The sequence below is a fragment of the Onychomys torridus genome, chromosome 19 (genome assembly GCF_903995425.1).
Source record: "Onychomys torridus chromosome 19, mOncTor1.1, whole genome shotgun sequence".
Lineage (NCBI taxonomy): Eukaryota > Metazoa > Chordata > Mammalia > Rodentia > Cricetidae > Onychomys > Onychomys torridus.
The window spans coordinates 58702282-58773525 of record NC_050461.1 but is presented as its reverse complement, the minus strand read 5'-3'; the positions used below and the strand labels follow the sequence as shown (position 1 = coordinate 58773525).

Sequence of the window (71244 nt, the reverse complement as noted above, 5' to 3'; positions counted from 1 at the left end):
CACACACACACACACACACATATATATATATATATATGTGTGTGTGTGTGTGTGTGTGTATGTGTGTGTGTGTGTGTGTGTATACATATATACATATATATATATGTACATATATGCTATGTATTACATATAATTGTTATATTTTTGTTACATATAATTGTTTATATATATATATATATATAGAGAGAGAGAGAGAGAGACAGACAGACAGACAGACAGAGACAGAGAGCAAGAAAAGTAAAAGAATAAACAGCCAATTGAGAAAAGCAACAGATTAGACAGAAAAACATCACCAAACTGGGTTCTAATAACACCCAGCAGAATTAACTAGAGACAGAAACTGAGAGAAAACAGAGGTGACATCATCAAATCAGAAACTTACAGGCAGCCAGCAGCAATCGCCCGAGGAAGCTAAGGCAGCTTGCTGTTGTTCCCATGTTAGGGCTTTCTCTCCATGGATGAGCATCCTGCTTCTCATTCCTTCTTTAGGCATTTTTGTACCGTGATAAACCTTGCTGGAAACAGTCCACCTTCTGGCTGTTCTCAAGGATTCAGTGTTGTCAATGTCCTTAGCTGCTTGCTGGTGTTCCTTCTCCTGGACAGCCTGGCCTAGGACAGGAGGGCTTACAGGAAACAAGGAAGGGCCCCTTGATCCAAGAGTCCACTTTCAACAAGTTGTAATAGCATATGACAGCTTACCAATATAATTAGCATTACAGCAGCAAACTTGACCCTGGGGGAAAGCAACTGATGGTCTCTGACTGTCCTTAGTCATCCTGGGAACACAAATGTTCATGTTTCCTTCAGAATATGTTACTCACAGGTGCATAAGGTTCAGTCCCAGACAACACAGGTACATGATGCGATGCATATACTTGTGCTGTTAACCTCCATGAAATCCGGGGGCTTCGATGTCTCCAGGAGGACGGAGCGCCCTTCTTGGACTTCTTTGTCGGTCTGGTGGGTCTTTCTGGAACCATACCTCACAACTTCTGTGTGTTTACAATTTTACAATCTGCCACAAGAGGGCGATAAGTGCCCATTCACAGAGGCAGCCCTTGCCTCCTCAGTCCTGCAGGTAATCAGAACCTTCCCAGCCAGTTCCCTCTGACAGCCCTCTCAGAAGAAGAGCCCTGCACCAGACAGTGTGCCCACAGGAGATAAGGCAGGCTGCATTTGCTTCCGGTTCCCTCTACAGCCTGGTCAAGTGACTGCTGGCCCTGAGAACACCGAGTCCATGCTTGATGGCCCATACTGGGAGAAGCAGAGAACCACAAATGCACCACGGACCGCACAGATGAAGGTGTTGAGATGATCAGAGTATGGTGGCGTGGTAGGAACCCAGGATGTTAACACTGGTTGTTCCTCGTGGAGGAGGTTTAGATGCCTCCTTTAAAATGCCTGCTCCATAAGTGCCTTAGAAAGAGGCTTGTTTCTTGTTTTTGTTTCTTGTTGAGACAGGGTCTCTTTAGCTGTGTAGCACAAACTAGCCTTGAACTGATCCTCCTGACTCAGCCTCTTGAGAACTGGAGTAGAGGCATTTGACAAGCCCTGTAATAAATATTTTTACTTAAAAAACAAAAAAACAAAAATGTACTCTTAAAAGTGTGTGTGTGACGGGTTTGGGGATTTAGCTCAGTGGTAGGGTGCTTGCCTGGCAAGCACAAGGCCCTGGCTGGGTTCGATCCTCAGCTCAAAAAAGAAAAAAAAAGTGTGTGTGTGTGTGTGTGTGTGTGTGTGTGTGGGGGCATGTGTATGCCAGAGCACACATGCAAGGTCAGTCGGTCCTCCCTCTGCAGCCCTGGTTTTGAGGCAGGGTCTAGCTTGTTTCTGTTGCTGCTGTTCAGCTTGTGTGGTTCTGGCTGATTCTCCTGCCTCCACCTTCCACTGTGGGGGACATGCTAGGATTTCAAATGGCCACACCCAGATCATCCGGCTTGCTGGCAAGCACCTTTACTGCTGAGCCATCTCTCTGCTCTCTGTATCTGCCCCCCCCCTCCCCCTCCCCAGGGATCTGATCTGATCTTCTGGATGTTTATCTGGTTTGGTTTTTGCTTTTTTGAGACAGGGTTTCTCTGTGTAGCCCTGGTTGTCCTGGAATACACACTGTAGACCAGGCTGGCCTCGAACTCAGAGACCCGCTTGCCTCTGCCTCAGGAGTGCTTGGGGTGCACCGCCACCACTGCCTGGCTTTGTGTTACTCTTTAAGTCCTGTCTTCGACAGGGCTCCGAAGCAGAAGCTCTCAGCGAAGACAGCTTCTGACACTTGGCTATCTGCTCCTGGCATGTTCTTTGCGTCCCCTCATTCTCTTGGCCAAAAGTTTGGCAAATCCACAGCCTCTTAGTGTATTGTTTCTTCAGAACACTACGTTGGCATCTGTGTTGCCGGACACAGGGACTAATAAGATACTGAATCTTGGGTGCCTTGGTTCTGGCTTCTTACCTTCTTGGTTTAAGGACTTTCCACGACATATCGGTGGAAATCATTTGCTTAGAGGAATTGAAAAGCTTTTGGATTCTGCTCGCCTTTTGGGACAGTAGTATCTGTCAGTCCAGGGGTATACTTCTCCCCCTGTTTTTCCAAACAATAACTAGGCCAAGACACTCAGCTTGGCATCCACAATGCATCTGTGAATAGACTTGTGCTTCCTCCCCCAGTTCTCCTTGGTCTACAGCAGGAATGCCCCTTCCTCAACAGCAGGCCCACTCTGCTGGAGGTCAAGACACCTTGCTTCACTGGAAAACCTTGTTGCCTCGAGGTGTCCTGATAGGTCCTGACCTGGGTCCCTCCACTCTACTACCCCGGGACACGTGTGCTGTCAGCAACCACACCTAGCTGGTCTCTTCAAACGTGTTCCATACCCAACTCAGCACTCCACTAGAACAGCCCTGCCCACCCCTCTGTGCTGTATTGAAAAGACCAGCAGCTCTCATCCTTCAGGAGGAAGTCCAGGCTTCTGGCCTGGCACTCATGACCTTGGCCAGTCACCCCCTAAGGCACCCCAGTGTGAATCCATGCTTCAGTGCTCGGATTCAGCAGTCCACACAGTGCCATGTGCTCCCTGTGGCTGTTGACATTTAAATGACTTAAATGCAATTCCAAACCTAGATTCACGGCTACCCAAGCACATTTCAAGAGCTTACTTACCTTAAGGCTTGTGACCTCTGGTGTAGATGGCACAGAGGTCATGCTCTACCAAATCCTCTGGTTCGGGTTTCACTGATGGCTCCAGCAAGTTCCCAGAAGAGAAACATGGAAGGGTACAGGTAGCTTGTAAAACTTCCAGAGAGCAGGAAATTGGGCCTGGGGGGCCTTGTGACTGTGAGGAACCAATGTCTCTCAAGGCTCAGCCTAAAGCATTCTGCCCTTTGTGAATCACTCAGTGCCTCCATGGGAGACCTGATGAGCAGACCCAGGAGGAAAATCTAGATAACTACTGTTGATGTGACCATGTCCCTGGCTCCTTCCAAATCCTCACCTATTGAAGTCCTGACCCCCAGGAGCTATTTTGTGTGACTGTATTTGGAGATGGGGTCTTCATGGAGGCCATCAAGATGATGTCATTTGGGGTGGCCCTAATCAAGCATAACCAGTGTCCTTATTTAAAGGGGGGGCTTGGGGGTCTGGGGAGATGACTCTAGAACTTGCTAACAATAGTAAGGATGGGGTTGGATCCCAGAACACACACACCAAGTCAGGTATTGGGGACACATCTATAACCCCAGCTCTGCAGGGGAGCAGAGACAGGAGAATTATAGTCAAGCCTAGCAGAGCATGACATGAGACCCTGGCTCCTGGGAGGAAGCAGAGTGACTGAGGAGGCTGCTCTGTGCCCTCTTCTCCTTCCACACATGAATATGGGCACCCACACCCACACATGCACACATACAAATAAATATTTAAATCACTTTAAAGGAAGTTTGGACGCACTGACAGCTATACAGAGATGCTGTGTAGAGTTGCAAAGACAAGACACCATTTGTAAGCTAAAAAAAAAAAAGGAAAAAAAGGAACCTTTAGGTGTTCTGAGCAGGTTGATGGAAATGTGACTAATACTCCTGCTGACACCTTGGTCATGGATGCCCAGCCCCCACAACTCTGAGAGCAGTGTCTAGTTAAGCCATCCATTGATGGGAGTCTGTTGTAGCAGCTCTAGGAAACTCAAACAGCTACCACAGTTGTCCTTATCCCCCAAGTAGGGCCCACTGGTGTTCCCAACTGATTTAGTGTCCCCATGTTCCTTTTCCTACCTATGACTTGACTTGTTTGGAAATTGTGTTAGCTTTCTGTTACTGTGACAAAAGAACAGAAATCATTATATTAAAAACAAGAAAGGTTCAGTTGTAGAGAATTCAGTCTATGGCGGGTCCCATTCCTCTGAACTTGTGGTAGCACAGCACCAGACAGTGGCTCATGTAGCACAGGAAGCTCACGGTTAGAACATGAGGAAAAGAAGAACTGAGTGTCATGACCTTCGTTTAGGGCATGCCTCCAATAACCTCCCCATCTTGTAAGCTTCTATTTCCCCCATAGCTTTAAGATAAGGACTAAACGGGTTGGGGATTTAGCTCAGTGGTAGAGTGCTTGCCTAGCAAGCACAAGGCCCTGGGTTCGATCCTCAGCTCAAAAAAAAAAAAAAAAAAAAGCTGGGCTGTGGTGGCGCAGACCTGTAATCCCAGCACTTGGCAGGCAGAGGCAGGCGGATCTCTGTGAGTTTGAGGCCAGCCTGGTCTACAGAGTGAGTTCCAGGAAAGGCACAAAGCTTCACAGAGAACCCCTGTCTCAAAAAACAAAAACAAAAACAAAACGAAACAAAACAAAAAGATAAGGACTAAGGACTAAAGGCCTTTAGTATATCAGCCTTTGGGAAAATTCCAGATCCAAAGAACAGCAGAAACTTTCCTTGTGATTTCCTGTTTTCTATTCCTGCTCGACCATGCCCTGGGCAGTTACTTACCTGTTCACGGTGTTGCAGAGCCACTGATAATAATTTACTATGAGGCAAGACAGTTCAGCGAGGGGGCTCTACCCATTCCCCACTGTGGAGAGTCCAGAGTATAGCTCCGCACCTTCGGGTGTTCACTGTATAGAGCTGGCCATGAATCAGACTTGCTAGCCAGAGAGCACACTTGGCCAGCTGGATGACAAGACATCCACTCCCAAGGCACGGCACCCCTGCTGGGCACATCCAAATCCAAGTGTGCTCACTGTGTTTTGTAAACTGTCAGGCTGTATTGGACCCCATGACCACGCTTTTAGAGTCTACTAGGACCTGGGGAAAATCAAGAAGTTGTTTTTCAAAAAGAGAAAAGGGAGAGAGTAGGGGCCATGGGAGGAACCTACCCGATACATAATACAGATTTGTATGAAAATGTCCTTTTTGAAATAGCATCATGTACAATGGGCATTCACCATTAATTTTATTCTGTTGTTTAAAGGAAACAGTTACTTGCTGAAGGGTACATGGTGTCTTCTACAGACTCAGGGGTTGATTGTGGCCTCTGGGACCGGGGCCCATGGAGATACTTGTGGCACCATTGTCCTGTAAGTGCCAGGGCCCCTTCCAGCCAGCTCTGTGCTTGCCTGTCCTGCATCCCTGACTGGAAACCCTTCTAGAACCTCCCTCCTGAGATGGGGATGCCTGGCCCTGTGGCCCAGGGCTCTGACGTCTACATAGTTGACCTTCCCCAGCCTCTGAGCACAGAATCCCTCAGGGATTGAACCTCACCATCTCAAGGAAGCATGGCAATTGTCCTGTCTACCTCCCAGGAATCTTTTTGGTCATCCTCCTCCTAGCATACAGCAGAGCCTGGGACGGATGCATCCCTCCTGCTTCAGCCTCCGCGTTTCTGTGGGGATGTGTGAGCACTGGAGACCCCTTATCTTATCTGTTGCTGGCAGCACCACCTGGCACCAGCCTTTGGTGTGTAATGACACCTGTGGGCAAAGAATTAAAGGTGAATGGAGAGATGAAAAACTGGACGAGGACCTAAGTCACACGGGACTGATCTGACATTAATATGCTAGAGAAAACTCCCTTGCCTTCTCCTGTCTCACTCCCCACAGAGTCCCTGGGAAACCTTACGCCACATAGCAAGAAAATGTGTGTGCTTGGGCAGGTGTCTCAGGCTAAGCTGCAGCCCTAAGGTTTGTGAGGATGACATCCTGCCCTAGGTGCTTTGGGAGGTATGGGCAGCCCAGGGGCAGAACTGACTCCACTCCTTGCTCTGTTGGTGGAAGGTTGGGATGTGGCTGCTGTCTGCCGGCTTCCCCTTGGACAGCTGATGAGCACACAGCAAATATTAGCTTTCAGATAGCTGCTGTGTCCATCAGGGCTAGTCACTGTGGTCCACGTGGTAAGCAAAGCTAACCCAGTCAGACTTCGATCTGTTTTCTGAGTGTGAAGAACAGGCTAAGACTGCCACGTTCTCATGTGTGTGGCTCACCGTGGTTGGCACACCTCCAGCCTCAGCTTCCAGGCACTGGGTCAGCTGGCCAGGTCCTACATCATAGTTCAGCTGGCAAATGTCAGCTTCCTTGATTTTGTTACATTTTGTTACCTTCCTGCTACAGGGACTTCCTTGTATTGAACTAAGGCACACCTGAGCAAGAGGAGGAAGGCCCAGTCACCAAGATAAAGTAAGCATTCCTGGAGGGTCCCAGGTGTGGCAGTGCACGCCTATAATCCCTACACCTGGGAAAAGGGGACAGGAGGGTGGGAGCTGGGACCCAGCCTGTGCTGTGTAACACTCATTTCAAATAGAACAAAACCAGAGAACACAGACTTAGAGAGCATTGCTGAGGAGACCAACCTGGTGCATGGCAGGGCAGAAGCTGAAGCCTCTGGCTACTGCAGGAGAATGAGCCAGGCCTCTGGCCTTTCCAAGACAGGTTAGGTCCCTTTGCATCTGCTTGAAACATCATTTAGATGTAAAGATCTCAAACACACCTAAACTACAGCACTTAAATCTGAAGGGGATAAAGGAAATTCAAGGAGAGCCACACCCCAGGCATATACTGAGTCTCAGGCACGGACCTTGCCAAAGACACCCTAGCAAATGGAGCAGTGGTACAGGCATTTGGGAACCTTTCAGCATGTCAGCCGCAGGTGGACAAAATGCTTCCACCCACATGGAGGTGTTCCTGCTACGTTGACGCCCTGGACTTATCTGAAACAGGACAGTGAGGATACACTCTAATGGGTTAGTATCTGAGGCCAGTGCTGACCACCAGCTGTCCTGGGAGCCATAGGGAAACATGGCCCTTGTGCTGGCTCATGAGTGTTGTTGTGGGGCATTCCCTGGAGAAGACTGTTTAAGTCCATAGAAAGTCCTTTATTAGCAACAACACTGGGTGTTTGGAATCCCATGTAGCACCGAACCTTTCTCAGGGTGACCTTTTGAACACAAAAACCATGTTCTGGGTTGACTTGAGTTAACAAGAACAGTTAGCCAGAATTGGAACTACAGAAGCCAGAAAGCAAGGTAGAGACCTTCCCAGAACTGTGGACTTTGATGGATTAGGTCTTTGTTTTCATTTTGGCAAGTGATACTGTCTATGTTTTATGGCCAGAATGGTATTTCCATCATGGAGTCAGTTGAACTAAGGTCTGGTGCCTGTTACTGTTTCAGCAGAGCTTTATAAGGATTTATGCTTTATAAGAATTTATTCTAACTCCAGTTCTAGAATCTCTGCAACAAAATGTTTGACAAGTATAAGACACCAAACGTAGCAACGGCAGGTGCTGTTTGTTCACCGAATCCACTGCCCAGGACAAGCTGAGCATGCGGTACCACAGGAACAAGCTGAGCATGCGGTACAGGGCATCCTGTGACAGCTCATGCAGGACCAGCTTAGCTATGAGGATGCCTTTGCAACTGTGGCTGCTGAGATGTGAGTCAGTAAGAGTAACTTCATGGACCTTTACATGAGCTCAGGCTTCCATGGTGGTAGACAGCACTATGTCCACTAAACACTAAAACTACTCCTGGGAGTGAAGAGCTGGTCTTCAGCTATGTGATAACCTGTGGGTTTTGTGTTAATACAAATGAGTTGCCATAACAGGAGGGGAGCCAAGCAAGCTGTGATGGTGCAGGCCTGTGATGCCAGCACCAGGGAAGCAGGCACAGGGGACTGTGAGTTCCAGGCCAGCTTGAGCTATGTGGTAAGAAGAGAAACCCTGTGGGGAAGGACAGGAGGGACCAGGAGGACAGGTGGGAAGATGGGGAGGGGAAAGTAGGTAAGACTGTTTGACTTGAAGTGATAGGATTTTAAAACTATCATGTTTGCTTCAAAGAAAATCTATTCTCCTGAAAAAAGATGAACCCATTTTGTCAATATGACTGCACCTGGTGAAGAAGATGTTTTGACTAGGTTCAGTTTTGGAAAATTTTTTAGTCTGGCTATACTTTGAGGATTCCATTTTATGAAATTCAAATACAGATCAAATTTTGTCAACTAAAATTTAGTATCTGAACTGAAATGAAACATGTATGTAAAATATATACCAGATCTTGAGGACTCTGTGCAAAAAGAAGAAAACGGAATTCAATAATGGTTGCTGACAGTGCATGGGGGCATCTATCTCCTTGTAGTGTGGGTTTTCAGCCCCCTGGTCTGACCAGCACCAGACCAAAAAAAAAAAAAAAAAAGAGTTCCTTGTGTGTTTTAGATATGGTCCCTTACCAGCCAGGTGATCTGCAAACATTTTCTCCCATTCTATAGTCTAGTTTTTCCCTTCCAGGACCAGGAAATCATAGAATTTATGTCAGTGTTTCAACATCTGTAGTAAATATTCTTTCCAATATTCACATTCTCCTGTGTGTGGCCACCGGGAGCCCCTAAAGATGGCTTCCTGCTCTGTTGCTGTTGACAGAATTCCAGTCAGTATGCTGAGCAGCCTGGAGGAACACCTGGCCCTCTGGCCATCACAGACTCCTGCTCTTGCTGCCTGGTCAGGGAGCTCAGCTTCCTCATGGAAAGCTCTGTAAGCAGAAACATGTCACTTTGCTGTTGATCTAGCTTCTTGGAAACTGGCTGTCACCCTGCATAGAAATGGGGTCGTGTGTGAGAGGAGCAGACAGGCAGACTAGGACAGTCAGCAAGAGAAGCCACGGCCCTGACCTTCCCAAGTTCAGAAATCAGCAGGGGTACCATCCCTAGTGCCTGCCCTTTGACAGGAGAGCTGAGGCTCACAGCATTAGAGTGCTGTGATCCAGCTTATTAACCAGAGGAGGATGATAGCAGGTAGAGTGGCTGAGGTTCCTTAAAGAAGAAGGAAGGGGCAGGGGAGTATTTTGGAGTGTGCTGTGACAGCACCAAGACATTATTCCTTTTTTTTTTTTTTTTGTTTGAGTCCCAATCCATGGAAAATACATGTTCCATCCTTGATTTTCTCATCGCCATGGATGTTATCCCTATGAATTTTGTTAAGAATTCAACAACACTGGGCAGTGGTGGCACACACCTTTAATCCTGGCACTCGGGAGGCAGAGTCAGGCTGATCTCTGTACGCTCAAGGCCAGCCTGGTCTACACAGCGAGTTCCAGGACAGTCAGGGCTACACAGAGAAACCCTGTCTGGAAAAACAAAACAAACAAAAAAGAATTCAACCTACAGGGTGTGACAAAATAGTTACTGTGTCTATATTATAGATTAGGAAAGTGAGGCCCTGTAGAATTTAAATTGACTTCCATTTGTGGACAACTCTGAGCATTCCAGGGCACCCGACTCAGAAAGCTCAACTGGTCACCCCAACATGTGAGATGTTTGTGTGGATGGGCTCTCTGGCTAAGGGGCTTTGGATGCAGGCTGCCCTCAGAAAACTACACTAACAGACTCTCTGATGCAAATAGTCTTCATACTTACATGACCAAAAGCTGCCCTTTCCGCTCAGCTCCAGAGGACATAGGCTGTGTTTATGCAGGATGACAGTCTAGCACTCTGCCATGATCCGGTCCTCCCAGCTTTCAGTGGGGAACTTTCAGCATTTACTGACCCCTACATGAGTCCCTCACTTCCACAGTGACCAGACTGGGGCTGTTTTCTGAGTCCCTTGTCTCTCTGCCACTTATTCATTAGGGAACCTCAAAGCTGCCGGCCTGTGGGACCCATCTTTTGTGACTTCTCTGTCTGTGGGTGAGAACCAGAACCCAGGACGAAGATGGAGAGGGAAGGCAAATGCTCCTGTGGGACAGTTCATCAGGCACAAATCCAGCAACTCACCGCCCCCACTTGAAGTAAAGTGGCTTCATCCTCTAGTCTGGGGCCCTCTACCCTCTGCTCCTTGAACTAGGTTGGGTGTCCTAACAGGCTGAGCAGAGGGTCAGTAACAGAGACAGAGCTTAAGAAAGCAGAAACAACACAAAGGATGCCAGTTGTTACACAGTTATTTTCCTTTTGAGACATGAAGACAGGACGTAGAGGAAAACAGGGTTATCTCAGGCTACTCTTCTGTGGGCCAGTTAACCTCACTACCTTGCCAACGTCCTGTTGGAAAACGGATGAAACTTCTCTAATCTCTCTAAGGGTCCCATAGCATCCTCCTCTCTGTTTGGTGATTTCTAGCCTGCTCTCTTGAAGGAGACTCGCCCTGCAGTGGCTGCTGGTGTGTGCAGTTGAAATCTGCTGAATTAGAAAGGCATGGAGACTTACAAAGTGTTCCAGATTTTAAAAATGAGATAGGAGCAGAGAGGGTGACATTGCTTAGTTTAGGATACCACGCCCGACTGGCCCAGAGATTTCACGGGATAGAGAAATTACTACATATTCATGTTTGGTTCGGGGAGTTGTTTGCTTGGGGCCCAGGTTTACTGGCAGTGTGGGGGATGGACCTCAGGGCTTCTACACACACACACACACACACACACACACACACACACACACACACACACCAATACGTGTATATCTGAAGGGGCACAATGGTTTAGGGTTTAGGAACCAGCATGTTCACTTACTACAGTCTTCCTATTACAAATCAGTAAGATTGATTTGTGTTACATCACTAGGGCCTGCAGGGGTAGGTGCTGGGCCCAAAGCAGCCCACACCGAGACCAAAACAGCACCTATATATTTAGAAAGTGCTTTCATCCTCAGGAGTCAGGGAAACTGCCTCTTTACATTACCTCAGGACTCAGCTAAGAGCTGGGTCTGAGATGCTCACATCCTTGACATGGGTGATAGGAATTTATTTACAGTTTGGGCCAAAACTGGGTACAGAAGCTCTCTGCCTGCACATTGCCACAGTAGTGTGGTAACTTATACTAGAGATGAAGCAAAAGCCATATATAGATGAACTGGGGGCCCCAGTTACCAGCCTGGGAGAGATTTCTTCTGGTAGATAACTTTTCTCCTGCACCAGGGTTCCAGGGTGGCCATTTTCACACCTCACAAGGTATTCCTGAGGCATCTGAATTCCTAGTTCTCGGCTACGGTACCAGCAACACTGCCAGGCAGACAGTAGATTTTCACCATCCTCAGCTCCACATGACGCTTGGATAAGAACTCAGCTGGAGAGTGAAGGGTTTTAGCTCAGGCTTGGAACCCCTCAGCCTCACCGCTCTTCCCCATTGATTGACAGGACAGAAAATGCACAAGGTGTGGTAGCTGAGGCCTGCAATTCCAGCACTGCTGTAATCCCAGCAGGAGGATTGTGGATCTCTAGCTGGCTGTTCAGTAAGAACCCGTGTCAAACATCAAAAACTGAAACTAAAAAGGTGAAGAGGAAGGAGAACAGAGGTGCACTCGCTTCAGCAGCGGCCTGTTTGGAGAGTGGGAATACATAGCAACACCATTAGGAACATGCTGTGTAGACAAAGGAAAACCCATAGCATGGGCCTGCAGCTAAGCCATAAGAGATGTTTGGGACAGGGTTCTGCTGTAGGCCAAGCTGGGCTGGAACTCCCTATGTAACTCAAAACTGACCTCAAACTTGCAATCTTTCAGTGTCTGCTTCCTATGTGCTGCTTCCTAACAGGCCTGTGGCACTGAGCCTGGCAAGCTATTTTTACTTTTTTCAGTTCAGCATTATTTTTGTGTGTGCTGGAGATGAAAGCCAGAGACCACATGCTAGGTGTTATGGTTATGTGAAATGTCCAAATGTCTCCTACAGGATCATGGGTTTGAAGCCTGGTCTCCAGGGCTGGTGATGATGTATTGGAGCATTTATAAAACATCCAGGTGGCAGGGCCTGGGTGCCACAGATGAGTCTCTGCTGAGGCCTTTGACTTACAGCCTGGTCCTGGTTCCAGTCCACAGCCATGTGAGGAGCCTCTGCTACATGCCTCCCCTGCTATGGACACTCTGTGCCAAAATCATGAGCCAAAATGTGAGGTATTTTGTCATAGCAATGACAGAAGTAATACACTAGGCACCAAGCTATAGCTTGTGCACCATAAAAACTTTATTTCATGCTGCACTGGCTGGCCCAAAGCTCACCATATAAACCAGACTGATCTCTCTCTCTCTCTCTCTATATATATATATATGTATGTATGTATGTATTATATGTATGTATGTATATGTATATGTATGTATGTATATGTATGTATGTGTATGTATGTATGTATGTATGTATGTATGTATGTTTTTTGAGACAGGGTTTCTCTGTGTAGCTTTGCACCTTTCCTGGAACTCACTTGGTAGCCCAGGCTGGCCTCGAACTCAGAGATCTGTAGCTAGAGTTTTTCTCTCCAGGTCCCGGCAAGCCCCGGCAGTACGACAGCCCACTTATAAAATAAACACTTAGACACTTATATTATTTAAACTGTTTAACCTAATGGCTCAGGCTTCTTGTTAGCTGTTCTTATATCTTAAATTAACCCATTCTATGAGTCTGTAAGTTGCCACGTGGCTCATGGCTCTCCAGTACCTTACTTGTCATTGTGGCGGCTGGCAGTGTCTCTCCGCCTCACCCTTCTACTTTCCAAAATTTGTTTCTGTTTGTCCCGCATATACTTTCTGTCTGGCTATTGGACAATCAAATGTTTTTTTCTTTTTTAAAGAATTATTTATTATGTAGCCAGATCTCATTACAGATGGCTGTGAGCCACCATGTGGGTGCTGGGAATTGAACTCAGGACCTCTAGAAGAACAGTCGGTGCTCTTAACCTTTGAGCCACCTCTCCAGCCCCCAGTGTTTTATTAACCCATCAGAGTAACACATTTGACACACAGAACATCCCATAGTAGAGATCTGCCTGCCTCTGCCTCCCGAGTGCTGGGATTAAAGGCATGCACCACCACCACCCTGCCTTGACCTCAATTTTATTGAGTTCTGATTCTGCCTTCTCAGTGCTGGGATGCACCAAGACACTTGTTCTCAGGGTCCAGCATAAAGAACTGATGAATATTTGAGTGACAGATATGCCAGTGATCCTGATCTGACCATTAAACATTGGATACATATATGGAGATTCTGAGGTTGCAGTGTGTAGCTCAGTGACAGAGTATGTATTTAGAGCATCTGTGGGCTCAGGACGTGTACTGCCTTCTGACTCTTCACATTCACCCTTCACACTGGGCTCAAACTAGCCAGCAATGAGTTCATTAGCCTTTGTACCTTCCACACGCTGTCCAAACATGCAAGAGCATATGGAGTTGGCCTTTTAAACTTCCAGAAAATTATCAGCAGTGTCCCTGCTGTCACATTCTCTTAGGCTTTAGACTGAACTGCCCAAATCCTACTTCAGGCAGATGTATGTTAACATAAGGGAAGTTCTTTCTTCATCAGTGGAAAGTGTGGCTTTTGGAGTACAGGAAAGCTGGGTTCACATTCCAGGCAAGATCTTTAATAGAGTGGGACTTCCTGATTCTGTTCCTTTACTTCAACATTCCATGTCACTGTTCTCCATGGGTGTGAGCTAATGGAAAGCTCCAAGGTCCAGAAGCCCTGAGTAGAAAACATGTCCTGATATTGTTTCAGAGGTAGCAATGGGACCGTAGGACAAAGGCCTCTATGGTGTTTCTTCAAATTCTCTACTGGGCAGGAGCTAGATGCTCTGGGGCCCATACCATCTCCAGTGTGGCTCTCTGTAGTGAGTTATTGTAGGTGGACTTTCTGTCCTGCCAGATGGTGCCCAAATAACCACACAGAGACTTAATTGTAAATGCATGGCCTATAGCTTATGCTTGTTACTAAACAGCTCTTATAACCTAAATTCACCCATATTTCTTATCTGCCCTCTGCCACATGGTGGTACCTTCTTTCAGCAAGGCATATTCTCCTATGTCTCATCAGATTCCTGTGACTTCACCCTTCTTCCTCCCAGAATTCTCTCTGCCATGTACCTGTACTGATAAAAGAATCTCAGTCACTTCCCCCCATTGAATCCTATGTGTCTTTGTTAGAATTTCTATTACTGTGATGAAGCACCATGGCCAAAAACACATTGGGGAGGAAAGAGTTTATTTGGCTTATACTTCCACATCACTGTTCATCATTGAAGGAATTCAGGACAGGAACTCAAGCAGGGCAGGAACCTGGAGGCAGGAGCTGATGCAGAGGTCATGGAGAGTTCTGCTAACTGGCTTGTTCCTCACAGCTTGCTCAATCTGTTTTCTTATAGAACCCAGAACCACTAGCCTAGAGATGGTACCACCCACAATGAGCTGGGCCCTCCTCATCAATCAGTAATTAAGAAAATATCCTACAATCTTACCTACAACCCAGTCTTAGGGAGACATTTTCTCAATTGAGGTTGGTTCTCTCCTCTCAAATGACTTTAGCTTGTGTCAAGTTGACATAAAATTATCCAGCACACTATGACTCCAAGCCATATGTTTTTATCTGAGCTTATCAGACATAAATTTCACCAGGAGTGAATTTCCCTGAGACATGGTCCTTAAGTCCAACCAACAGAAAGCTGGTTGTGCCCATGAAAATTCATTTCACTATACATTGGATGGCATATCTTGCCTGGCATTTTCATAGTGCAGCATGCAGGGTCCACAGTTGAGAACTTTGGCTGTAGTTCTCTCTCTAGCAGTCTTTAGCATAACTTCTAGGACTACAAAAGCCAGTCAGCAGACAGGGGACACTTGTAGTTCAGTCCCAGCCTGATCTCTCCACGTCCTACAACCAAAGTGTGTAGTGTCTTTAGCAACTGGGCTTTACCATCTAGTTTTGGCATGCAACCAACACCAGTGGCAAGAGCCTGTATCAGTTTTGGAACATTGAGGGCCTCCCTGGTCACCAGCTCATAGGGAGGTAACCCACCCCTAGCTCTGGGATTCTCAATCTATAACCATACAGCTCTGGGAGCATCTTTCTCCATCTACAAAGGGTACCTTTGTTCATGATCTAACCAGTGTAGACACGTACAGGAACAGAGTATTGCAGAACTTTCTTGGTCATGATACGTATCATTACTTAACCATAAAGCTTCCTAGAATTTTACAGCTGTGCCTTACAAGGTTCCTGATCCTTGTACCCTTTGTGAACTGATTTCCCATCTTTACATCCTATGTCTCTCACATGTGTTTCTAAATCTACAAATAACTCAGAAGTTAGCATTATGTCACCTATACAACAAAACTTTTATTTATGAGATAAGGTCTCACTATGAAGTTCTGGCTGTCCTGGAACTCACTATGTAGCCAGGCTGGTTTCAGACTCAGAGATCTCTGCCTGCCTCTGCCTCCTGAGTGCTGGGATTAAAGAGGCACACCACCAAACCAAGAATACAATGAAATCTTTTAACAGAAGATGAACAGGAGGATTGTCACGAGTTCCAGGTCAGCCAGGGCTACACAGTAAAAAAAAAAAAAAAAAATTGCTTTTTCTCCATCTCATGTCCCATTAGTTACACTTAGGAATAGCTACTGACAATGTTGTTTCAATATCTTTGCACACACATCCCTATGCACAAATGAGTAGCATACCTTACACAGTATTCCATATCTTTTTTCTTGCAAATAAATATTATAAATTATTTAACAACAGAACATAAATAACTACTGTTTTATTTTTTCTTTTTTTTTTCTCACTATGGATTTCACTATGTAGCCTTGGCTAGTCACTATATAGACCAGGTGTTGGTTATGCTTACGGCCGCCAGGCCGGAGGAAAGTGCTGAACAAAAGACTCAATGCACCATAGTTACCTTTTAGAGCTTTATTGGGAGAGAGGGGGAGAGAGGGAGAGGCAGAGAGAGAGAAAGAGAGTGAGCGGAGGTGGGAGAACGGGAGGAGGGAGGGCAGAGAGGAGAGAGGACAGACAGAAGGAGGGAGAGCGGGAAAGGGAAAAGGAACGCACAGAGGGCCCACCCATTTTTTAGGCTGGGATGCCATGGCAGGCTGGTGATGTAATTAAGGACAGAATCCTTACACCAGGCTGGCCTCAGAACTCACAGAGATCCATCTCTGCCTCCCGAGTGCTAGGACTAAAGATGTGAACCCCAAGGCCCAAGCCAGCTTTGAACTCCTGAAACTCCTTTCTCCACCTCTCACCTGCTGGAATTAGTTATGTGCCACCACACATGCCAGAACTTACCCGAATACTATACCATCTGTTAAATGCGTGCACTGTGACGTGTTTAACCCTTCTTGAGGACTGCTTGCACACTAAAACAAGATGTACAAATCAGCCTGCTAAAGGACAGTTCTAGAAAGGAACTTGCTGGGGCAAAGGGCATGCCCTCTATTAACACTAATATATTCCTTTGAGTGCTTGGTTGATGTTCCTATATCCATTTCTGCCAGTGCATTCCAAAGCCTGAGTTCCCCAGAAGCATTCTAAATGACTCGATTTCGGTTGCTTTGGGGTGTAATGCCCAAATTGTGTTTTTCTTTTTCTCTTCTCTCCTCCTCCTCCTCCTCCTTTTTTTGAGACAGGATTTCCCTGAGTAGCCCTGGCTGTCCTGGAGCTAGCTCTGTAGACCAGGCTGGCTCAAACTCAGGTCCTCCTCCTGCCTCTGCCTCCTGAGCGCTGGGATCAAAGGCATGTGCCACCACGCCTAGCTTCAAGTTGTACTTTTTGTAAGGAAGATAGAATCTCCACTATTCTCAGAAGGTTGTTAGGATAAACTGAGAAGTTAAATCTCAGAAAGGGCGCACACATTTACTATACGAAGAAGGGGGAAGTCACAGAAGTCAGATTTCCTTTTACTTTAACAGCATTCATCCCAATTCCCCACCCTGAGGACTCAGTGGTGACCTTGAACTTCTGATCATACTGCCTCCACCTCCCAAACTCACCAACCCGCCTGGTTTGTGCCATACTGGAGATGGAACCCAGGCAGGGTTTCCCAGGCATGCCAGGCAAGAATGCTACCTACGATGTAATAGTCCCAGGCCCCTTTAGAGAGGAAGAGAACGTCGTCGTCTTCAGTCTGCTTGTGGTAAACCAAGACTGGCACTTGAATTGAATCAGGGGACAGGCATTAACTAGCTCTCACGGGAGGTCCACTCAGGTGTGGCTGGGAGCGGCCCTATCTCCTGAGACAGTGAGATTTTAGGGTGAGGATTGAAGGCAGCTGTGTTCTTTGTGCTATCCGGTTTAAAGCCGGGGAGTGCCGTTCCTTTGTTAAGGGGAGGGAGCGGCGACCCGAGCAAAAGTACTCAGGCCTTTTCATTTCCTTCAGCTCATCTCGCTCTGCACTCCTGCACCCGCCATGTCCCGGGGGCGCGGCTCTGAGCCTCAACACCGGCTCAGCCCGGTGTCCCAGCTAACGCTCCTCCCGCGTGCACACGGAGGGGACTTACGTAACCTTCACTTTCCACACGTGGGCAGCAGCCACACTTCTGGAGAATGAGGCTTCCTGCTATATTTAACTGCCTTCCTCCTCTGCTCCGGGTGACTCCATCCCGAGCCGGTTGCCGCCGGCTTGCAGGATCTCACTGCCTCTCTGCCGTCGCCGGCGGGGCAAAGGGACGGGAGCAGGACGACGGGAGCCCGACCTTCCCGCCGTGTCCCCCCAGACCCACGCAGGCCCGGGGACAGAGAAATGTCACACTTACAGTCCCTAGCAACCGTCAGCCAGCGCTCGCCGCCGGGGGGCCCTTTTACGACCGCAGCCGCAGGCGCGCGCCGCCTGGAGGGCTGGCGGGAGGTGTGTCGGCCGCGCCAGCCAATCCCGGCTGCGCGCTCCAGCTCGGCGCGCCCTCATTGGCGGGGCGCTGGGCGGCCGTAAGGCGTATCCGGGTGTCGTGAGGCGGGCGCAGGGTGAGAAGGCCCAGGGCTGCTGCCCGGTCGACGCTGGTGTCATCTGTCCCGACAGCGGCTGCACCGCGAATCGCACGGCCATGGCTGGGACGCTGGTGCGCAAAGCGGCGGACTATGTCCGGAGCAAGGATTTCCGGGACTATCTCAAGAGGTGAGCGTCGGGGTAGGCCGTGGGGAGCCGCCCCGCCACGGGACAACCCTGGGTGGCGCGGTGCCAAGGTGGGAGAGCCGCGCGCGGGCAAGCGGATCTTGCTTCCACCCGTGATCGAAGGGACGCCGGGGGACGGAAGGGACTCTGCTGCTTCCTTTGTTCAAGGGGGCGACTGCAGGTGACCGAGGGGACGCTGCTCCCACCCGTGACTAAGGGTGCGACTGCAGGTGACGGAGGGGAACGGTGCTCCCACCCGTGTCTAAGCGGGCAGCAGGTGACCGAGGGGACGGCGCTCCCGGGCAGGGCGACCTAGAGAATGGCAGGTGACTGGCCGGACGCCGCTCCCGCTCGTGACCGGGCGAACGCCTCCCCTGGGCAGGCAGTCGAGGTGCCCTTGCGTGGGTTGACGCGGGGACACTGGGTGACAGCCACCACCTCCCTCCTCGTGTCCCCATCGTCACAGACCTGGGACTTGGCGGGAGTGGTGTTGGAATGTTCCCGGACGCTCGGAGCTGGGTCCTGGAAACTAGAATTCGCTGCATCGAGGTCGTTTTTCCGTCTTTAAGGGACATGCAGGAGGGATGGGGCGGGGCAGGACGGACCAACTTCTGTCATCTGCAGCCCAGCAGCCAGAGAGCGGGCTTTCCCTGCAGCAGTGTGTCTGGTGGGCTTGACCTTGAGAGATTATAGAGGCACTTTCTAAAATTCATTTTCACTTAAAGTCTTCTGCTGCCTGCTTCTATGTATAAGTATTGCATAAAACTTAGAAACAGTTTTAAAATATTTCCAAGCAAAATTTTATTTTCTTGCGATTTTTAAAACCTAGGTAAGTGGAAGTCTGCTTTTTAGCTTTTCTTTTTAATAGTTAATAGTGTAGTAAGGAGGTAAATTGTTGAATGCAAACTTAATTTTAGCTTTTTCTCCCCTACGGGGAAAAATACTTTTCTTTCTAGAACTTACCATGGTGACATATATTCTCAGTTATTTCTTCTAGATGCCACCCACTCAATAACTTGGCTTTACTTTAGGAAGGGAAAATAAATCATGCATAGAAAAAGCTAATTTTGGCTCTGTATTATTTGGAAATAAGGTTCTAGTCCTTTGTGTTTTATTAATGACTTATACATACTTTATTTACATCCATTGCCAACTAAAGATTTCCATGAGTTTACAGCCTGCTGACTATTCAGATTTTCTTAACAGAGGCCCTTCTAGAATTTGAAAAACAATTTTTTTCTTTTTTTTGAGACAGGGTCTCATTTAATGCAGACTGGCCTCCCAGCTCCCTATACAGCCAAGGATAATCTCTTTTGTTGTTTTTCAAGACAGGATTTCTCTGTGTAGTTTTGTGACTTTCTTGGAACTCCCTCTGTAGTCCAGACTGACCTCGATCTCAGAGATCCGCCTGCCTCAGCCTCCCAAGTGCTGAGATTAAAGGTGTGCACCACCCCCACCCCCCACAAACATACCAAGATTTTTTTATTGTAATAGTGTATGTTTGGTACCTTGGATGTCTCTGACTCTCCTTACTCTTCTTGATAAGGATGTCTTTTCCTTGGAGAGGAGGTTCTCTTTTCCTGGGACTAGCCTTCAATGCCTGGACTCAGTTGAGGACCTCCAGCCTCCAGAGTAACCACGTTGCCAGACTTGGTTTTCCATAAGAATCGCAGATCAAGAACTTTCTAGATTTCTAGTTCAGTATTTTCTTAATAGTTCTCTCTTTTTCCCCCCTTTTTGAAGGGACTTGGTGCCTTTTGTAAACCCTACAAGGATTGTATTACTAAGTTATGCCCTCAGCCCTCCAATTTCATTTTTCAGTTTATGCGTTTGCTGTTTGCCTGAGTATATGTACCTACTGTGGTGAGAAGAGACGTCAGACCCCTGGACTGGCTTTACAGACAGTTATGAGCCGCCACATTGGTGCTGGCAATGGCGCCCGGGCCTTTGGTGAGAGCAGTTGCACTCTTAACTGCTGAGTCACCTCATTTTCATTTTGAGTTGTTTTGTTTTTGAAACAGGGTCTCTACATATCTCTGCCTGTATTGGAATTCACTATACAGACTAGGCCAAGATTTATCTGCCTCTGCTTCCTGAATGCTGGGATAAAAGGCATGTGCCCCCACCACACCTGGCTGCGAAGTTTTGTTTTTTTTTTTCTTTTCTTTTTTTTGGGGGTGGTTTTTTGAGACAGGGTTTCTCTGTAGCTTTGGAGGCTGTCCTGGAACTCGCCATACCAGGCTGGCCTTGAACTCACAGAGATCCACCTGCGTCTGCCTCCCGAGTGCTGGGATTAAAGGCGTGTGCCACCACCACACCCAGCTGCAAAGTTTTTTTATCTTAAGAAACTACTTCCTTATGTATCTTAATGACCGAATAAAACAAAATAGCGCCCTTTCCCTCTCTTATTCCTCTTAGATTTTTGGTTAAATTAGAATGAGCAATGAGGTAAGACTTGTATTTTAAGGACTAAGGAAATCAGCACTTGTACAGAGTTAGAGGTTTATTTTCAAGTGTATATGTTAGAGCAGAGGTGAGGAGGTGACTGTACACACACACACACACACACACACAGCGCCATTCAGCATGCTTACAACGCTGAGGTTAGTAAGATGTTGGCAGTGAATATTCTCAAGTTAATAAGTTGTTCTATTCTAAGTTGGCTTTAACTTCTGCATTCCCAGGAAAGCTTTAAGAGTTTATATTATCTACCTAAATGAAAAGTTGTAGTGGAAATAAGGGGAGTGCTTCCGACATGGAATATTAGAGTGGAAGTAACCGAGCATTTTACCTGCCACTTGAGAAAACTGGTATTTGGGCAAAGCAGAAAACTTGAGGTCCTCTCAACCACCAACTTGTGAAGCCAAAACAAAATTGTCAGCTAAGACTTCAGGAAGGGGGCTGGGGGTTAGCTCAGTGGTAGAGCGCCTGCCTAGCAAGCGCAAGGCCCTGGGTTCAATCCTCAGCTCCACATTTAAAAAAAAAAAAAAACAAAACCTTCAGGAAGAGTGATGCATGGAAATGGCTTTGGAAGAGAGCAGGTTCTTTTTGGGGAGGTGGGGACTAGAGGTTGAGGCAAGCTCACCTTATGTGACGATGGCTAGCCTGGAGCTCTGTAGACCTGGGAGAACTTGAACCAACAGAGACCCGCCTGCCTCTGCCTCCACACCCAGCCTGGTACCTTCTGCCATGCCACCTTCTCTCTGCAACACTACTTCTCACATTCTGCCTTTGGACTCTCTCAGCACTTCTTGTTCTGTTGTTGACCTTCAGAATTAACGAGGAAGATGAAAATGTTGAGACCTAGCTGTGAGGCTCCTGATGACTGAAAGTCCAGTTTATCCAGTTTACAGGGTCTTTACTATCCTTTAACGTGGGTTCTAGTTGTTACAACTAAAATAATAGATAAAGTTTTGTGAAAATAATTGAAATATAGGTGAGCATTTTTAGCAAAATACAGAATTATAATCCAGATAACCTTAAACTCTCATCCCATGTGACCAGGATGTAAAATAAATGAAAAAATTTAAATGAGTTTATAGTAAACTATGTTCCTTAAATTGCTCTCAGTGTTTTCAAAGAAATGTAGCAAACCTATCAGAGACCGAAGTCAGCAGCACTCATCAGACAGCAGGAAAGTAAACATAAGCAAAGGAAAGGACTCTGAGCCTGCCAGTCACTTCTCAGAATAAGGGAAAGACAAGCACATCCCATGGTAGCCGTTCTTTATCATTCCATGTCACCAAACTTGTAATTGAACAATAGAAGCAGCACTGGACTAAATTCGCAGTGCTTACTGTGTTTCTCAGTCTAGAATGAACAGTATAGTAGGCAGTTGGTGGCTCCACAAGATATGTATGTATATTATATTGTGTATATATGTAGTATATTAAATAATAAGCTTAACTCTCACTAAGATCAGAACCAAGACAAAGATGCCCCAGTACTATTTTTTAACATCATATAAATTCTGACTAATGCAGTTATGAAAAAAAAAAGATGTACTTACTGGGAAGAAAGCAACAAAACTTAAAGATGATATAATTGTCTATGTAGACAATCCCAAAAGGACCAAAACTTTATGGAACTAACCAGTGATTATAGCACAGATTAGGGTACAATGTGACTATATAAAAGTCTTGCTTTCCTACTCACTGTCAACTAATAAATGCAATTTGAAATTAAAATACAATGTCATTTATATTATCACATTCAAATGCTGGAGTCTTATTTGGTTTTGGGTGCTGGGGATTGAATCCAGGGCCTTGTGCATGTTAAACACACATTCCATCACTAAGCTACATCCCTATCCCTAAATGAAATAGATGTAGATAAAAAAAATCAGCAAAATTCTATGTAAGAGCTATCTAAGAAAACAACTGTAAAAGATAATTAAAGAACTAAGTATCGGAGAGGAGCTACTCTCAGTTCATTGATGGAAAGACTCTAGATCTTCAAGATGACCTTTCTTACCGCTTAACTTAGAGAATCGGTGCAGTATCAGTCAAACTACCACAAAATGGTTTTGTGGGTATCAGGAAATAGATTCTGGACTTCATATACTTTGATGTCCAGCAACATCAAGAAATAACACCAAGGAATTAGTAGAGAAGTAGTTTATATGGAGAGACAGTAGGCCCAGTGTAAGCAGTACAGTACTGAGGGAGAGCAAAGTTGGAAGGCTGATACTACCCAGTTTTACAATTACTGTAAAGCTACAGTAATCAAATCTGTGCTACTAACACAGGAATAAACAAATAGATCAATGGCACAGACTAGACAGGTCATAAGTAAACACACATAAGTACAGCCAAGTGAACTTTGGCCAAGGATCAAAGACAAAATAATGGCACTGAGCAACTGGCCATCCACATTAAACAAAACAGAACATTTAGACACATCCTATGTCTTCAAAAAAAAAAAATTACTCAATTTACATTCATAGATCTAAACATAAAGTGCAAACTATAGAATGTGGGAGACAAATCTAAATTACCTGGGGTTGGCAATGACTTAGATTCAGTACCAAAGTCATGATCCATGAAAGAAAGAATGGGCGCACTAATCTTCCTTAAGACTAAGATTTTTAGCTGGCCATGGTGGTTCATGCCTGTGAATGCCAACTCAGGATGTGGAGGCAAACCAGCCTGGGCTACACAAGGAGACCCTGTCTCAGAAAACAGTGAATGTTAAAAGTATTTGAAAATGATAACCATTACCTGAAATAGACTGAGTTCCTGAGATAACTAAACAGAAGCAGGGTGAAGGTCATAACATATCATAAGGGCACACAGAAAGCAAGGAAGCATATGAAAGTTGTTCCTCAGCCTGTGTTACCATAGAAAGAAATGCACATTAAGTCAATGAACTATAACAGAACTGTGACCGCCCACATGCAGCACTGGCAGCACTGCAGCTACTTTGGAGCCATGGGAACTCTTCGCTGCTGGTGGGGACACAAATGGTACAGCCGCTCGCTCTGGAGGATAGTTCAGCCTTTCTTGCAAACTTGACCTGCTCCTATTATATATATCTGATGTCATACCACCTGATATAAACAGAGAGCTTGAAAATTCATTTCCACACAGGAACCAACATACGGCTGTTTACCAGCTCTATGCATAATTGCCCATCAAACAAGTCTTTCAGTGGGTGAGTGATTAATAGTACATCCAGACAGTAGAATATTGTTCAGGACCAAAAGGAAATGAACTACAAAATCATAAAAAGATAGAAAGGGAACTTAAGCTCACACTACTAAATGAAATAACTTGAAAATAGCAAATAGTAGAAGATTCTGTAATCAGGATTCAGGCTTCTTTTGTCAAAAGCTCTTAGCCTGCCAAAGGATGTCTGGTGGGCAACTCAAAGTAGGATTAAAGCTTAGCATTTGCCTGGGGTGATAGTTCAGTTTTGTGCTGGCTAGTTTTTATGTTAACTTGATAGAAGCTGGAGTCTTCTGCAGGGCGGTGGTGGTGCACGCCTTTAATCCCAGCACTCGGGAGGCAAAGGCAGGCAGATCTCTGTGAGTTCAAAGCCAGCCTGGACTACAAAGTGAGTTCCAGGAAAAGGCACAAAGCTACACAGAGAAACCCTGTCTTGAAAAGCCAAAAAAAAAAAAAAAAGTTTTCTGAGAGGAGGGAGCCTTGATTGAGAAAATGTCTCCATAAAACCAGCCTGTAGTCAGGCCTGTACAGCAGTTTCTTAGTGATTGATTGATTGATGCAGGAGGGCCCAGCTCATTGCTGGTGATGGGCTGGTGGTCCTGGATTCAAGGAGAGCAGACTGAGCAAGCTGGAGGAAAACCTTCATGGCTTTTGCATCAGCTCCTCCCTTTAAAAGTGCTAACTAAGACAAATTCGACCTCTAGAATGTGTGAAAAGAGCTGACATGAAGCCAGGTGTGGAGGCATACTCCCTTAAACCCAGCACAGAGGCAGGTGGGTCTTTTCAAGTTCAGAGCTAGCCTGGTCTACATATCAACTGTGCATTCTAACCAGCCAGGGATATACAATGAGACCCTGTCTCAAAAGGGAGGATGGGGCTGGGATTGGTGGCACACAGTAACTCCAGCACTGGGGCCGTGGAGACAGGCAGAATCCTGGGGTTTGCTGGCCAGTATACCTAGTCTACTTTGCAAACTCTAGACCGATGTAAACAAACAAAAACTAAGATGGGTAGCACCTGACGAGTAGCAGCTGAGGGTGTCTTCTGGCCTACACATATATGCACATAAACATGTACACACAGAAAAGCATCTTTGCCTTCATTTGTATCTATTGTCTCTACTACCTTAAACTGGAGGTCAGATTCCTGCCCAGCTCTGCAAGTAAACAAGTTAATTATTTAAGGAGTGTTAGTCTAAAACTGGTACTACAAAGCTGATTCATCCTGAAGTGACCTAGTCTTTCTTCCCCTCTGAAGTCTGAGGACGCCAAGATCAGAGTAACTAAGGTATTTTCAGAATTCCGGGAACAGGAACAGTAAGACTTGCAGGCAGATCACCCAATGATGGAACTGAAGCCCCTTGTCAAGTGGGAAAAATTATTTCACAGCAAGAGCTGAACATCCCCCACCCCCGTACATACACAGTAATTTTCCACAGCAGGACCACACAGAACCAGACCTGAGAAAATGATCTCCCAGAACACAGCTGACCACTGCTTGCTGTGCATACATCTTGTCCCTGTGCTTATTCTTTCCCCAATGCAATCTATTATTTATATAATATAATAATCTATAAGCTATTCCCAGCATCTGGACGGTGGCTTGTAGAGTGAGAGTTCCCCTGTCCCTCCTGTGGGGCCGCATTGAGTGACCTGCTTCACAGCCTTGCCTTTGGAGCTAGGCCTTAGTTAGGGTCCTATAGGTGTGAAGAGACCCCATGACCATGGCACTCTTATAAAGGCAAACATCATCATGGCAGAGAGCGTGGCAGCGTGCAGGCAGACATGGTGCTGGCTACATCTTGATCAGAAGGCAACAGGAAGTGGCCAGAGTGTCACACTGAGCGAAGCTTGAGCAAGAGAGACACCCCAAAGCACACCTCCTAACAGTGCCACAAGTAGCCAAGTCTGATCTGTGGGGACCCTGAGTCAGGCCCAACTTGACACAAACTAGGGACATCTGGGAAGAGGGAACTTCATTTGAAGAATTCTCTCTATGAGACTGGCCTGTAGGCTATTTTCTTGATTATTGATTGAGACTGGAGGGCTCAGCCCACTGTGGGCAGTACCCCCCCCAGGTACATGGTCCTAGGTTGTGTAGAAAGCAGGCTGAGCAGGCCATGGAGGGCCAGCCAGTAAGCAGTGTCCAGGGCTTCTGCTTCAGTTCCTGCCTCCAGAGTTTTTGCTCTGACTTCCCCTCATGACAGCTTATAGGCTATAATAGAAATAAACCTTTTCCTCTCCAAGTTGCTTTTGGCTCTGGTCTTCATCACAGCAACAGAACAGACTAGGACAGGTTCCAACTGTGTGACATTCTGGGAAAGGCAAAATTACAGAGTCAGGTAAAAGACCTGAGGTGTCCAGGGGTTAAGAGCAAGAGAGGATGAAAAGGCAAAGGGCAGGGTTTTTTACCTTGGCTAGTGTGTCAATGTGGCACATGCTCATCCAGCCCAGAGACTGTAGTTTCTCTACCATGATGGTTGGAGTTCACTGTGTCAATCCAAATGCAGTTTTTCATGTTCGACTGAAATACAGCAGATGACCAAATAAAGAGAAAATCAAACATATTTTCCACATGTCTACATTACTGCCCCAAGTTAGAGTTGAAAGTAGCCATGCTTGCCACTATACCCCCAAGTCAAGTTGTAATTTGTGTGTTGCTTATAAGTTTACCTTTGTTTGGAGTGTGTACTGTTGTTACATAATGGAGGAGGTATTTTTTTTCTAGTGCAGCCCTGCACAAATATGCTGTTCATACTTTTTAAACAGAACACAAAGTGTATGGGCCTAAGGCATGAAATATGACTCTATTTTTAAATTATCTTATTAAATATGGGCCTGTATGGGTATATACTAAATGTGTGGGTGCTTGTGGAGGCCATAAGAGGTGTTAGCCCACCTGGAATCAGAATTATCAGTAGTTAGTTATGAGCTGCTGGCCAACCAAAATCAGTTCTCTAGAAGAGCCAAGCCATCTCTCTAGCTCACTTTTCAGATTTCTGTGTTTTGTTTTTAAAAGACCTTTTAACGGGTATGTTTGGGAGCCTGCATATCTGCACTTGTATGCAAGTGCCCACAGAGGCAAAAAGGAGGCATAGGAGCCTGTGGAACCGGAGGGATAGATAGTTGTAAGCTGCCATGTGTGCTGGGAATTGATCCTAGGTCTTTTGCAAGATGGACCTCTGTTAGATGCTCTTAACTAAGCCATCTCTCCTCCGGCCCTACAAAACTTTTATTTTAAAAATCCTTTTTTTTTTCCCCCCCCCCGAGACAGGGTTTCAAACAATGAGTATAAAAAAGTATATGGCTGGGTTGGGGATTTAGCTGAGTGGTAGAGCACTTGCCTAGCAAGTTCAAGGCCCTGGGTTCGATCCTCAGCTCCAAAAAAAACTATATGGCTAACTAATAATTTTAGTGATGACATGTTCATATTATTATTATTATTATTATTATTATTATTATTATTATTGGTTCTTCGAGACAGGGTTTCTCTGTGTAGCTTTGTGCCTTTCCTGGAACTCGCTTTGGAGACCAGGCTGGCCTCGAACTCAACAGAGATCCGCCTGGCTCTGCCTCCTGAGTGCTGGGATTACAGGCGTGCGCCGCCGCCGCCGCCGCCGCCGCCGCCACCACCACCACCGCCAGGCCAAATTGTTTTTATGTTCTAGGGCAACTTTAAGAATAATTTGTATCACTTTCACACACACTCACTCACCAGGGATTCACTCTGTAGTTCAAGCCTCAGACTTGCTTTGTGACATTAAATGGTCTCTAACTTACACTCCTCTGCCCTAACCTGAGTGCTATAATACAGACGTGCACCGCCATACTCTGTTCTTTTTACTTCAGGGGACTTGAATTTAAGTTACACGTACAGCCCAAGTTGTATTCACATTGTATTTCTGTTAGGCAGCTCAGCTCTAAAGATGAGGCTTGTTTTCATAGAGTGAAGATTTTACTTTACTTGTTATAATAATTCCTTATATGATTCCTTAAAAATCATTTTACTCTTATTTTATGTGGGCAGAAGTTCATGTGTCAGAGCACACTTGTGAAGGATTCGCTTCTCTCCTTACAATGGAGGCCCCAGGAATCAAACTCAGGTTGTTAGATTTGGTGGCAGGCACCTATATCTACTGGGCCATCTGGCCAACCCTAACTTAAACTGTGTTGCTAGCATGTGACTAAAACTTAGATGCATGTGAGTTTGAAATGGCCCAGAAGTGTCCGGAAGTATCTGATTCTTTTCTTCTGTTTTGTTTCCTCCATGTCTCCTCTGTCTGGACCTTGATGACTCCACAAACAGTACGGTAAGAAAACTGTGTCCATTCTGGGCACTTGTGGACTTTGTACTGTAGTAGAGTTACAGACAACAGGCTTGCTGGGGGGCCAGTTGACTACCATGCTTGATGGTGAGCTGTAAGTGAAGCACAGAGGCGGGCCCACCTCTGGAGACCACAGCTCCCCTGTGCCTAGACAGGAGCCTGCACTCCTTCATTGGCTAGAGTCCTGCAGAACTGGCAGCTGATGAAGAGAAGGGAGAGAAGGGGAAGCAGACCGAGGTGGTTTCCATGGCCTGCTTCCCATGTGACAGATCCCACACCATGCTGCTCGTTTCTGTTTGAACTTTTTATAGCCACAATCAAAACAGCACAGTAACATTTTTGCATATAACTGATAAATATTAATCACAAAATTCCTTATTTTTCTATAAATTGACTACAATTTCTGGCAACCCAGACCAGACACATATTTCAGAACAGAGAAGAGAGAATTACAGTTTTGCACCAGATAGAAAATATGCATTAAAAGCTTTCTCTGCCAAGGATGCTTCACAGAGAAACTCTGTCTTGAAAAACAAAACAAACAACAACAAGCTTTCTTTGCTGAAATGATTTTTGCCTTATGTGTGTTTGTCTGTTTGTTGGTAACAGAGACCCATGTAGACCAAGGTGATTTACTATTAATTAATTATTAAGTATTTCCTTTATTAGTGAGACAGGGTCTCACTAATCAAGCAGCGTTGGCTGGTCTGGAGCTTGATATGCTAAACCAGGCTAGCCTCATACTGACAGAGATCCCCCTGCCTCTATAAATGTGTGTACTGCCATACCCGGCTAGGTTGACTTGAACTCACCATCTTCCTGCCATTGATGCCAGAGTGCTGGGATTTAGAGGCATGTACCATCGCACTCAGCACCCCTGCATTTGTAAGAAATATATTTAAGATGTTATATATTGAATATATAGCTCAATGCTGTAGTTCTGTGTGTATTTCTTAGCTTTTAGAATTCCATACTATATAATCAAAAATGTATTCTTAAAGTTGCCACAATTTAACTAGGAATCTTTCAGGCATCTAGGCAGCTTCGGATCTATTCCATTGTCTATTCCTCCTTGGGCAGAAGGCAGGTTGCACCTGGTGGCAGACAGGGCTATAAGCCCCTCTTAGAGTAACTCTTGAGGCTTTGTTAGAGACGTCACAGTCTGCGTCATAAAGTAAATATCAAGTCACGTCAACCATACAGTGCAGAGCACTGGAAAGAGATTAATGGGAAAGAGATGGAACTCCCCAAGGGCAGAAAGAAAAGAGGAAAAGCAACATTGTTATGGAGCAAGCAGTGCATTTGAGAATGAAGCAACATCTAATGAAGAGATCGGTAGGAGAAGAAGTCAGCAGAGTCATCAAGGAGGAAGGACTCACAAAGGTCTGGGCGTATGGGAGAACTGAAGGTTAATCTCTTGTTGAAATACAAAAATGAGGGGCTGGGGATTTAGCTCAGTGGTAGAGTGGGCGAGCGCAAGGCCCTGGGTCCAGTCCTCAGCTCAAAAAACAAAACAAAACAAAACAAAACAAAAAAAACCAAAAAACCCTGAGGCCATAGCAGTGAGCAGCTTACTTAGATAACAGCGGTTTGACTGCATGAAGACTAGCTGCTCAACACAGCAGCCCAGAGATTCCTTAAGCCAACAAGCCGTGATCTATAGAGTCGGGCAGTCCTTACCATGCTGGCTGAATAGAAATTGTAGCATAGTTATTCAAAGCGATTTCAGTCTTTATTCATCAAAATCCCCCCTGAGCTGGAAGTCCAGTGAAGGCTGTTTTCACCATTTAGTGTTTTCAAACTCTATGCAAACAATTTTAATTCAGTTGACAAAAAACATTGGCTTAGTACATTTTTACCTCAGAAATTAGAATAAATTAGACATAGCTGCTATTAAACAGCTTAATTTTAGTTACTTTAGATGAGGATAGTTTTAGAATGATCTGGTGGGTTTTTTTTTTTATTACTTCAAAAAGTATTTTCAAACAATCTTAATTTCCTAATGTGGGAGACCCTGGCCGGAGATTTTCAGGTTCTTTGATCTTACTATATTTCATGTGCAGGCTGAAACACATTTCTTTACTTGAGCTGAAGAGATGATGGCTCAGCAGTTAAAAGCAGGTATTGTTCTTGCAGAGAACCTGAGTTCTGTTCCCAACACCTATGTTGGGTGGCCCACAACTACTTGTAACTCGTTCCCAAGGTATCTGATGCCCTCTTCTCAACCCCAAGGGCACCTACACCTAGATCTATAGATAACCCTCCAAACACAAACACATAGACACAGAATTCAAGAAAATCTTTTAAGCCAAGCATAGTGTGTCTGCCTTTAATCCAAGCAGAAGTAGGCAGAGCTCTGTGAGTTTGGTGACAGCCTGGTCTACACAGTGAGTTTCAGGGTGGCTAGCACTACTTAGTGAGACTGTATCTCAAAAAAACAAAATCAAGCCAGACAGTGGTGGCACACGCCTTTAATCCAGCACTCAGGAGGCAGAGGCAGGTGGATCTTTGTGAGCTCAAGGCCAGCCTGGTCTACAGAGTGAGTTCCAGGACAGCCAAGGCTACACAGAGAAACCCAGTCTTGGGGAAAAAAAAAATCAATCCCTAAAAAGTATTCTTTCCTTCCTACTATGAACTTTTCTTCAGAAAAAGTGTCCAATTTATGCTCTGCATTTTACTAACAGGCAACTTAATGAAAATTAGAGGCCAAGCATTTTGATAGATTTAAATATACTATAGACAGTAATTGTAACAAGGCTTAAACTGTAAGGATGGACTGTCAGAAGTTGTAACATTTCCCTTCTCTGGCTGCTTAGTCGGGGTCACTGACTTGTAGTGTGGAAGCCAGTGAGGAGCTGGAATGAACAGCCGGCCCTTCGTAGTTCTGGGTTCACCTTGGAAGAACTGAGTCAGGGACACAGCGAGCAGTCAGACTTGTCGTGGACTGTGGATGTTAGAGGGGTGGAAATGCCGGTGTTTGTGGCTTCACCCTAACCCCCTCCTCTCTCCTCTCATTTATTGCAGCACTTCTGGGGCCCAGTTGCCAACTGGGGTCTCCCCATTGCTGCTATCAATGACATGAAGAAGTCTCCAGAGATTATCAGTGGGCGGATGACCTTTGGTAAGAACACACTGAGGTCAAGGAGGGTGCGACACATGATGTAGCTCCTGCATACATCTCATCACATGTTATGGTTGCTATTAGGAAGTCACATGAAGAATGTAAGGGCATCGAAGAGTGAGATAGAGTAATTTGAGGTATTTGGGAGATGTGAAAATTATTTGCTTCAGATGTAGTTTGCTTAGTTCCAGTATGTGTTGTTCTACCGTCCTCGTAGCCAACAGATTTTATCATAAACTTGATCTGGCAAGGTTTACTTGACTCCAATATTTGAACACGCGAATGAAGGGGAAGTATAAGCAGCGATTCTTTCAAAGGGTTGATATAAAAACTCTAGCACAGAGCAAAAGTGGCGAGAACTGAATTCCACTTGTTCCTGCTAACGCATGTTCCTAAACTTGGAGGTGATAAACAACAGACGTGCCTATGACACAGTGGAGTATTCGAAAGCTCCTGGCCTTCTATAGAGGCTTAGAAGTTCTTTGCTTCACAATTGCATTGGATGTATTGACTTGTTTCCTTCAGCCTGGTGCCCTAGATGTTCATGTTCTTTTGTTGTGATGTTTCAACAGCCCTCTGTTGCTATTCTTTGACATTCATGAGATTTGCCTACAAGGTACAACCTCGAAACTGGCTTCTGTTTGCCTGCCATGTAACAAATGAAGTAGCTCAGCTCATTCAGGGAGGACGGCTTATCAACTACGAGTAAGCAAATTTTAATATTGTTTTGAGGAATTAGTGAGAAGCTCTATTAAAGAAACAAAAATGAATGTGAAACAGGATGTACCATTGTTACAAAACCACGTCACAGAAATGTGTCTTCTAAAACCACACAGAGCCTCTGAGGCTGGCAGGAGAATTTGTTTCTCATTGAAACTGTCTCTGTTTCCAGGATGAGTAAGAAGGCATCTGCGTAGCGGTGCAGGGACCAGCTCTTGAAAGGGACAGCGCCCCAGCCCCTGCTGCCAAGCCACAGATCGTGTCAGCCTACATGGTCCTGCTGAGGGGAAACACGAGCTCTCTTTAATTACCATGCCAACATTATAGACTAGCCGGGAGGGAGTTCCTAAGCCAACTCTTTGCTGCCTTATCACTGCTAAAATTTATTTGTCTTCATCAGGAGTAGATCAAAATATGCAACTAACTTAATAATTTTGAATGATGGTTTTATCTGTAGTACTCTGTAGTAATGTGTATATTATCTATTGGGGTTTGTGTAATAAAAATCTAAGGAACAAAATTTTATAACTATAAGCACTTATTCAAATTCTTGACTCTTTAATGACTATAGTACATCCCTCAGTTGGCCATGTGTCTACACATACTTTCCAGTGTTTTCCATAGTGTGTAGATTGAGATCTGTAACTTAATGGCAATAAAGGATTTAAATATTTGCTATTTGAGTGTGACTGTATATCTTGCTGTGTTGGTTAGGAAACTGCAGAACTAAACATCTGAAGGGGTAGTTTCAGAAGAAGAATGGACTCCCTGAGAACTGTTGATGTGACCTGAGGGAATGAAGAGCTGGAGGGGGTGTCCTTTGGAGAGTCCTCCAGGCCCAGCTGTTCACAATGCACACGCCTAGGTCCCTGTTCTCACTGTTAGGCCTCACAGTCTTCTGAAGTTGACTGTTCTTTGGTGAGGGTGGGCTGGGGTGGGGTGGGATGATGGTGGTTTAGAAGATGCTAAACACTTGATAACCTGGCAAAGCCAGAGGCTCCACTCTAGGCTCCCCCCTGCCAAGCTGCATCTGCAGCCACAGCCAGGGCCCCCAGGGAATGGTCCAGTGCCCAGCTGTCACAGACCCTTCCTAACAGACACCAGAGAGCCAGCACTGCGAGCCATGGATTGTTCCATCTGCTTTATTATGAAAAGTGCAGTTACAGAATAACAGCCACGGCCTTCCAGCCTTCCGGGCCTCTCTGGTCCCCAGTAGTTAGCCACCCGCAGTTCCTGTGGATTTGAATCTTGTTCTTTCAACATTTGAGGAAAGTTCTGACTGAATAGTCTTGAACAGTGAGGAGAGAGCCCAAGACTGTTCGTATTCCATCAGGAAGACTGACCAGCTCCCCAGGGTAACCATGAAGAAGAGTCCAGCTGAAGGAGATTTAGACCAGGCTGTGTTGGCACACACCTTTAATCCCAGCACTAAGGGCTAGGCAGAGGCAGGTGGATCTGAGTTGAGACCAACATGGTCCTCAGAGTGCATTCCAGAACACCCAGGGCTACATACAGAAATCCTGTTTGTAAAAACCCAAACCAAACCAAAAAAGAAGATTTGGAAATGGTGACTGCCAGCCCTGGGGGCTCCTGTTCCCCCCCCCCCCCCCCGAGACAGGGTTTCTCTGTAGCTTTGGAGGCTTTCCTGGAACTCACTTTGTAAACCAGGCTGGCCTCAAACTCACTAAGATCTGCCTGCCTCTGCCTCCCAAGTGCTGGGATTACAGGCATGCAGCACCACAGCCCAGCTCCTGTGTGTGTGTGTGTGTGTGTGTGTGTGTGTGTGTGTGTGTGTGTGTGTATTTGGTGGAGCCCATTATCACAGCATTTGATTGATTTCTGGTCAATTGATTGGAGAGTATGTGATTTCCGACCTTTTCAGTACAGCTTGTGGCCTCAGCACTGTGGTGTGTGTCAGAGACCAGGCAGATAAAACAACTGTTGTGAGAGGCTGGGCATTCACAGAAAGGCTGCAGGATAAAACTGCAAACAGCTGGGCTGACTTAAAACTGATTAAAAGTCCAACTAAACGAACTTTTCCTTCTTTTTGGTTTTTCGAGACAGGGTTTCTCTGTGTAGCCCTGGCTGTTCTGGAACTCACTCTAGACCAGGCTGGCCTTGAACTCAGATCTGCCTGCCTTTGCCTTATAAACAAACTTTTAAAATCATAAATTACATTATCCCATGACTCTTAAAAATAAGGGCTACAAGTATTTTTCATTTCCAATAGCAAAATAGACTCAGTTGTGACTAGCACCTAAGAGAATATTAATTCAGTTGTCAAAACTCTTGTGCCACGCTGGTCTCACCTCCAGTAGCAATTTTCTCGTGTGAGTTCTGGGGCAGAGGTGACAATTATGAAATCTTCCTGTATAACCAAGAATCTCCAGCCCACACAGTGGAAGTCCGCCCCAGGGCCGAACCGCATGGGCTGCCTGTTCTGGAGAAATCAATGGCCTTTTGTTTCATAATTCTCTGACCTCAGCTGGCTTTAGGTCACTCACACCACTCAGTCTCTTCTGCCCCTTCCACACCTTACCCAGGAAGCAGCTGACATTCAGAAGCTGAGGGCAGACTTTTTGACTTTCCGTTGAACCTGAAGTTTCTTAGGCGTTGTCTAGATGGGTGTGAAGCGTTTACAGACAGTAAGGAGAGCGTGGACACAATGACACGATGCCTGGGACAATGACAATGCTAGGAAGACCCTTGGTAGACACCTAGACTGCATCGTCGAAAGTGAAAGTGAGCAGGTGTGACCGGCCTGGGCAGGTTAGTATCTTGGGGACAGGGCATCACAGACTAGAGGTCTATGGAGAGGAGCCATCAAGGCTAGAAATCACAGAGCTGGTTTTACCCTAAGGGCTGTTGGAAGAGGGACTCACTGAATGTTGCCTTGGTTTGGATGGCTGTAACAATACCGGACTGGCTCTTTGGACTCTTTCGTTATGAAACCCAGGCAGCTCACAATCACCTTACCTCAGTTTGCCCACCTATTCCATGGCCTACAGGCACCAAACCTCACTGTTCTTCAATTCCCTGGCAGAGCTGCTCATTCTCTGAGAGGACCCTCTGAGACATGACAGCTTTCAGTCCCCGCCGAAAAGGGAGTGCTTTGTGGTGGGTTTCTAGCACGGGCTGGCTTCAAACTCCCAAAGACCTGCCAGCCTCTGCCTCTCCAGTGCTGAGAGTAAAGAATAAACATTGTTATGTTTTAATCGTGGCCCAGACTCACAGACGTTTGTAGATTTAATGTTTCCATTAACTATTGTGGGGGACTGTGGGAGTCCAGCTCTCACCTTTCCCACCTTTTCTAGGGTTCTTAGGAGGAGGAGAGAGGGATAAGAGAATATCAGAAAGAAAGAGAGACCTAGCCGACGAGAAGAAAGACAGAAACACAGGATAGCTTCGGGAGGGCCTGGGTCAATAACAATGGCCTCGTCCTTTACTGAAAAGGGCTTTTTATAACATGTCAAGGGGAGAGGCAAAAGACCTCCCCCTTGCAAGATCAAAGCACACCATACAGCCAAGTGTAGACTTCCAAACACCTGGTAACAATGACTGTGGTCAAATCATCTCCTTATGCAGCCTTGTTGGGTAAAGCAAGCTCAGATTCTCTGACCCCAAGTAAGTTCTCACTAGGAAACCTCTGTGGGCTCCCACAAACTATGCTATTAGCATTATTTTGTGAAGGGGTGCAGCGAGGGTGGGGGGGGCACTCCAGTGTCATGCCTTTCGCCTCTGGGAATACCTTAAAAGATAACCTTTCGACATAAACTCATTGATTTCTGAGAGCTTCCATGTTTTCTGGGACAAGACTCCTCCGGACTCCTATCCTTCCCCCATTCCCGACATGTAGATACTGCCAGGGAACTCTGGTTATGAGGGATGGATGGTGTTAGAAACCAGACGGCACACTCATGCAACAGACGTGCTCTGCTTCTGCTTCTTATGTATCAGTAGACAGCGCCAAAAAGGACTTCTGTGGGGAAGTACGCAAGTGGAGGTTAGGGGACAATAGCAGGTGTTGTTCCTCAGAGGGCTAGGCTCACTGACTAGCAAGTTCTGTGTGTTTGTGTGTGTGTGTGTGTGTGTGTGTGTGTGTGTGTGTGTGTGTGTCTGTCTGTCTCTCTAGCACAGGAATTATAAGTATATGGCACCATAGGCTTTCTTGCATGGGTTCTGAGGATCTGACTTGGGTCCTCATACTTGCAAGATACGCACTAACCCACTGAGCTATTCCCCATCCCCCAAAGAACCTTCTAATAGTCACAGGTTCATATTGATCTTCATCCCATTCTGGTATGTACTTTTGTTTACTCTGTTTCACAATTTGTGCTAAACCCTCAGTTCTATAGAGGCTCTCGGGGTGCTGGGGTCCTAACCCCTTGGTGGCAGCTAGTGGCACGGCTCTATGATCTAGGACTTCTGAGACCTTTGCCCCCTTGAAAGCTCCTTGGAACGAACTCTTCCAGCAGCCATGGCTGCAGTGTCTTGTCTTCAGCTCTTCACAGCCTTCTGCTGCCATCATGAATGCACAGGCCACTCTGTAACTTAGCTGCCCTGTTGACATGGCTGTTCCCTGTCTCTGCTGGAGTTTCGCTCTGCTGCACTGTCTGATATCCTCTTCCTCTTTTCATCAGATCTACCAATGGGAACGGTCAGAAGTAGGCAAGAAAATATACTCAAGAGAAACTTCTCATCGGGGCCAGTTTTGCACCATCAGGGCAGTACAGGAGAGTGTTTGCAGCTGGCTCACAAAACAAGCTGAACAACTTGCCTTTGTAGTATGCCAGGCACAGCAGTCTTCCTTGAAAGACTGCACAGCAGGCCTGCCCAGCATCAGGGACCTGGGCAGGAATAGCTACAGGGTCATCTAGAGTTTACTGCAACTTGTGAGTTTCCAAGGTCTAGTAAAGGCCGGGGACTAGAGAGGTGATGGCTCAGTAGCTAAGAGCACTTGCTGCTCTTGCAGAGGACCCAGTTCAGTTTCCTGGACCCATGGAGGGGAGGGGGAAATAGTGGCTCATAACTATCTCTAACTCCAGCTCCAGGAAATCCAGAACCTTCTCTTCTGGTCTTCATCACACACACACACACACACACACACACACACACACACACACACACACACTTCCTCTTCCACACAATTTCATCTGCTCAAGTGACCTAATAATATCCCAGAAGTAATGAGCATACTCAAGTCAGATATCTCTAAACATGAATTTCCATAGGGTTTGTCAGAAAAGAACTGAACTCAGGGCAGGGAGGGATGCAAAATGAACTTAGCATTTGGTGACAGATTCATGAAGCACTCGGGTGATGAGGAGGCCAGTGGGAAGAGAACACTACAGTGAGCCCAGAGGCCCCGCTATGATTTGGATCTGCAATGTTCTCCAAAGACCATGTCTAATGTGGGGAATTTACAAGGCAATTCCACATAATTAAAAAGGAGATTTATTTGGGGGTAACTTACAGTCAGTAAAGGAGCTGATTACAGGATTTGGGAAAGGTGAGGTGCAATCCAGTGGTGTTCTCTGGAAGACTCTGCTCTGTCTACCATCCAGCATCTAGGATCACAAGGAACCAAGAGAGCTGGCATGTCCAGATCTTGGGTCTGAAGGGCTCCTGTCTTGGCCCCACCACAGGGGCAGGTCATAGGTAGATGTGGCAGTTACCAGAAGCCTCACTAGAGGTAGTACTTCCAGGTCAAATGTCCCACTACATGTCCCAAAGGCTTGGCCACCAGCTGGTGGCATGGCTAAGAGATGATGCAACCATTAATGGGTAGGGCCTGTTGGAAGGAAGTCAAGTCATTGGTAGCATACCCTTGAAAGTGCTGGGATCTTGACGTTTTCTTCTCCCAAACTCATCAGCTGCCAGGAGGTGAGCAGCTTTTCCTCCACCATGTACTTCCCACCTTATGTTCTGCTTGCCACTGCAAGCCCAAAGAAGCAAGACCACCCAATCAGACCAGACCTAAAATCATGAGTCAACAAACATCTTCCTGCAGTGGATATCGCTCTGTATAAATAAAATGCTGTTTGGCCAGTGGCCAGGCAGGAAGTATAGGCGGGACAAGAGAGAGGAGAATTGTGGGAAGTAGAAGGATGGGTGGAGAGATACTGCCAGCTGCCGCCATGACAAGGAAGATGTAAGGTAATGGTAAGCCACGAGCCACGTGGCAAAGTATAGATTAATAGAAATGGGTTATTTTAAGATAGAAGAAGTAGATAACAAGAAGCCTGCCACGGCCATACAGTTTGTAAACAATGTAAGATTCTGTGTGCTTTCTTGGTTGGTTCTGAGCATCTATGGGCCTGGCGGGCGACAGAGATTTGTCCTGACTGTGGGCCAGGCAGGAAAACTCTGCCTACATCTTCCTTTTAAGTTTTTGCCTTGAGTGTTTTGTCGTGGTGAGCAAAAACTAACACAGAACCCAAGGAACGTGTGAAAACACTGAGCAAAAATAAAATAGTATTGGGATAGCAATTACTACTCACCCGTTGGATAAAATAAATACCCATGAGTTAACAGTCATACAAATGAGTAAGTGAATAGTTGAGTTAATGCAAGGAGTAGAAGGAATAGTTATTCATTACAGAATCCCAAAGAATAAATGCATAATAAATAATATAAATAAAACTGCCGTTAGGCAAACACTACAGAAATAGTATGACTAAGAGTTATCTATTGATGGTAGAAGTGTGAGAAACCACATTGTCCAGCACCCCAGAAGGCATGGGCAGAGTCTGTGGAAGAACTGGCCATGACTCTACCACAGATGGGAGGATGCCAAGGCGACATGACAACTGAGGGCAGTGTGGGGGTGGGTCTCAGTGGGGGTCTGGGAGATATCAGGTCTGTGGATTACCCGATACTTGGTTTCTGTTACCTTCCTGGTGTTTACCATTGTTATTCGCTAAGGCAAGCTACCACTACCAGTTCAGGAAGTTAAGGAAGGCTATAAGCAAACACCACTGGTTCTGCAACTCTAAAATGATTTTGAAGGGATACCCCATAAGGGACAAAGACAAATAATCAAAAAATCATGACATCGCTGGGCAGTGGTGGTGCACGCCTTTAATCCCAGCACTTGGGAGGCACAGCCAGGCAGATCTCTGTGAGTTTGAGGCCAGCCGGGTCTACAGAGCGAATCCAGGACAGGCACCAAAACTACACGGAGAAACCCTTTCTCGAAAACAAAACCAAAAACAAAACAAACAAAAAAATCATGACATCAAATATTCTGGGAACTGACATGCCCCTAATGTTTCTCCTTTGCAGATAAAGAGCCCAAGGTGCAGGGAGCTAGAATTCCGTGTCTGAGGTCCACTATAGGGACACATGGTTTATCTGCTCAAAGTTGAACCCAGCTCTTCATGACCAGAATCTATTTTCCTTGCCTCTAAGCAATGTTATAAATTAGTTTCCAGTTTTATTTTTATTTAGTTTTTGAGGCAGCCTCTTTACATATCCCTGGATGTCCTGGAATTCACTAAGTAGACCTCAAACTCACAGAGATCCACCTGCCTTAGCCTCTGGAGTGCTGGGATTAAAGGCCTGTGCCACCACATCCAGCTAGTTTCCAGTTTGAATTTCATGAAGTCTCAGGAGCAGAGCACTCATTTAAGGTAAAGAGTTCTGACTGTTTGTCAACATCACATTAGCGAACACGTTTGTCTCTTTTCACCTGGTTCTTAGCTCAAGTTGCTTAGCAGCAGTAGAACCTGCATTTCCTGCCTGGCTGGAGTTAACAAGAATCCATTCTTCTAGACAATCCTGGGGCACAGGACATCTCTCCAGGCTAGGCATGATACCTGGGACACACTGTTCCCTCTGTTCCTGTACACCAGGCCACGAGCAGACCTACAAGGCTGTGGACAAAAATAGCAATGGAGGCCGGGCGGTGGTGGTGCACGCCTTTAATCCCAGCACTCGGGAAGCAGAGCCAGGCGGATCTCTGTGAGTTCAAGGCCAGCCTGGGCTACCAAGTGAGTTCCAGGAAAGGCGCAAAGCTACACAGAGAAACCCTGTCTCGGAAAAAAAAAAAAAAAAAAAAAAAAAAAAAAAAAAAAAAAGCAATGGAGATGGAGAGGAGGGAGAGGAAAGAGGGATGGAGGAAAGGAGACAGGAATAGATTAGTTGACTTCTCTGGCTTAGTAATCATGTGCGTGCATGCGTATCTATATCCTCACATGTATGTGTATATGAGGCTTTTCTTTTTGTAGTAGTCGGACTGTAGCACACAGCTTCCACACGTTAGGCAAATACTCTTCCAGCATCTTCAGCCCTAAATTTTTTCAAGGCTTTTTAGAGTTCTCAGGATTGAACCCAGGGCTTTGCTCATGCTAGATGGAGGTCTACCATTGAGCCCCACAATCAATTGAATATTTGAAGTTTGCCATAAAGCACATGTCAATAAAGCTCACAGCCATTGTAGCAATTGTGCCACCTTGTGGCATCACAAAATTTGAACTCTGAGGTGGCGGCCAACAGAACATTGTTTACTGGAACAGTTGTGGTAAAGAACATAAAATCTTCAAAAACAGTCTCCTTCTACAATGTCCTCCCTGTGAACATATAGCCTGGGACAAAGCCTCACCTCTGTCAATCTCAACTCTTAGGTGTAAGTAGGTTCAAGACAGTAAGACAAGAGCAAAGATGGACTAGCAGAGGACCTTGACCTTTGCTTTCAGTCAGCTCCTCAGCAGTGATTAACAAGCAGCCTCAGACGTTCTTACTGGTGAAGGGAGGGCTGCACGTGCCCTTGACCCCACCAACATTTGCAATGAGACCTGTGGGTGGTGGGAGAAGGCCTTGGGTCTTGTCCTCAGCCACCTCCCACCCAAGTCCATGAAGACAAGGCTTTGGTTACAAAGGGCTGGCTAATCTGGGGGTCTTGTGCTAGGCTCCTAGCCAGCTATATGATTTGGAGAATGTCATTAGCAAAGTCCCTGGGCCTTTAGCTTGTTCAAAAGAATGAGGGAGACAAGATAATTTCAGTGAACAATTCTCTGCTTGTTTATTCACATAAAAAAATATTTGTGGGGGTTGGGGATTTAGCTCAGTGGTAGAATGCTTGCCTAGCAAGCACAAGGCCCTGGGTTCAATCCTCGGCTATAAACAAACAAACAAACAAACAAATAAATAAATATTTGTGGAACACCTACATCATAGGACCACTAGAGCTTAGGAAGATAGTAAGAGAAAAACACACCTGAAATGGACGGGCCTGTCCTCAAGAGTTCCCTCTCTAGGGAAAAGTCCAGGCAAGGGTTCACAGCTTTAGCTCACTGCAAAAAATATTTACAAACTTACATCTAGGAAATAATCCAAAAAGGGTGACTTATGACTTGGTATACAGTGGAAATACCAGTCAGGCTGTGGGAAGATGACTTCTGTGCTCACACTATGCAGTCCTGGGGAGAGTTTAGAAACAGACCAGTTGTATACAGAAGCTGCAGAGGATCACTGGGCAGGAAGTCTGGGAAACTGTGCACAGCCCCCAGTTCATCCTGGCTTTCAGTTACCACAAACCATCTCCTATTAAGAGAAATGACATTCCCCTGCTGCTAGTTCAGATGGTTTCCTTTACACGTGTGCGCACATACATGTCACTGTGTGTATGTGGGTGTTGGATCTCACCTTCCACCTTACGTTGAGAGGTGAGAAGGGTCTCCTAGTGTTTACTACTGCCTACCTCAAGCTGGTTAGCCTGTGAGCTCCCAAGGGCTCCCCTGTCCCCACCTCCCATTCTACTGTAGGAGCGATGCTACCCTGCCTCGGCGGTAAGTAGGGTCTGTCATAGCTTCTTCTGCCTGGGTAGTAAAGCCAGGAAGAGGCCCGAAGGTAAGGTTTTCTCGGTGGCGGAAGAGGCGTGGGGCGAGGAAGGGAAACAGAAGGGCACAGGCGAGTCTCTGAAACTTGGCAGCCATGTTTTTGTTTGAGTATCTTCTGAGACTACCTGAAATAAAAAAGAGGCTGTAGTCCCCCTCCTTCCGTCTCTCTGTGAACACCTGGAGCTTCAGCTGGAGTCCTGAGTCCTTTGCTGAGATTAGGACCCGGTGGGTTGGCAGGACCTGCGGCTGCATTTCCAGGCAGGCTCGGGGTAGTTGGTGGTCTGCAGACCGCTGTCAATGGTGGGGTGTTGTATGCAGAGGCAGGCTTGTTTTTGTTCATCTTTCATCGGATCTTCAAAGTCAGTCAATAAACTCTTGAAGAGCAATGACATCATTTTCTTTTCTGAATCCAGTGCTGAATACACAAGTACATTTTAACCAATTGATCCCTAAAAGACAAGACCTTGTTATTCTTTTTGTTTGTTTGTTTTTTTGTTTTTCGAGACAGGGTTTCTCTGTGTAGATCTGGTGTCTGTCCTGGATGTCACTCTGTAGACCAGGCTGGCCTTGAACTCACAGAGATCTACCTGGCTCTGCCTCCTGAGTGCTGGGATTAAAGGTGTGTGCCACCACCATCTGGCAACCCTGTTATTCTTTTACACACACACACACACACACACACACACACACACACACACACATTGGGGTTTGCCTGCCTGTATGTCTGTGTGAGGATACCAGATACCCTGGAACTGGAGTTACTGCTATGGATATCGCTCTGTATAAATAAAGTGCTGTTTGGCCAGTGGCCAGGCAGGAAGTATAGGTGAGACAAGAGAGAAGAGACTTCTGGGAGGTGGAAGGCTGGGGCAGAGATTCTACCAGCAGCAACCATGACAAGGAAGATGTAAGGTAATGGTAAGCCACGAGCCACGTGGCAAAGTATAGATTAATAGAGATGGGTTAATTTAAGATAGAAGAAGAAGTAGATAACAAGAAGCCTGCCACGGCCATACAGTTTGTAAACAATGTAAGTTTCTGTGTGTTTACTTGGTTGGGTCTGAGCGTCTATGGGCCTGGCAGGTGAGAGAGATTTGTCCTGACTGTGGGCCAGGCAGGAAAACTCTAACTACAAATGGCACCCAATGTGTTGGCAAGAGTTTCCACCTAAAACCTGAGAAAAAAGATTCTAAGACGGAGCTAAAAACAGCTTCCTAGTTGTCTCTCTCAAGTTAGCGGCAGCCTGCCGGTTTGAGCTACTATGGTGGGTTCCTGGCGTGTGAGTCTGACCTGCAGTGTGGTGGGAATGAGGAGTCTACAAGCGGCACTTTACTCTGCTGCGTGGTGGATTTAGCCTTTGCTAGTTAAAAAAGAAAGAAAAAAAGAAAGAAAAAAAGAAAAAAGGTTTTTGGGCGATGCGCTGCTTTGATAGAACTGCTTCTGATAGTTGATGGTACACATGGCTCCAGACCCAGAGCTGGTGGTAAACTGTACCACCGCCATGTTGGGAAGCTGAGGTGGGCGGAGCCAGCAGCCACAGTGGTGTTTCAATCTTACAAAGATGGATATTACACGGAGAATCTGGTTTGTCTTGTCTTTGGGATTTTTAACTACAGAAAAAGATTTGATCGTAAAAGCTGTTGAGTTAAACAAATATGTAAATTTTAAAGGTACCTTGACTTCAAAATTTGGATATAAGGATATGTTGCTTTGGAAAAGAGTCTCTGCTTTTGTTTCCACAGAAAGTCAGAGGCTGTGGATTTGTTCCAGATTAAGATACATCAGGTTTGATCAGCCAAGACCACCTAAAGGTCTCCAATGACACCAAGGCCCAGATGATCCAACATCCAGAATGGTTTCAAGGCAACTGGCTCAGAGGTTTACCCTCACAGACTACTCCATACTCCTAAAATTTTCTTTGTGTCTCCATAAGATATAGCACCCCCCTCCAGCAGGAAGTAGTAAGAGAAACTACGCCCAATTTCCCAAAATTATCAAGCTGGCTTTGGAGATGGAATTGGCTCACTCCTTCTCTAAACCCAGACATATTGCTAAAAGAAAAGGTTAAGAGATTCTTGTGTCCCAAATCAGAAGAGCCCTCTGGTGTGGGACAGAGAAAAACCAATATTTTTATTTAAATCAGGTTGATTATAAATGTGATCTCTTTCTAAAGAAAAAAAAAGAGCATATGATTTAGATATAATATGATGAAAGGGTAGATTAATGAACTTACTTTTAAAGAACAACAACTTGTTTAAAATGTCTTACATTGGTATAGATTTTAGTCTATTGATACAAACTTAAAGTTAATTTTGTTATACTGTATATATATTTCTACTCTCGTTTGAGGTAGTATGTTTATGCAACTCATTTAGATTGTAATGGATAATTAAGAAATACAGATCAGTTAGTCGTCTATGATAGTCAAACTTATAGTAATGTTAAGTTTTCTAGGTATACATAGATATATTTCAGATAGACAGGTAATCTTCAAACACTTCAAAGGTCTACAGAATATGGCATTTAAAATATTTTTAAAATTTAGACTTTCTGGACAGTGAGACATGTCTGTTCCTGGCAGCACCGGCTTTACTTCAGAGAGGAGGATGGGCATTGAAGACACTTCATATGGAGTTTATCTTCACCTTGGCAAAAATAGCCATTTGGGCAAGAAACTGTTCTTGCCTGGACTGCTTGATTGACTGGACATGCAGGACCCATAGAAAGGTGACCACTGAAATTTGCTTGGCAAAATGGTCTTTCAGGTTCCTGCTTCACAGAAGAAACTGCCAGACATTCTACAGGACACTGAGAGAAGTGACCAAGAGACTCTAGCCCTGTGGGCTGAAGGCAAATGCCCCAACTTTACAAAGGAACATTAGGTGACTGTTCAGGGTGCCAGCTGTCTCTGTCTACCCTACAAGACTCCTGAAAGTTGTTTACATCCTTCTCCTGTTTCTCAGGTAATATTATATCCTTCTGAGGTCTTTGATGTGTTGAAGACTAGATAGTTATAATTTCCTCAGTTATGATAAAAGATAAGTTAGATATAAAACCTTAGACTCACAAATATAAGATAGATAGGATATCTTCTTTAATATTATAACTGTAATTCTTGCTTGAAAATTGTTTTGTTATCTAAATTTTACTATGTAAAAGTTAAAACCTTCCTTTTTTTAAAAAAAAAAAGAACAGGGGAAGTGCTATGGATATCGCTCTGTATAAATAAAATGCTGTTTGGCCAGTGGCCAGGCAGGAAGTATAGGTGGGACAAGAGAGAAGAGACTTCTGGGAGGTGGAAGGCTGGAGCAGAGATTCTACCAGCAGCAACCATGACAAGGAAGATGTAAGGTAATGGTAAGCCACGAGCCACGTGGCAAAGTATAGATTAATAGAAATGGGTTAATTTAAGATAGAAGAAGTAGATAGCAAGAAGCCTGCCACGGCCATACAGTTTGTAAACAATGTAAGTTTCTGTGTGTTTACTTGGTTGGGTCTGAGCATCTATGGGCCTGGCAGGTGAGAGAGATTTGTCCTGACTGTGGACCAGGCAGGAAACTCTAACTACAAGTTACAGATAGTTATGAACTACCATGAGGATCCTGGGAATTGAACCCAGGTCTTTGGGAAGAACAGTCAGTGCTCTTAACCCCTGAGCCATCTGTCCAGCCCCACTGTTCTTCTTTTATTGTTGTTTGTGTGTGTGCTCCTGGATCTCAGGCTGGCCTTGAACTCCCTACATTTAAGGCCAGGGCATGACCTCGAACTTCTAATCCTCTAGTCTGCATGTGCTGAGTGCTGGGATCATAAGCATGTGTCACTGTGCTTGGGTTTATGCAGTGCTAGAGGCTGAATCCAGGGCATAGTCCACACTAGGGAAGCGCTCTGTCAACTGAGACACACCCAGCCTAAGATTCTGTTACTTCCAATAATGTCAAATTACACACTGGCTGACACACTGGCTGTTGCCATTTCCCTGGGGCATTTTAATTCATCCATGTAATGCTGATCACATTTCTATGAACTGGTTACAATGTGAATACAACCAGAGAATTCAGAAAGTGACAGGAATAAACTTACTTTTGCTCTTAAGCAAGCCACACCCAAAACTTGGTAGTTGGTTTAATAGTTTAAAGTATCAACTAATGAAGATGAATTTGTTTTCAAGGACTAGAAAAAGAGTTTCATGGAGGCCTCAACTGGACATTCATAGAAAGGCATCGGCCACAAGGCACAGCATGGCTGTGACTGCCGCAGTGCCACCACTAGCTGCCATCAGACCGGGAAAGGAAGAAGTAGTTTATCAGGAAGGTTCTGGGTGCTTCCTGCTGGCTGTCTGGAGTCAGGGTTTGGGGAAGGCATTTTCTCTTGGTGGGTTTTGAGGTACGGAAACAAGACCACAGGTACACCCACAAGTCACCGTGGTGCCTCATTTGGGTTGTCCTGCATCAGCAAAGTGTAAGAGCTGACATTTTCTGTAAGAGCCGATCACACTTGTTCTTCAACAGCTCCTGTGCTCAGAAAACATGAAAGGAAGTTCAGCTCAGGCACTCAGCACCACACGCAGCAAGCAAACAGCCAGGGCTTCTGGCCGCAGAGCTATGGTCCGTGGGCACTCTGAAGCAGAACTAACAACGCTGCCTTAGAGTCATGTCAAAACTCAACTGTACCTTTTCGGGTCTCACTGGCCTTTGAAAACCAGACCTACGGAAAGAAACAAGACCCAGCCCTTTGCCTCACCAGGCAGGGTCACTGGTCACATCCCTCCTGCTCCTCTCTCACCCTTGTTCCCCTTTTTATGTCAGAACACCAAAGGCCCCTTCTCTGCACCCACGGCCTCTTGGGAGGTCCTTCACTTCCAGGCCTCCTGCCAGATTGCCTTTCAAGTTTCCATCACACCGTCTGTGTGTGGAAGCTGCATGCAAGGGCAGACCCATGGCTCATCTGACACAAGCCCTACCCTTCCCTCGGTACCTTCATCACCACACCACCACCACAGGGCCAAGTGCCCAACTCCACGTGCAGAATCTGCTTGTTTCCGCAGGCTACTTTCATCAGAGCTTCTGTGGCCCTCCTCTGGTCTCCTACTAGTATCTGACAGGCCACAGAGCAGCCATTTCTGGGCCCAGGACTTACCATCCGTGCCTGAGCTGAAGTGAGCTTCTCAGAAAGCAAAGCCACGTCTATCTTAAGCTCTGAGCTCAGTGGTCCCCTGTGCCTCTTACAGAGGACATGGTTCGGAACCCGAACAGGTCTCCACGGCTCCCTCAGCAGCCTGATTCTTCCCGTGTTCCTCTCTCACCCTTGTTCTCTTAGTGCCAACACAAGCCGGGCACTTTGTCCTTCCACCCCAGTGTGCCAGCTCCTGTCATGTCAGCCCTCTTCCACAGCTGATCTCTCCTGGAGTGCCCCCAGCTCTCCCATCCTCAGGGTCCTGAGGCTCAACTGTTAGCTTTGTTGTAGTGGTGGTCCCAAGTGAGATAGGGAATCACTATTTCATATTAACAGCTCCATCTTCTTGAGTAGTTTGAAGCACTGACAGGCAGGAAACAGCAGGGCCCCACATACTTCCCCTCTCATCTGCCTTCCTCCCACAATAGCCTCGCCCTAATTATGATACTGGGTATTCTCCTCCTGGTGAGCCAACTTGCACGTTTGTTATAGTCCATTGTCTGTTATGGGAGTCACATTTGCTGCTGCACATGATGCGGGCTGGAGCAAATGATCTTGCCATGTACCCATCATTAGAGTACCCAGAAGCAGTCCCATTGTCCCAGGAGTCCTCTGTGTTCCTCTGGCTCTTCCATATACACCCCACCCCAATCTCAGAAACCAGTGCCTAGTTTGACCTTTTGGGAATGTCACATTACATCATACAGTGTGGAGTCTTTCCAGATGGTTCCTTGGTGGCATCCTTTTCATGCCTAGGTAGCTCCCCCCCCCCCTTTTTTTTTTAAAGATAGATAGAATCTTTCTGTGTAGCTGGGGTTGACCTTGAACTCACAGGGACCTGTCTCTCCCTCTCCCAAATACTGGAATTAAAGGTGTATACCACCAAAACTGGCTTAATAGCTAGGAGCTTATCTCAGTGCCTAGGTAGGACTTGTTTTCCCAGGGGTCCAGCCTCTCTCCACTCAGAACTTTATTTTACACCTGGGCTGTCTTGGGCTTGGAAAGCAAGGATTTTGCTGCCACCGGAAAACCCTGTGTTTGGGGACAGAAAAATAAGGAAGCAGAATGGAAGCTGATATTTCCTGGGCAATTCACTACAACATGAAGAGACACAGGGCCCCAGAGCAGAATGTGTATGTTCTGAACCAGTACCACGGTGATAAACACCAACACTGGTTCAGCTGTGGGTGAGTGCCAGCCCTGTTCTATTTCCAGACACAGTTCTTGCTATTTGGATCCTTTATGTCCAGGAAAGTCACCACAGACACTGCATTAGAAAATACTGAGTTCTTGTTCTTGAGCAGTCAGTTGGGTCCGGGAGAAACTCTGGCCTCACTTTGTCAGATGCTCATATGTAATCCTGCTTTCTTTGTGTTGTGTTGACTATTAAGGTTGAACACACAGCTACAGCACTCATGCCTGCAACAGGTTTCTCTAACCGTCTTCCTGACAAGGTGCATCAAAGCCTGTGCTTAGGAGGCCTCAGTAGGACAGAGGGTCTTTGGCCCATCAAATAATAAATTACCACCACCAATAAAAAAAGTACAATAATGTGAAAAGTGGGGCACCAAACAGGGCCTAGAAGGGAATTCTGTTTACAATATGTATTTAAATAGGCAGCCTTACCCACTGGATCTCAGCTAGGATGATAAGGAATCCTAAAATGCTCACCACTCTGACCCTGACCTTGAATGATCTCGAAAATGCTACAAAGATCGACTGATGTGGAGCATTAATGAACCCAGAGCCTGCAGGTGAGATGGATGATTTTAGTGTCTTCCCATTAGTCCCACTAACAGCCCTACAAGGGAGGAATGAACATTATTTTTAACTTTTAGGGGCAGGGGGTTGTTTCTTTTATCTTTTCTTTTCTTTCTTTCTTTTTTTTTTTTTCGGTGTTTTTTTAAGACAGGGTTTCTCTGTGTAGCTTTGTGCTGGAACTGACTTTGTAGACCAGGCTGGCCTCGAACTCAAAGAGATTCACCTGCCTCTGCCCTCCCCCACCCCAGCGCTAGGATTAAAGGCTTGTGCCACCACCACCCGGCGGGAGTGGGGGGGGGTTGTTTCTTTTTCTTTCTTTCTTTTTATTTATTTATTTATTTTTTTGAGAGGATCTTACTATCTGGCTCTGGCTGTCCTGGAACTTACTAGACCAGGCTGGCCTCGAACTCCTAGAGATCTGCCTGGCTCTGCCTCCAAGTGCTGCATTAAAGGTTTGCACCCCTACACCTGGCTTATTTTCACTTTTGAAGCCAGGGTTTATGATGACTTGTCACAAACTCTACAGTTGTGTGTGTGTGTGTGTGTGTGTGTGTGTGTGTGTCTTCTCCCCAGTACTGATTACTGAAGAGCAGGGGTGTGTGTGTGTGTGTGTGTGTGTGTGTGTGTGTGTGTGTGTTCCTAACTCGGCAGCTTCTCCCCAGAGTCTACACTCTTACTCATTTTATTACCCACTCCATGGATCTAATAAATTTCACATACAGAAGACAGGTTTGGCTTTTGGGTACCAGAAATAATAAAGCCTTCACATAACTCTTTGTTTTTAATAGTTACCCTTTTATTTCATATCATTCAATTTGCCAGGCAACATACACTTAAAGACACATGTCTTGTCTGGTTTCTGTTCTACATAAGGTTTTGTGCATATGTGAACTTCTCAGTCTTAAGAATAACAGATGGGCTGGAGAGATGGCTTGGCTGTCCAGAGGTTCTCGGTTTCCCAGCACCCACACGGCAGCTCACAGGCTTCCCTAACTCCAGTTCCAGGGGATCCTGACACTCTTCTGGCCTCTAAAGGCAGTGCATGAATGTGATGCACAGCCATAGCCGGAGGTAAAACAAATATACATATAATTTTTTTTAAATGACAGAAAAGGGGGGACACATATATTAAATCAGAACACTTAAGGGTAAATTTTCAGGCAAAACTGGGTTGCTAAATGGCTTTCTCACCTCTGTGACATATTCTAGGACACAGCCGTTTATACTTATTATATTTAACACCTATCATTTGTACAAATTAGTGGGTTTCACTGTGACATTCCCACACACTTACACATCACCAGTGTTCATGACCCGCCACCAATTATTTTAAAGAACATACTGATTCCTTGAAATCGAGGTTTCAACTACACCGTGAGTGCTGGCACGTCCATCTATCTTTGGAAGGCAGATTTTCCATTACTACAGACATCAGTTTTGTTTTTTAATATAGAAGCGTAACTATATTTCAAAAGGAAAACGTGTAAACATATTCAAGGACGATTTTGTTGTACAGTCGTTATCATTTTTATGACTTTTCAAAGGGCAAAAGGATGGGTTTTCGTACTTTTATTTTACCTGATCCGATTTTAAGGAGAAGCCTATTAGTGAAGGAGTCAAACATTTCATTACCAGATCTTCAAACCAAAGCAATCGGGGCAGCAGAGGCACGCAACCGGACACTGTTTCTCGGCACCACGCTGGACAGACAGCCTTGACTTTCAGGCCCTCCTGGTGGACGAGCCGGAAGGTGGAGGAAGCAACACCTACCCGCGACCACGAGCCCTCCGCGGGCCGGGGTAGATGCACCGGAAGTGACGTGCTCCGGACCACAATTACCTCCCCACCCCCGCCCCCAGCCGTTTAAAGGGCGAGGAGGCGCGCATGCTTGAAGGAAGCGGAAGCCCGGATTTCCGGCTAGCGCGTGAAAGTGCGGGTTCCCGGCTTCCGGGTGGGCGTGCAGAGCAGGCGAGCATTTAGTGGCCCGCGGGGCGGCCCGAGGACAGGGCCATGGAGAAGCTGCGGCGCGTCCTGAGCGGGGAGGACGACGAGGAGCAAGGCCTGACGTCGCAGGTACGTCCCGGGCCGCGGCGACGGCGGGAGGGAGGGAGGGAGGAGGGCTGCGAACCGCCCGGGAGTCGCCGCCGAGCGCCCGGGGCTGCCCGTCCCGGGCCCACCGCTTCGCCGCGGCCTTTCTCCGGACCCGCCCCTCCCGCGACCGTGTGTTGCTGCCCTTGCAGTGAGTTCTGAGGCACAGGCCTCGGGGGCCGGGCTGCCTGTTGCCAACCGAGGGATTCCAGGTCTCAGCTTCGCCCTATTTTGTCTCTGAAGTTGTAGTGAAGGAGATCAGGGCTGGCACCTGGGCTAGAGACTGGGGAGGCGAGCGCAGACGTGAAGCTACACCGTGCTGAACGTTGCCTGTGAAGACAGCCCGCCTTAGCAATGCATGTGTTTTTTTTTATTAACAGAATCCTTGTGCTTGCATGTGACCCAGACGTGAAACTTGATAAAGGCTCACTTCCTCTATGAGAGTTTAAAACAGGCAAACAGGAACTGCTTTGTGTTTTGTATGCTAGCATATTTTGGTGAGCCCTGGCACAGACATGGAGCCCTTGAACTTGTATTACATGAAGATCTTTTGTTTGTTCCTTTTTCGTTTTCGACTTCCTTCCTCGTTGGCAGGACTGTGAACTAGTCTGTGTTAAGACAAGCGAAATCTATATTGTGGTGTTCTCTTCTTTTTGAGACAAGGTCTCACTGTGTAGCCCTGGCTAGCCTGGAAATACAGAGGTCCGCCTGAGAACTGAAATCTGGATTGTAATGCAATACAAAAGCCTGTACATAGTAACATAAGGAATGGCAGTTCCTTTGGCTTATGCAAGTTGCTTGGTAGTAAGAAGTGTTCCATGCTTCGCTTTTTTTTAAATTAAGAAATGTTTTTATTCACTTTACATACCAATCACAGATCCCCCGATCCCCCCGCTTCCCCATGCTTCACTCCTTACTCTAGACCTGTGCCATAGCTATAACCCACACGTAGCCATTTTAATTGAAATGTTAAAAATTAAAACGCATTTCCTTAGCTCGACAGCCCAACTTTAAGTCTTGAGTAGCATGTGGTGGATAGTTGCTGTTGAGATATTGCACATAGGAGAGGTCTCCACTGTAGGGATGGTGTCAGACAGTGCTCTTCTAAAGTGTGGGCACCAGGAATTGACCTTGTTGATGCTGATAGGAAAGAAAGTGTGTAGAGAAGAAATTGATCAAAGGTCAAAGGGGCTGGAGGTGATAGGCTGTACATTTGAAGTAGTTATTCACTCCAGCAGATCCTCAGGTTACCACATAGTTGGCACTATCAGTGACTTAATAGTGACCAACAGAGGCCTCCAGTGCACAAAATTTATATCTCAAACAAGGGAATGGATAGCAAACAAGCATTCAGTACAAACGTCTCCTGTGTTGGCCTTCAACACGGCTCTTGGGTATTCTTTGGGTCATTTAAGACTTGCACATTAAAACTTACTAATTGCCGGGCATGGTGGCATTCACCTGTAATCCCAGCACTTGCGAGGCAGAGGCAGGTGGATCTTTGTGAGTTCGAGGCCAGCCTGGTCTACAAAGCGAGTTCCAGGACAGCCTCCAAAGCTACAGAGAAACCCTGTCTCGGAAAAACAAAAACAAACAAACAAACTTACTAATTTATCCCTTAAAAAATGGAACTCCGTGGGCTTTGTGACTCTTCTCTGGGGAAATGGATACCCATTTCTGATTCTTTGGCTAAACGTCAGCAAATACCACAGTGCAAAAGGAGGCCCAGAAGTCTGAGATGGAGGGAACTTCAATTTAAGCAGGCCCTGGCTGAAGTCTGAGGGACCATCTCTGGGGAGCAGAGGAAAATCCAACCCAAGCAGCTGTTGAACTGACCTCAGGCAAGATTTCTTTGACTACAAAATAAGAATCAGCCCTTTCCTGGAAAGCTCAGTGCATGCACACTGTTCCTGAAGTTGCTTGGGAGTATCTGGAGGGTGGATTGTCCTCACAGGCTCTCGGATTCCAGTCCCCTTCCTGTACTCTCAGGATGAGGGTTGCTTCTGCTCCGATCATGTCACTTCACACACTCAAGGCTATCCGCAGCTTGACTTCCAATTCTCCACGTTTGCTTCCAGAAATGTCTTTCTGCGAGGCCAGTAAGGGTTGACAACCTCCCCATGCCTCTCTCCGGGTGCTGAGATGAGCCTCCCATTATTCCTGGAAGTGCAGTATCAGGGGCACATCTGTGATGCTTCAGAGCTTGGTGGAAGACAAGCCTTCTTGTGTCACTTTGGCTGGAAAGGTGAAGTGGGCAGAGAAGCTTAAGGTCCCCATGTTGCATAGGGTGGTCAGCCTCTCTGTTAGGGTGCAGAGCCCTAAGAACAGTGGCCTGTGTGTGCCAGGCCAGTGAAGAAACCACAGTGACTGGGGCAGAGGGAAAGGGGGACAAGTGTAGGAGACAAAGGCTGGCAGGCCGGGATTCTGCATTCCATTGTGTCTTCTCCTAGGCTGTGGACATGGTAGCTCTACTGTGAGGGATAAGCTACTGTACTGGTCATTTTCCTATCACTGACCACAGTACCTCGCAGAAACTGTATAAGGAGAGGGACGATATGTTATGGTTCACATTTTCAAAGGCTTTAGCTCATCCTGGTGGACGGTTCAGTTCTTGGTAGCAGGGATATGTGGCAGAGGGCATTCACGTCACAGCTCCAGGAAGCAGAGGCAGAAGTCAACGATACAACCCTCTAAGGGACCATCTCTTAGTGAGTGACTTCTGCCAACTAGGCCTTACCATCTCAAGTTCAAGAACCTTTCAGAGTAGTAGAGGCTGAAAACATGAGCCTGTTCTTGAGGGAGATCTCAGCCATGTTGATTCAATACTCCAGTTTTCTTTTTTAAGATTTATTTTTGCTTTATGTATATAAGTGTTTTGCTCTGGAAGAGCAACCAGGATGGCCCAGCTAAGAGAGAAGCTTGGGTCATTGGAGGAGAAATTACAAATTCAGAATTTGCAAGGCTTGCTTGTTCCAGTAGTGAAGCCATTGGATCAAGACTTGAGAGATGAGAAGACCGAATGACTCTCCAAGGGTGACAGGTGTAACAGTGATGAGGAACAGGAGTGCACTGTCATGGTGGCCTTGAAAGAAGTCAGTGTCTCTAGGGAGGAGCTTGTCCTGCAGGGTGTATGGGAAGAACACAGGCCCCTAGGGAGGGTATGGCGGAAGTTGAAGGATGCTTAGAAGATGCTGAGGACCAGCAAGTTTGTGTGTAGAGTCCAGGATGGTCTCAGATTGTAGGTGCCCAGGCTTAGCAGTGATGAGGGGAGTCCTGAGTCGTGGTAAGCTTGTGCAGCAGGATGGAACAGGTCCTCTAAATAGATGGTTCTGTGCCTGTCAGGGGCTGAGTGAGACAAGGGTATCTGGGCATGCTGGGGTTTAAACTACTCACTCCATCCTGCTGCTGGCGAGCTTGAGGCCCAGGATTGACTAGAAGCTAGGGTTCTGGGCCCTCCTAAGGAGGTGTCTAAAAGGGCTTCCTAGAGTGAAAGGCCTGACCAGGCCTCGAAGAACCCCATCCTGCTCTCCCACCACTGTGGTCCCTAGAGTTAAACCCAGATTAGCTTTAAACCAAGATTAGCTCCTCAGGCCTGCATTGGCCTGGCCCCGCCTCCACCTGCCAGGACTCACTGTGCTTCAGGTATCTTGGCTCCCTTAGCTGAGGCTTTTCCTACCTGTATAACTTGGCAGTCTTTGGCAAGATCTTTTTTCTGGAATGCCCCCACTTGGCTCTTCAAGTGGAGTCAGCACTTGAATGTCTTCAGAGAGACTAGTCCCATTCCTAATTACTCTCCTGTTTGCATCTGTCACCTGTTCCCCCATTGATTGCCTGTCCCCCATTTCATGTAAGCACCACGAGGCTGAGACCTGTGTGAATTAAATCCTAACAGGTATCTGCCATGAACTGTGTGTTCCTGGACTTGGACCAGAAGTCAAAGACTGGGTGGCTTAGAAACCACAGAAACTTATTTTTCACCGTTCTAGGGGCTGGCTGTCCCAAGATCATAGTTACAGCAGAATCTGTGTCTACTGAGGGCCACTTTCTGGCCCATGGATGTACCATTCCACTTTCAGTGGAAGGGGTGTGGGAGTTCCCTGGACCTCTTTGGAAAGGAAACTAATCCTATGCCAAAGGCTCCGTTCCTATGTCCTGCACGTCTCAGGCCCCACGTTCTAGCACCAGTGTCTAGAGGGTGAGGGTTTGGGGGAGCGCTGACATGACATCATAGCACAGGGTTGGATGTAAGTCGTTTGCTTGTGGATGAATAGTGCATGTCAGCAAAGGAAAATAATACCATGTTTCCCCTTCAAGTTCTCTACATGGAAGATGGTAACAACAGCCCCAGTTATATAAGCTAAGCTGTGGCTGTCACTCTCTGAATGCCAAATCTGAGTACCCCCAAATCTGCATGTTAGAACCTGACTCCCAGTGTGATAGTGTTAAGAGACCCCAGGGAGACCATTTTCCTCTTCTGTCATGTGAGGAGACGACAGGAAGGGGCCACCTGTGAACCAGTATCCTCACCAGACACCATGTCTACTGACAATGGATCTTGGACTCCCAGCATCCAGAATCATGAGAAATTTACCTTGTTTGTGAGTTACCCAGGTGGTAGTGTTTTGTTACAGCATACAACATACAAGGTCTCTCTATATAGCTCTGGCTGCACTGGAACTCACTATGTAGACATTCCTGGTGGCAAACTCAGAGATCCTCCTGTCTCTGCCTCCCAAGTGTTAGAATTAAAGACAGGCATTACCATGGCTGTCAGCATTCAAGTTTTTTGTTTGTTTTGTTTTTACTGAGGAGCTGAGCCCCTCACCTAGCACTCTCACATCCACATAGTAGCTCTCCTACCAGTGAGTGGATGGATGGATGGATGTGGAGGCTGGAGAGAGACATCACATGAGATTTTTATTTTAAGGTAGAAGAGTCCTAAGTGCATTTAAAAGTAGGCTGTTGGGGGGAGAGAATGGTTCAGTAGAGAGGAAACCCTGGAGTGTCAGTTCCTGCACAGGGGCTGAGGGGTGGGGCCCCAAAGCAGGTAGGCAAGTGTGTACCTGGGAAAGGTAGGCAGAGCCCCTCCCTGGGACCTCAGGGTCAGGCAGGGGCCTGGATGCTCTTGTAGGTGGGAGTCTTAGTTACTTTTCTGTTACTGTGATAAGACATTGTAATCAAGGCAACTTAGAGAAGAAAGTGTATTTGAGACTTACAGGCAGGTGGGCATGGACCCGAAGCAGTAGCTGAGAACTCACCTCTGAGTCATGGACACAAGGCAGAGAGAGCCAGCTGGGAATGGTGTGGGCTTTGGAAACCTCAGAGTCCACCCCAGCGACACACGTCTGCCAAGGCCGTACCCCTGATCTTGCCCAAACAGTTCCCCCAGGTGTCCAGAACCTGAACCTGGGGGCTGTACTCTTGTTGGATGACGACACTAGGGCAGTTGTGAGCGAGTTCCCTCTGCCGCCTCAGTGTTCTCTGTTGTCAGTAAGTGCAGTCTGCCTAAGGTGTCTGTTTAAGCAGAGCTAGGAGGCCTGAGGTAGTTAACTGTATGTAAGAAGGCTGGTTGAAAGAGGGTGTGGGGGAGATGGGGGGGACAGGGAGAGGGAGGGAGGGAGGGAGAGGAGAGAGCGGTCAGAGGCCAAGTAGCCTTCTGGCGGCCCAGAAAAGTTGGTGACACACTGACGTATCTCTGTCCTCCGGTATGCTCAACCCAGGAGCTCAGGGAAACAGGCTTGATGCAGAGTAGGAAGCCCAAAGTGGAGGCAGCGGGACGAGAACTTTGGATGTTGTCTTGAAGCGGTATGAAAACATAATTGCCAATAAAATGAGGAGAGCTAAGGCCTCTGGGGGGCTGTGAGGCAGCAAGGTGGCAGCTATGAGGATACTTTTGTTGTTGTTTTTTAAGATTGATTTATTTTTTTTGTGTGTGTGAGTGTTTTCCCATATGCATGTATGCACACCATGTGCATCTCTGATGACCACCGAGGCCAGAAAAAAGCATCTGATACCCTGGAACTTGAGCTAGGAATGGTGACCACCGTGTAGGTGCTGGGAGTTGAACCCAGGTCCAATACGAGAGCATCTGAGGCTGCTCTTAGCTGCTGAGCCATCTCTCCAGCCCCAAGACTGGGGTTTTGAGCAAGGGTTTCAGAGATGGAGTGATTGCAGGGAGAGAGGGCTCTGTTAATGGGTAGTATGAAAAGAGAAATCCACTGGAGAAAGGATTGGCTCTCCATGTTGAATATGGAGATCATGCAAGACCCACCTTGTGGGCTGGGGTGACTTGTGGCCAGGAGTCCTGAAGAAGAGAACAAAAAGCTAGTGAGGGCCTAGGCAACGAATGTTTGGGGCAGAGGGGCTCTCTACCCCATGACCCCAGGGGAAAGGTACACTGCTCAGATGGCCCTGAGGAGCAGGGCCTCCAGCTTCTGCTGATTAGTGTCTCTCTATACACCAGTTATTTGGGGAGAGGAATGGAGGGGCATACAGGAATTAGAGCTCTTGTCAACTGAGAACCTCAGCTGTGTTCTCTTGAGAACTAGACTCTGGTCTCTGCCCCCTGCACTCTTCCGGCAGGACAGGAGGTGTAGCACAGGAGTTGTAGCCTGAGCACTAGCCAATCCATCAGGCCCAGGTGCAGAGGTGGCTTCAACAGTGTGGTGGGTATATTTGTTCTCAGTGCCCGTACCACCAAGGAGTCTGCATCTGTGGTTCATCTTTTGGTCCTGATTCCTTCCTGTGTCTTATCAGTTGAGTGTGATGGCAAGAAGTCCTCGAGAATAGAAAAAGTGGCTCTGTAGCCAGAAGTTTTTCTGTGTCCTGCTTGGCCCGCAGCAGCTTATAAAATAACCACTCAGAGGCTTAATATTAATTCCAGACTGTTTGGGCTATGGCTCAGGCTTCTTGTTAGTCAGCTCTTTCATCTTAAATTAACCCATTTCTATTAATCTGTTTTTGCCATGTGGCTGTGACATTACCCAGTCTGTTGACATGTTGCTCCTTGGGCGGCAGGCTCGTATCTGCCCCACTCCACTCTGTTCTCGTTCCCTGTATTCAGTCTGGCTTTCCTGCCTAGCTGTATTCTGCCCTGCCATAGGCCAGAGCAGCTTTGTTCGTCAACCACTGAGAGCAGCACATATTCACACCGTTCAGAAAGACCATCCACAGCATGGCTCTTGCTTTTTGTTCCTTCTTCTGGTGACAAGTAAAACAATTGGTGGCAGTTGTGTGAGTATTTCCTGAGACTGAAGAGGTGACAGATGATGGGTTGCTTCTCTTGGCTGTAAAGAAGCTTGTGGACACAGATGCTGCAGAGCTGGAGGATTGGGTGAGAGGCTTCCTGTCTGTCCCCATGAGGTTTCTGTACCCACCACACATTGTTGGCTTGTGGACTCATGTTTATAGTGGAACTGATTGGTCATTATGTTGCATTTTTCAGATCGTCCCATGGAAATGGTAGGAAGAGAGGGAAACCTATCGTACAGATAATTACATGTGCTTGTTGATTGGGGGGAAACTAAGCAGACCCTTGAAAAAGAACTATTATTTGAGCTTAGAAACAATGAAATGACTTAAGCTCTTAGAGAAAAGTAAAAATGAGTGTATTTTTCTTTCTCCATAAATTATAATGTCATTGCCAGATTGCAGCAACTTTTAGAAGTTGTGACTAGTGACTGTTATACCACGTTTAACTGATAGTGAAAATGGGATGCATGTATGACACATCATGTTGTTCTGATGTGTGTGACAGCAGAATCTGAAGAATGAACCACTAGGTCATTGGCTAAGTGATGTAACATTTGGGGTTTTTATTCTGTGGTTAAAATATACAGAGTGTATAAATCCCTGGTGAGAAGGGGCTTTGGGTGTCTGTAGGCTGTTCACTCTGTTTACAACTATATGTCCAGTTGGGCTGTAAATGGTTGGCATTGCTGAAATAGAATGTTGTCTGAGTTAAAGTGCATTGCAAAGACATTTTAAGATACGTTAAGTGTATTGTATTGTGCTGACAGAAAACTTAATGTTTTATCTGCTTTTCATGCTGCATAAGGATTCTCAGATGATCTGCTGAGGTAAGGAGTGGTAACCAAGGGGATTGTAAGAGGTGCACACGAATTCCTGTTGTGATGTGGCAAGCCCAGCTTCAGCAGTTTCCAACATGCTGCCCGCCTGGCTTCCCACTTTAAAGATGTGTCATGCATTGTGTTGTTCTGCCTAAGATGAACATGCATGTGCTGCACCCAGTGGGGAAGGACTTTGAGATGAACAGTACTGTAACTATACCTACCAGGTTGCTTCCCAGAATCATGTGATGTTTATTGTCCCTTAGAACCATAGAAATGACAGCTTTGCTTAGAGTGAAACAGAGTCAGGTCCATGTTCAAATGAACGTGGTGGTACGTGCCTTTATTCTCAGCACCTGGGAGGCAGAAGCAGGCAGATCTCTGTGAGTTTGGGGCCAGCCTAGTCTATGAAGAGACTTCCAGGACAGCCAGAGCTACATAGAGAGACCCTGTCAAAAAACAAAACAAAACAAAACAAAAAAAGACCTAAAACAAAACAAAAAACCAGAAACAAAAGGCTTGCTTAATGTACAGAGCGTAGAGTCAGAGTCATACATGCCGACTTAACGTTCTCAATTATCTCCTCTTCCCTAAGGTTCTGGATGCCTCATCCCTTAGCTTCAACACCAGATTGAAGTGGTTCATCATATGCTTTGTTGCTGGCATTTTCTTTTCAATCCTTGTGAGTTAAGGCTTTGTCTTATTTGATAGTTTATATTGTGCTAAATGAGTAATTCATTTAGAACCAACAAAAGTAGGCTGCTTTATCTAAATGTCTCTTGGATTATTTTGATGGAACACAGTGACCTTAAATAAATGTGCAGGGATTAAAGATAAGCAGAGGCCGGGCGGTGGTGGCACACGCCTGTAATCCTAGCACTCGGGAGGCAGAGGCAGGTGGATCTCTGAGTTCCGAGGCTAGCCTGGTCTACAGAGCTAGTCCAGGACAGGCTCCAAAGCTACAGAGAAACCCTGTCTCCAAAAACAAAAAACAACAACAACAACAACAACAACAAAAAGATAAGCAGAAATTAATGTTATGGTGATTTGAGGAAAATGTTAAAATTGTATTTAGAACACCAATTTATGTTGAAACTGGACAGTCAATAATTTAGATGTGTTTTATTAAGCCTGTTTTAACTTGGCATTCAAATGAATACTTAGTTTCAGACCATTTACTGACAGTGTGGAGACAGTTCTGCTTCCGCACATTTGTGTACACTGGTTCAAGAGACCATGCTCCCTCCCCTGTGTTTAAGCATGTATTGTATAGTACTTAGGATCAACTGCTGTAGAAGCACTTTCAAATTTTAGACTGTTAGGATCGCATTGTTATGAACTAATCTAATTTCTGCTCTAGGGAACTGGTTTGCTGTGGCTCCCCAATGGCGTTAAGCTCTTTGCTGTATTTTATACCCTTGGCAACCTTGCTGCGCTGGCCAGGTGTGTGTACTTTGGCTTCTCAAAATGCCTTGTTTGTTGTTGGTACTAGATTTCCTTTCTAATAAGTTCTTTGTAGGTAGCATGTTTCTGTTGATTTTTTTCCCCCAAGACAGTATTTCTTTGTGTAGCCTTGGCTGTCCTGGAACTCCTCTGTAGAACAGAATGTCCTTGAACTCACAGAGATCCTCCTGCCTCTACCTCCAGTGCTGGAATTAAAGGCATGTGCCACCACTGCATAGCTGTTCACTGTTTATAAATGTCAATTCCACAGCACAGTTTATGTTCATTCTGTAATGCTGCTGTTGTATGACTGAGTACCAGGGATGCACATGGCCAGTAGTATGTTCGGGGAGCATAGAGAGCGACCCTCCAGTCCTGGCTCTTGGGGAGCGAAGCTGTGGGTGTAGTGCAGAGGAAGGTGGTGAGCCGCAGGGACTAGGAACTGTTGGGGTGGGTTCTGGTGTTTCTGAGACTATTGCTGTGTTGTGATGAATAGAATGTCTTAGTCCAGTCTGTGCTGCCTTAACAATACCACAGACTGTAAGGACAGATGTGTTTCTCACATTTCTACAATTCAGGGCCTCCATTGTCCGCTGAGGGCTGCACCCTGGATCCCTGAGGGGTTGCATGCAATACTGTGTTTGAAGGGTCCCCTCAAGGCCTTGCTTCCACCCAGGTGGCCTCTTCACCCCTTCCCACTGTCATACCAATGTTACATTAAGGCCATGGCATGTCCTGAAGTGTCCTTTCAAAGTTAAGGGGGAAAAACCGTGCATGGTGGACATGCATGTAAGAGCCATCCTCTGGAGGAGAAGCAGAAAATCAGAGTCTAGCCATCCTGGGCTGTGTAGCTAGACCTTGTCTCAAAATGATAATAAAAATGAAAAGAAATCCCCAGCACTCAGGAGGCTGAGGCAGGAGAATTGTGAGTTTATGGCTAGCTCAGGCTGCATAGAAAGATATGGAGCACAGGAGACTGAGACAAGAGTGTGAGGTGTGTAAGGCCAGCCTGGGCATTGTCCCAAATAGCGACAAAGACAATAAACCCACAGGCAAGTCAGGGAGAATTAAACAACTCACACAGTTTATTTTATAGCAGTTCTCTGCTGGCATAGCCAGACTAGAGCCATCTCTTTGTCTTGAATAGTACATGCTTCTTAATGGGACCTGTGAAGCAGCTGAAGAAAATGTTTGAAACGACAAGATTGCTTGCCACAATTATTATGCTTGTAAGTAAATAACGTTAATTTTATAAACTTATTGAAGTCTTTTCTGCATTATTGCTGTGAGTACCTGTTAACTCTTGTAAAATAATGTTCTCAAGGCTGTGTGATTAAAGGGTTTGACTTACACAGCATTGTCTAATATATTGGCTGGGTGCCTGCTTCCTGTTGCATGCTTGCTATATAGCTGGGAGCAGTTAGGAAAATCAGAGCTGGTTGTGTCTTCAATTACATCTGTTGGGATGTCTCTTCTTCAGAGGGAAGGAGAGAAGGTAGACTACTTTGGAATCCATCGGCTCCTCTCAGGAAGAAGCAGACTTCTAACTGTTGGCTTCTGTCTCCTCCTGTTTGCTGATTGGCTGTTGGGATGGTGTTGCGTCTCACTGTGGCTGTTGCTCGGTGAAAGCTTGTACCACTCCACATGGCGAGGGTCTTGGGGTGCATTAGTTGGTGGGTGTTTGGTGTAGAGTGGGCAGGGAACCCAGGCTCACATCCCTCCTCCCATCTTCCCTTTCCGGTCCACTTGATCCTGATGTTGGGTTCTTAGAACATTTGTGATTCTTAAAGAAATCAAGTTCCAGCATTAGCGGGTCCTTTTTTCCCCCTCCTTTAAGGGTGGCTTTTAAAACACAAGCAACCTCTATTACTTTCTAGATACAGAATATTTATTTAACTAGTTTGTCCTTCTGTCAGCTTGAACTGAGTTTGGCTTAATTATATTTTTTGTCTTTGTTCAACTTCAGTTTTATTTCCATTCTTAGAGCTTTGGTGATTGAGTTTCCTAGATTCACCTATATCAGCACATGTATATACACTTAACTTGATCGGCTTACTAGGAATTCACCTTCCACTCTTATTAAACTACGAGAAGCCTGTGTTTCTCTCATACTGTGCTTATGGTTGCTTTATTGGTGATGTCTTGGCACTTACGTGTTGAGTTGATAACTGTTAGAATGCTGGAAGCGTAAACCATGTCTTGGGGGCTCTGGCTGTTTCCATGGCCCTCCCTGGCAGTGCACGAGTCACGCCCTTTCCAGGGAGCGTTGACTGAGCTAGTTCCTGCCTGCACAGATCCTGCCTCACAGTAATGGTGAGGATAGCCCACTGCCCCGGTGCAGAGCAGTGGGCGGACACCCTCCCTCCTGTTAGAGGAAAGCTGAGCCCTAGGCAGGGCCAGAGCTCCTGGGGCAGACTGGGATCCCGTCAGGCCTTCCTCACTGGGACTCCCACCTGAGTTCCCCCTCGCCTGCCCAGGTGGCCTGGCTGTGCAGGGTGTGTGTCCAGGCCCCTGCCCTGTGTGACACATCGTCCCACGCTGTGAAGTGAGCATGGTGGAGCACGCTGAAGCTGTCGGCACTGCTGGTCACAGCCGTTGTGGGCATCACCACAAGAGCCTTGGGACGGCCTCTTTGTTCTAAGCCTCACTTTTCAGAGTCCTTCCCTTACGTGACCAGCACGTTGTGGAGTGCTTCCGTTTGCTGGAGCCGGGGAGCAGCTGTGACAGGCTTAGGACAACAACAGAGTCCACTGTCTCACATACCCCATAATATGCTATCTGGGCAAGGAATGCAGAGGGCTTGTGCATTTACGTTGGGCCCCTGAAGAACCTCAGATTGCTCATTAACTCTTTCCTTCCCTATAGCTGTGCTTCGTGTTTACCCTGTGTGCTGCTCTGTGGGTAAGTTATGTCAGCTCTGCTGGCTCTCTGCCGACAGTCCCCGCTCCACCGTCATTTAGAACATCTCAGAGTCCAGTTTCATCAACCCTCCAGAGAGTCGGTGTACCTGAAACAAGGCTGGAGACACCCTGTTGGCTAGATGTGAGGTGGACTCTGCTGTTTACCACCTACACAGAAGTTGTTAAGTGTAGGTCCCTGTGAGAACCCTCATACTCTGACAGCATCCTAGCCTGGGAAGAGCCTCGGCAAGGCCCGTGCTCTGCTTTGCCTGCTGCAGACTCTGTGCCTCAGGGTGAAGCAGCAGTGCCATGGGACAGACTGGAAACAGAAGAATCTCCCGTCAGGGCTGGGTGTGCTGGTGATGTCTTTAGTACACCCAGGAGGCAGAGGCAGACAGAGCTCTTGAATTTGTGGCCAGCTAAGGGTCTCACGTGTGTGAGTGTGCCACAGTGCACAGGTGAAGTCAGAGAACAACTTGCAAGAGTCGGTGTTCTCTTTCTAAAGTGGGGGTGCCAGGGATTAAACTCAGGTTGTCAGGCTTGGCAATCAAGCACCTTTACCCACTGGTTTGTCTTGCTGACCCCTCCCCTTAAAGGGCAGGGGATAGGCATGTAGCTCAGGGATAGAGCACTTGCCCAGCTGGAGGCAAGTCCTGGATTTGATCTCAACACTGCTCACCCTCTTCCCCAGGAAAACTAGGAATTCTCAAGTCAGCTATCTTAGAGCACTGTAGGAACTCTAGATTATCCCAGAAAACTGCAGTAGTGCACCTGTCCTTTAAAACACCTCAAGAAGCCAGGCATGGGAGTGCTGCCTGTATTCCTAGCACATGGGAGGCTGAAGCAGGGGGGTTACTGAAGGTTCAAGGCCAGCCTGGGCTGTGTAGCACAAATACCTCCAAAAACCAAAAAATCCTGAGAAGGAGCAGGGAGGCATAAGTAAATTTTACATGGTGTTTTCAATGTTGGTGCTAGCAGAGGTTACATCGGTTTATAGTTGTGTCCGCGAGGGGTTCTTATCTCCAGCCTGTACACACTTATCTCCAGCCTGTACACAACTGTGGTCACTTGATGTGTGCTTCATAGCATTTAAGATAATAGAGAGGCATTGGGAGGGAAATGTACTTATGATGATCAGGTTCTTGAAGACAGAGATAGCATTTAACAAATAGGGCTGTCCAATTTAAAGGGAAGACTTGAACCTGTTTAAATGACAGTGTTTAAAATCCAGTGTGGTGTTTGTTGTAGTGGCGGAAGAAGGGGCTGGCTTTACTCTTCTGCATATTGCAGTTCCTGTCGATGACCTGGTAAGTCTCCTTATACCAGTTACAGAATGAAAATGGTCTAGGATGTTCGAAGCATTGTTTGGATCCTAGTGAGCCTAGAAAAGGGGTCAGAGACATGGGCTCCTGCAAAGTCAGGTGGGATGGGGCCCATTCTGGACGGTGTGCCTCACTGGTACGTCCAGGGAGAGCCGAGTGGTAGGGTGCACTAGCTGTGGGGGAAGAGAACTGATTGGAAATGTAGGCAAAGACACTTGAATTCTAACGAGAGGAAAAGTGCAGGGTGAGCTGGGGTGTCTGATGCCCCAGGCATTCTACTCTCTGTTGCTGTGTGACCCTTCCAGTCCCACCTCCGCCTTACAGCCCTGTGTGTCTTACTCTGTCTCCTCACCTCTCTTCCTGTCAGGCATATTTCCCTTGCTTGCCTCCTAGTGGTTGCAACCCTTCCCAACTTGTGTCACTAGCTGGACTCCGCTCTTCTTTTGGCTCTGTTCCTACCTTTCCACTGAGATGTCACATCCAACTCACCATGTAGTGTTACTTGACTTTTCCTTGAAATGTGAAGAACCTAAGCTAAACCGCACTGGCTACTCTCTAAGATTTGGCTTCTGTCTGATGTGTTGTGCTTGGTTGGCTTTTCTCCAGGAAGTTGTCACCAGTTAGCTTCTGCTGGAAGGATGAGAGGTTAACTTCCGCAGAAAGCATCACATTGATGCATGTTTACTAAAACATTGTCAGTTGTGGGTGGGGCTCAGCGGGAGAAGACCCAGTTCCATCCCCAGCATAGCAAAACAGAACCCCACAAGCTCCTGGTTGATTCTTGCTGAGACTGGAGTCACAGTTTGAAAACTGCTGTCCTGTGTTCTGCTGCTGAGGTGGCTAGTGGATGCGACCAGTGGGAATAGGGGCTGTCGTATAGAAGTGTCAATACTTTTGACTTTCTCTTGCAGGTACAGTCTGTCCTACATCCCGTATGCAAGGTGAGCTCCTCTGATTTCCATCTTATTCCTTCTGGACGTGAGTTCAAATAAATTTTCACATAAAGATTTAACCCCACTTTTGTGAGTTCAAGGCCCATCTGGTCTACATAGTGAGCACCAGGCCAGAGAGGGCTACATGGTGAGACCCTGTCATAACAGCAGATATGTAGGAGGCTTTTTAATTAATGTTGATTCATTGCTTTAAGAAAGTTATTTTTAAGTATGATTTTTAAAAGCTTGGCATATGAACTCCTTCAGGTGAACGTCCTGATATGGGTAGCAGGTGGAGAGGTGCTTGCTCCTACCTTGCTCTGTGAACACTAACAGGGACTTTAAAAAAGAAATCTGCATCTTTCTGTTTAGTAACTAAGAGCCCAGACTCCAGCAAGGCTAATTCTATTTTGGAAAATAATGGGGGAGGTTATGGGGAATCAGGCGTGGTACATTAATGTTCTCAGCCAGCAGGATGCTCACCAGGTGTGATAGGTAGACATCCTCACCCACAGAAGCCTTTGTGGTGTACCTTGCTGATTCTGCATGCTCTTCTAGAGAAGCAGTGATTTAGTTGTGGAAGAAAAGCATAACTTAATTCCAACCTTCAACCTGATAGATTTGGGGGAAAATGATTCTGGTGAGGTAGGGCTTTGTCTCTGGAATCTGAAGCCACCTTATATATTTTAAAACCAGCAGAATTATATACCTGGTATGAACAATGGGAGAAAGTCTGTTTTTATTCTGTTTCTCATTGTGATTGTTTTTGACAAAAACTTAAAAGGAGAGGAAGCAAAGCAGTGTGAACTGCAGAAGGAGGCCCTGGGTCAGGAGCAGAGGTAACTTACCGAGCTGGAGTCACTAGCTGGGCTCAGTTAGGAGGACCCAGTGTTTTCAATGTGGAGGGATGGTCAGTGACACACACACTGCCCTTTCACATCCAAGTCAAGTCTCTGCTGAGGGCACAGTGGCTAGAAAATGACCACGTGCCCCACAAGTGAAGGCTCCTGAATTGGAGAGCCTCAGGCAGCGTGAAGAAGACATTTCATGTTTTATTAGTGGGTTTTTTGAACAGTAAGTTTCCTTTTTTTTTTTTTTTTTAATTTTAAGCACATTGTGTAATGGTTCAGACACTGAGAGAAGAAAATGTGAAAGCCGAAGTTTATCACATTATTTTGGGGATGCTTAGAATGCAATGATAAACATTTTACCTTAAAAATCAGACTCACTGTCTACTTTCTGGATTCTGGAGCAAGCGGCTTTGCTCACACTTCCTCCACCACGATGCCCCGCCACTGTCTGGCCAGATCCAAACCTGGGAAGGTCTAGAACAAAGACTGAAATGGCCAGATTCCACATAGGAGCGAGCACAGTGAAGATCTTAAACCCGTAAAACCCTGTAAAAACACGCCAGCCAACAGTGACCTCGGGGAGGAGAGGCCTTACTTGACTTACACTTCTGGGTCACAGCCCATCATAAGAGAAGTCAGGGCAGGAACTCAAGCAGGAACCTGAAGCAGAAACCATGGAGGATCATGATTACTAGCTTCTTGGGGACTTAGGCTTAGCCAGCTTTCTTACAAGGCTCAGGACCACTTCCCAGGGACTGGAGCTGTCCACAGTGGGCTGAGCCCTCCTCTACCAATTAATAATCAAAACAGTCCCCCACAAACTTGCCCCCAGGCGGCCAGTCTTATTGGAGCAACCCTTCAGTTGAGAGTCCCTGGCAGTTCTAGACTGTGTTAGGTTGACAGTTCAACCTGTTTTCCAGCAAGTGGCAGGATTCTTCGTTCTTCTCTATGGCTGGAGAGATGGTTCAGGGGTGTTTGCTGCTCCCCAGAGGGCCAAACCATCCGTGGTCAGGTGGCTCCTAACTGCCGGTAGCTGCAGAGCCAGGAGATCTGTTTTCCTTTTCTGGACTTTGCAGCCAACCCACACTCATGGCAGATACTCACATAAACACATACAACACACAGAAAAATAAATCTTAAAAAAAGAAAGAAAGAAAACTTCCACTGTGTATGTACACCACATTGTCTTCATTCACACCCACTGTTGGACATGTCTAGACTGATTACATGTTAGTAAAAATTCCTGTGATAAATACCTTTTCAAAAATTAGCAAAAACACTTTAAAAGCACTTGCAAATATTTTAAGTGATTCCCAGCAAAGTTTTGGTTCCGTGGGAATGCGCACGTTCACTGTATTTTCTCTCCCTCAGGGATGCGGTGCTCAAGTGCTGTTCCTCCATCTTCAGTTGAAAGTTGCGTCTGCTCAGTGGCAGAAGTGCTTAGGATTGGTGCTGATGTTGTGCCTCCACAGCCATCACTCCCAGGCGGCGTCGGCAGCAGCGGCAGACCATGCCGTGTACTGGTGAACCATACTTGTAGAGCCCTCCATTCCTAGTTAACCTGTTCTTCCAGAGACAAGGAGATCATAATCATTGCCACTTGTAAATAATCTTACTCAGTTTTTAATCTTCACAGACACCTTTTGAAATGTGAATATTTAAGGTATAAACCTGTGTTGTAAGATATATCCAGCTTATTTGGCTTTTTAGATGGTCTACAATTAAAAATTTTTTTAACTTTAAACATGTGAAACTTTATATACTTTAAGCTTAAAATTACTTATTACATGTAATAAAAAGTAATATATGTATCTTTATGGTTTGAAATAAACCTACTCCTACAAATGTACAATTTTCTGGATCAACTTTATAATATTTGAAGAAGCTTAGCTCATTGAAGTTGAGCTCAGGCTCTGTGTAAGGTGCAGCTGCTGCCCGTGTGAAGCGGCAGGGACTGGAAACAGCTGGGCAGAAGTCCAGGCACCCAGACATGCATATTTTAACCTCAGCTGTCGGGAGGCAAGGTGGATCTCTTGAGTTCAAGACTAGCCAGAGCTACATAGTGAGACTGTTTCAAAACAAAAGAAATAACCTCATTAACCCCCCCAAAGAAGACAACAAAACAAACAAACAAACAAACAAAACGGTCCAAGGTGGGATGTGAGGGCTGCTGGTCAGAAGGTGGCCCGTTGCTGGCAAGGACAGGGTACTGCTGTCGTTCGAAGGTAAGGATGGGGAGGAGGAGGAAGGGGTTTAGTCATCACAGAGACAGGGAGTTGGCTTTGGAGGACAACAGGGTATGAGGAAGCAATGGCTGTGTGCTGTCTCCTTCAGGTCCCCATGGGCTGGCGGTAGCCCTGTCAGTGGCAGCAGAGTCCATTTGTGGGGACAGGGTGAGTAGGCACACAGCAGAACGTGCAGCTCAGGCAGGTACAAATGAAGAGGGAAGGTGGCCTTGGTGCTTGTGTTGTTAGCCTGGTGAGCGGGACAGCAGGTGTGTATGGAGATGGGTCCATAGGACAGGGTGGAGAGGGCAGGGCATTGTGAGCAGCTCACACTGCTCAGTGTTTGCAAGTACAGAATGGTGGGAGGGAACAGGCAACAGGGGCACTGTGGCCTTGGGGGATAGAGGAATGATTGACCGAGAGCACGTACTGCTCTCCAGAGACCTGAGCTCAATTCCGAGCACCCACATGGTGGCTAACAACCATCTTCAACTCCAGTTCCAGAGCCTCCTCCTGGCCTCCAGCAGCACCACATCACATGGTGACCAGATATCCATGTAATCAAAACACTTACATAAAAATAAATATTTAAGGTAAACCTGAAGAATGAGGGTTCTGCCCCAGTTGCCTCTTTGGAGCTATGCTCCACCTTGCTGCCAGGTATAACAGACATCACCTGCCCTACAGAGGCCTGGGTACCATGACGAAGTGTACGATTTACCCTGTTGCAGGTGTGCTGCGCTGCTCAACACCTGCTGGGTGTGATGATCCCACCTGCTGAGAGGAGCAGAGTGCAGACAAGCATGCTGAGGACAGTTCACACCTGACAGTGGAGGAGCAGAGTGCAGACAGCAGCACACTGAGGACAGTTCACACCTGACAGTGGAGGAGGAGCAGAGTGCAGACAGCAGCACACTGAGACAGTTCACACCTGACAATGAAGGAGGAGCAGAGTGCAGACAGCAGCACACTGAGGACAGTTCACACCTGACAGTGGAGGAGGAGCAGAGTGCAGACAGCAGCACACTGAGGACACTTCGCACCTGACAGTGAAGAAAAGAACTTGGATTTCAGGCTCAGGGAAGAGCAGTCATGTGCCATGCTACCTCCCTGGCTCTTCTAAAGTGCCTATCCTGCCCAGTGGGCCAGATTCTAGGAGAGGTGGTCACACCTGGCTGTACATTTTACCATGCTGCTCCTTTGAATTATCTGGTTCTGCTCCAGATGTTAGATGGGAGCCGTACCTCCTGAAGAAAGCAGAATTGGGGGTTCCCCCTTGAAAAGTATCTCCAAGTAGACTTTAAAATTCAGGTGCTGTCAGCTCACTTTGTGCCATGTTTTGGCTGGGTATAGCCAGTCCCAAGCCATTAGGAAAAGCTGGATCCAGGCAGCCTAGCTAGCAGACCTTGGAGTTCTTCCTTCGCAAGAATCGGGGTGGCTCACAGCAACACTCTAGGAGTTGGGCGCTGGCACAGGTCTCGGCAACATGAGCAACCTCGGGCAAAAATGTCCACCTTGGGGTGCAGAGTGGCCCTAGAATGGAGAAGTAAGTTCCTAAATCAACTCAAGTGGAGAGATGCATGGAAGGCAGGGTTTTGCCTTTGCTGACATCTCGGGTCTTCCCAGATAAGAGAGGATGGGCCCTCAGTCCTAGGCCAGACGGCAGCAATGGTGGCAGCCTGCACAGGCATTGCAAGACGGCTTGGTGCTGGAAAGGATTCATAGGGCATCGGGGGCGGGGGTGATGTGGAAACCTAGTGCAGTAGAAACTCCCAGGACTCCATGAGGGGGACCCTAGCAAGGACTCCTAGTAATAGAGGATATGGAGTCTGAACCAGCCATCTTCTGTAACCAGGCAAGGCCTCCAGTGGTGGGAGTGGGACTAGCCCGGCCACAAAACCTTCCACCTATAATCTATCCTGCCTGCAAGATGTGCTGGGCTATGGAGGCACAGAACTTGTGCGGGTGGCTGGCCAATGACTGCTCTAATTTGAGGTTTGTGCCACAAGAGGGAGCCCATGCTGGACACTATCTGGATGACCAGGAACCAGAGGCTGGATAGCCTAGAGAGGATTTAAAAAAACAACAATAAAATGATGGTTAATGACACTCATAGATCGGTGCCTAACCCAGTCGTCATCAGAGAGACCCACAGCCAAACATTAGGCAGAGAGCCCAAATTGGAGATCTCCATCGGGCCCTTCTCCTTGGAGCTCGGGGAACCTTGTGGAAGAGAGAGAGGAAGACTTATTGGAGCCAGAAGGGTCGAGGTCACTAGGAGAATACAGCTCGTAGAATCAACTAAGCAGGGCTCTTAGGGGCCCACAGAGACTGAAGCGGCCACCACACAGCCTGCATGGGTCTGTGCTAGGTCCTCTGTATACACCTTGTAGCTATTAGCTTGGTCTTGTGGGACTCCTACAGTGGGAGTGGGGGTCTCTGACCCCCTGCTCTTGGGATCCTCCTACTGAGCTGCCTCACCCAGCCTTGATATGAGGGTTT

General features: G+C 46.5%; 2 protein-coding genes across 2 annotated transcripts; both read left to right on the top strand.

Annotated features, from left to right (window-relative positions):
- The first annotated feature begins 18118 nt into the window (after positions 1 to 18118).
- On the top strand, positions 18119 to 32823 carry Mpc1 (mitochondrial pyruvate carrier 1). Its single transcript, XM_036169037.1, has 5 exons — positions 18119 to 18312; positions 28281 to 28284; positions 31324 to 31420; positions 31993 to 32125; positions 32313 to 32823. Exons 1-5 carry the CDS (start codon positions 18242 to 18244, stop codon positions 32335 to 32337), a joined length of 330 nt encoding a protein of 109 aa, XP_036024930.1. The 5' UTR covers positions 18119 to 18241; the 3' UTR covers positions 32338 to 32823.
- A 17971-nt stretch (positions 32824 to 50794) lies between these two features.
- On the top strand, positions 50795 to 68366 carry Sft2d1 (SFT2 domain containing 1). The gene is made up of 8 exons (XM_036168887.1): positions 50795 to 50985; positions 59665 to 59751; positions 60430 to 60512; positions 61660 to 61741; positions 63378 to 63413; positions 64661 to 64719; positions 65646 to 65675; positions 67889 to 68366. The coding sequence occupies exons 1-8, from the start codon at positions 50923 to 50925 to the stop codon at positions 67926 to 67928; spliced, it is 480 nt and encodes a 159-aa protein (XP_036024780.1). The 5' UTR covers positions 50795 to 50922; the 3' UTR covers positions 67929 to 68366.
- Positions 68367 to 71244: the final 2878 nt, after the last annotated feature.

Coding starts and splice junctions, on each gene's coding strand:
- Sft2d1 (XM_036168887.1), top strand. CDS start 50,923: ATGGAGAAGCTGCGGCGCGTCCTGAGCGGGGAGGACGACGAGGAGCAA. Junction 60,513..61,659: donor AACCTTGCTGCGCTGGCCAG/GTGTGTGTACTT, acceptor TGTCTTGAATAG/TACATGCTTCTTAATGGGAC. Junction 64,720..65,645: donor CAGTTCCTGTCGATGACCTG/GTAAGTCTCCTT, acceptor TTTCTCTTGCAG/GTACAGTCTGTCCTACATCC.
- Mpc1 (XM_036169037.1), top strand. CDS start 18,242: ATGGCTGGGACGCTGGTGCGCAAAGCGGCGGACTATGTCCGGAGCAAG. Junction 31,421..31,992: donor CAGTGGGCGGATGACCTTTG/GTAAGAACACAC, acceptor ATGTTTCAACAG/CCCTCTGTTGCTATTCTTTG. Junction 32,126..32,312: donor GGACGGCTTATCAACTACGA/GTAAGCAAATTT, acceptor CTCTGTTTCCAG/GATGAGTAAGAAGGCATCTG.